The 72,089-nt window shown below is 32.9% G+C and overlaps 3 protein-coding genes across 9 annotated transcripts in view; all 3 read left to right on the plus strand.

The window, feature by feature from the left end:
* The window catches only part of LOC107425634 (ABC transporter I family member 10), a 4,042-nt gene extending 2,894 nt beyond the window's left edge, over positions 1–1,148 (plus strand). Inside the window, exons 4-6 of the mRNA XM_048479398.2 lie at positions 1–36; positions 127–249; positions 744–1,148. The exon at positions 1–36 is cut by the window's left edge and continues 90 nt beyond it. Of these exons, the coding sequence (XP_048335355.1) occupies positions 1–36; positions 127–249; positions 744–953 (369 nt within the window). The 3' untranslated portion in view covers positions 954–1,148. The remainder of the gene's footprint in view (positions 37–126; positions 250–743) is intronic.
* Positions 1,149–10,234: 9,086 nt separating this feature from the next.
* On the plus strand, positions 10,235–19,434 carry LOC107425629 (GDP-mannose transporter GONST1). 7 transcript variants are annotated; one of them, XM_048479755.2, is made up of 11 exons: positions 10,240–10,590; positions 11,767–11,832; positions 12,260–12,449; positions 13,485–13,716; positions 13,866–14,005; positions 15,152–15,281; positions 15,507–15,605; positions 17,101–17,255; positions 18,386–18,502; positions 18,695–18,792; positions 18,906–19,434. In XM_048479755.2, exons 4-11 carry the CDS (start codon positions 13,498–13,500, stop codon positions 18,956–18,958), a joined length of 1,011 nt encoding a protein of 336 aa, XP_048335712.2. In that variant the 5' UTR covers positions 10,240–10,590; positions 11,767–11,832; positions 12,260–12,449; positions 13,485–13,497; the 3' UTR covers positions 18,959–19,434. The 7 variants fall into 7 exon arrangements, with proteins under 7 accessions (XP_048335710.2, XP_060675111.1, XP_048335712.2 ...); XM_060819128.1 differs by lacking the exon at positions 12,260–12,449 and having other exon boundaries at positions 10,239–10,590; XM_048479754.2 differs by lacking the exon at positions 11,767–11,832.
* Positions 19,435–29,600: 10,166 nt separating this feature from the next.
* Positions 29,601–32,438, plus strand: LOC107425628 (probable disease resistance protein At4g27220). The gene has a single exon (XM_016035639.2). It carries the CDS (start codon positions 29,601–29,603, stop codon positions 32,436–32,438), a length of 2,838 nt encoding a protein of 945 aa, XP_015891125.2.
* Positions 32,439–72,089: the final 39,651 nt, after the last annotated feature.

A 72,089-nucleotide genomic window follows, 5' to 3' on the forward strand; every position in this document is an offset into this window, starting at 1 on the left:
GCTTTGGATGCTGTAGGCATGCTTAACTACCAGCAGGTAGATTATGCCCATGCACGGCTATTATGTAGTAATAACTAAGTATAATTTTAGCAAGAACACATAATAAATGTTTTTCGCATTTTTCAGAGGTCAACTCAAACGCTCAGTGGAGGTCAAAAGCAGAGGGTTGCCATTGCTGGTGCTTTGGCTGAAGCATGTAAAGTTCTATTATTAGATGAATTAACAACCTTTTTGGATGAAAAGGATCAGGTATATTAGATATTGCAGCATTTGGTTCATGTGATTTTCTATTTTCTATTTTGCTTTTATCTTTTTGGTGTAATTGAGGATTTCTCATCCTCTATTTTCTAAAACAATGTATTTTTATCAGTAAACTAAAGTTTTTGTACTACAAAAAATTGTGACAATTACTCATTTAATCATGAATCATTTAGAATTGATGACACCAACTTCCTCTGCCCCTCACCTATTACCCCCATCCCTTCCAAAATTAATGATAAAGAAGGAAAACAATGAGATCAACATACACAAACTGACCAACTTAATGTAGCTTGGGAAAACCGTACCTTTGATTGACAACTTCCTAGATCATTGTGTTGGGAGGCTATAATAAGATAAAAGCCTGTTGTTAAGTACCTTCTTGTATTTCCAAGTGACCTGTTGACTAAATAACAATGTTTTGGTAAAAGGATGAAGGCTGAATTGTGTTCTCTATTTGTTCATTGTTTGTTTTGTTTAACCAGGTTGGGGTGATCAAAGCAGTTAGAAGTTCTCTGGATAGTTCTGAAGAAGTTACAGCATTGTGGGTGACTCATCGTCTAGAAGAACTCAAATATGCAGATGGTGCTGTCTACATGGAAGATGGCCGAGTTGTCATGCATGGTGATGCAACAAGAGTTATGGATTTCATTAAAACCAGGCAATCATCTTATATCACGCAAATCAATTCTTGAAAAATTATTTCCCTCTTTTCACTTATAAGCTCGTTTTCTTGTGTAACATAAAATTGTATGTTTGTGATATACATTATCTTTGTTATGTATCTTCATTGTGCATATATGTGTGTCTGCTTTCCCTTCATATTTCCACAATGTCTGGAGTTTGGAATTCACCAAGGAAATTAAAAGAGAAAGAAATTAAAGTCTTTACATATTTTTATGGAAATAGAATACATGTGTTTTCTTCTAAGGTTTATGTTATATTTTTACTTCCTTCAAAAGGTTTAACAAATAAAAAAAATTTGGATTAAAAACGCTTAGCGCTCTTACTTTAAGGTATATTTATGTATCGATAGCATGTCTTCCAATGAAGAGCATACTACGTCATTTGTTCCTACATAATTTATTTATTTTTATTTATTTATTTATTTTTTGTATCAAAATTATCTTAGAAGACATGTGACCTGCATATATGGTTCATCTCATTCAAATTTTATATTACTTGTACCCAAAAATAAGAGTAAAATAATAATTTATGGTGCAATCTGCGTTAAATCGGGGTACAAAGTGGAAAATGTATAGTTTAATATGCAAATTTTCTGTAACCCTAAAATTAAAATTCTTTTGCATATAAATTTTTTTTTTTTTTTTGACTATTGAATTTCAAAATCCAAATGATTTTTCTCTTCATTTTCCATGAAGCTAATTATGGACTTTACACTTAGAAAGTTTGTTTAGCTTCGGCTATTCAAATCCGCACCAGCCTGAATTAGTTCTCAAAAAAACTGAGGAAAGTTTTTTTATTTTTTATTTATTAGTAATTCATAAATCTAATCATATGTCTCTAGATGTGTTTAAATGATTTTTTTTTTTTTTTTTTGGTTCCTTTCAAGTATCCAATAGGTATGTACAAATTGATAATGAGGTGTCAATTCCTTTTATTTCTTATTGATTTCGTATACTGAAAAGGAACTTGTGAAAATGTATAGTATTGATTCAACTTTAGATGATTTTGATAATTAGAAAGAACAAAGAATTCTATTTTGATTTATAAATAAATATGTCTTTTAATATTGATATACGTATGCTGTATGCTGGAATTAAAAATTTTCAATGGAGTTAATATAATGTGTATATATTTGTTTTTATTAATAATTTAGTTATATATATATATCATTTTATATATATATATAGGGAGTATTTATGGTACGGATGATCCACATGTAAACTATAGATATTGATAATGGTTTTTTAAAAAATCATAAATACTCATACACAAAAACAAGTATTGACGAAGGTTTTTTAAAAAATTATTATTAATATTTATAGTTCGCATATGAACTGTCTACATCGTAACATATTGCCATATAGATATAGATATATATATATATATTATTTATATATATTATTTTGTGTATTAGAAGTTATGTAAATCTCGGTCCCATCATTACAATCCTAGTTCAGTCCCTCATATTAGAGATGCCAGAATATGAACTTGGACTGTTTTCAAAAAACAAAATATTGTAGCTTTACACTTATTATATCTATCTATCTGTATAGGAACTTTAATTGCCTTTGTTGTTTTCGCCAACAAGGACAATAAAATTGGAACCGTAGCTCAAGATTTAAAAAATTAGTATTAATGAAAATATAAATGATCTAAAATATAAAAATATTTAAAATTATAGAATATTAATAAAAATTTATTTTAAAAAATGGATATTTTATTGAAATTTTAAGATTAACTTAGTTAATTAATTAATTATCAGATTCAGTATAAAAATTATAAAAATATTGAATAGATGTTATTTTTTTTAGTTAATCAATTTATAAAAAGTATTAATGATCATAAATATATTATTATCGATAAAAAATATATAAAAAATACATATTTAATAAAAATATTTATTTATTAAGATATATAAAAAATTATTATAATTACTTTATATTTCATAAAATATCATCTCAACACTATATAAAATTTTTAATTAATTGAAAATTATTGCCTCTTTCTCATTTTGAAATTGGAATGTGAAATATGAAAGTAATTATTAAAAATTATATTTTCTTAATAATTTTATTTGTAATTATTAATATGTTAATTATATGAATCTTGTATTGAATATAATTATTTATATTAATAATCATTATATGATATTGGCTAGCTGAGCTAAATTATTATCGATTGATGATTAAATTGGAGATAGTATTCATGAATTACTACTTATTTGCAAAGAATATATTCCCTTTACATCCTTATAATATTTATCTACTTTATAATATTTATCATTTATTTTACATGCATATTTGTATTTTTATCTATATTATAATTTTTATATACTTTATAATATTTATAGAAATATTAAATTTATTATATTAAAAAATAATAAGCAGATAAACAGTTAAACATCAATAATGTTTATTAATTTTTTATTAAAAAATAAATTTAATAGAAATTTCTACAAAAATGTCATGAAAATTTTGAAAATTTAAATTATAAATTTTTGATAAAATTGTGAAAAAAAATTAATGTAAAAATCCGATAGAAATTTTAACAGAAATTTTATGAAAATATTCAATATTTGGGTGAAAATTTTAAAATTTTTATCTATTTTTATTTGGAATAAAAATTTCTCATTTATCCCTTAAAAATATGGAAATTTCAATGATTTTCGATTGTTTAAATCTTGCCCTAGCCATCTGTTTTTCCCTTAACACTCACTTTGGTTTCCTTGGAGAGAGAGAGAGAGAGAGAGAGAGAGAGAGAGAGAGAGAGAGAGAGAGAAGTCCATTGGCCTTACCACTCTAGTTTAATTTAGAGAAATTTAAATAAATATAGCACAAGAATCCAATTGATTGAATTAAAATAGTAGAGAACAAAACTTTGATTTGCGCTGAAAGAACTTCAAATAACTTTAAAGTTCTACTAAACATTTAAATTTAAAAACAAAGATATGTAAAATAACCTCTCTTGTGTTTTTTTTATTTTTTATTTTATTTTTGGGGGTAATCTTTTTCAAGAACCAGTAGAACGGGGCTTTTCTAAGACAAATTCATTTTGAGCAAAGAACTTCGGCAGAATCTATTTTTTCGCTTGAAAAACTTCGGCAGAATCTAAGTTGTTGGATAGGTCCTATGTGATATAAATTTCATTAACTTCCTAATATCATATCTGAGTTTAACATAGGTGGATTTTTTTTTTTTTTTCCTTTTAACATTTCGATATTTGTACATAAACAAATACTGATACTTTTTCTTTTCTTTTTTTTTTTTTTTGGTCGGAAAAAATACTCTTCTTTGGTTGGATAAATAACAAAAAATTGCAGTCATTTTAATTAGTCCAAAAGTGTAACTTATATTAAACTATTCATTTTAATTCTTATATAATTGTATCTTATATTATACTAAATTATAAATACTTTTTCGTATATATTTCTTAAAAACAAAAAGTTGTTATTTTTCCACACCAACAATCTTTATGTAATTTTATTCAATGAGCCACATGCAACCCACCTCTTAAGCGTATGGTAATGGCTCATACAAGTGGAAAATTTGTCCTTCAATCCCCACTAATTCTATGACTAATGGGTTAGGCCACAAAGTGGATTGGGTGGATAACCACATTTTAAAACCTTTTGCCAATTTAGTTCAGCTTTTTCATGCCACTACTGTTTAGTGGATCTTTTGGTGAGCTATAAACGTCATATGTTGCCAACTTTTTAGGACCAAAAGCACTTCAGTAACACTTAATGGTACAACAAGTACCAAAGGTGCATAAGAAGAAGAATCAAATGTGCTTCTACAACCAAAAAGTATGGCAATACTTTAATTTCAAAAAAACGAAAATGTATGAAAATGTTTGTAACTTGGGTCTTTCACAGTTTAAAAGTTGGTGTGCTTAGTGCCTGGTAGTAGGAAGCAGGCAGTGGGGTTTTTAGGCCTTTGGGTTCAATAATATTTTTTTGATCTCCTATTTTTTCACCAACTTCTCTCTCCGTCTTAACATAGGGTGTTTTGTGAAACATGATTAATAAATTGAGAAGGATTGAACCAAAAAAAAAAAAAAAAAAAAAAAAACAAACAAACAAAAATATGGATGTGTCTACGTGCATTTTAAAAGATAGCTGAGGGTGAAAGTCAATTCCCTAAATCTTATTATTGTTCTAATTTCTTCCTTTGACATTATTTTTTTAAAAATAAATTGGACATATAATCATTTAAAATGTAATCGACCTAACGGACATGTTCAATTTATATTATGAAAATTTTAATTGGCGTATGTACATAATAACATTTTTAACAAACATGATATCTGAGAGGATGTCTCTAATAATTTTGAAAAAAATTGCAAAAAAAATGTCATTGTAATTTTTCCAAACATGATACAAGCTTAAGTTAAAAGGCAGAATATGCTGAAGGCCACTTCATGGAAAACTTTGTCATCATAATAAAAGAGAGTACCATTTTATACCAAATTTAAAATTTCATATAAATGGAAATATCAAAAGTTTTAAATATCTATAGAAATATAAAAAAAATACCAAATATCAATAAATATTAAAAAAATGATGAAAGTTGATATAAATTTATTTAAAAAAATAAAAATTTGTATTGAAATTTAAGGAGTTGTTTATTTAATCAATTTATTATGAAATTAATGATAAAAATTATTAAATTATTGAATAAATATAATATTTTTCTTAATAAATTGAATTATAATAAGCATTACCGATCATTAATAAACTATTATTAAACAAATTTGATAAAATTATTTATTAATTAAGATATATAAAATAATTATTATAATTATATTATATTTTATAAATATCATCTCAATATCACATAAAATTTTAAGTAATTGAAAATTATTAGTTTTTTCCTCATTTTCATTTTGATATGTGAAATGTGATAAATAATTATTACTAGATGTATTGTCTTGATAATTTTATATATAATTATTAATATGTTAATTATTTGAATCTTGTATTAAATGTGATTCTTCTTAATAATAATTGTTGTATGATATTGATAAAATAATATCAATTTCCACAATTTTGATATTTTCACAAAATTTTCATTGAAATTTATATTAAATATCCAAATCAATTTTTTCACATTTTTGTCAAAAAATCTATTATTTTCATGGAAAATCCATAAATTTTCATGAAATTGCATTGAAAATTTCTATTAAATTTAATTTTTAAATTTTTATCAAAAAATAATAAATATTATGATGTTTAACTATTTATTTATTCATTATTTGTTTTTACCATAATAAATTTAATATTTCTATAAATATTATAAAATAGATATAAATTATAATAAAGACAGAAATACAATTACGCATGTAAAATTAATAATAAATATTGCAAGAAATATATTCTCTCCAAATGTAGTTAAATAAATTGATGAAGTATTAATGGAATGTCATCAAATAGTTACTCATAGGTACAGTCTCATACTCAACTATTTAAAAATAATAATTTTGCATATATCCAATCAATATTATATAAGGATTATCAATATAGATAGCTATATTTAATATAAAGTATATATAGTTTTTATATTAATAATTACATACAAAATTATTAAGAAAATATAACTTTTAATAATTATTTCTTATCAAGATTAAAAAATTAAAAATTTCTACCAAATTTCTATGAATTTTTCTTTTTTTATTGTAAGGAAATTTAGATCTCATATGGAAACATGTATAATCTCTTTAATATCCATTGAAATTTTTGATATTTTTCCTTAATTTTTATGAAAATTTTCACAAAAATATATACATAAAATTCTTATCAAATCAATTAAAAAAATCATAATTTTCATAGAAATTTTTGAACTTTTCATGAAATTTCTGTATGAAATTTAATTTTCATACTTTTTTTAATTTTTTTACTAAAAAAATTTATAAATATTATTAATGCTAAGTAAATTTTTTTTCTAAATTAACTTTATTAATAATTTTTTAAACCTTTTAATTGCTTTCCAAATAATTAATGCTATAAGCAAAACAAAATGAATCGAATTGAATAACCTTGATAGATTTTTTTGGTTGAATTATATATATATTTTGTTGTTTATTTTGTATGAATAGATTCATTAGAATTTCAAAACTACAGACTACTAGTTGTTTATGCAATAATAGAGAATAATAACATAAAAATACAATATTATAAAGAATTGATGATGATATTATTTTTAAATATCATATAATTATTATCATAAAAAATAATTACATTTAATACAAAATCCATATGGTTGATATATTAATAATTATATGTAAAATTATCAATATAATATATTTTTTAATAATTATTTATCACATTTTACATATCAAAATGAGAATGAAGAAAAAACTAATAATTTTCAATTACCAACGAATTCTATATGGTATTAAAATAATATTTATAAAATATAATATAATTATAATAATTATTTTATATATTTTAATTAACAAATAATTTTATCAAATTTATATTTTTTTATATATATTTATTTACAATAGTTCATTTATAATTATTAATGTTTATTATAAATCAATTTATTAATAAAAATATAATATTTATTTAATATTTTTACAACTTTTTTAGTCAAATTTAAATTAAATAAATAATAAATTTTAAAATTTTAATAAAATTTTTATTTTTTAAAATTATTTCCATATTTTTTAATAAAATTTTATTAATATTCAATATTTTTCATGGATACTTTTATATATATATATATATTCTACACATTTTTTTTTTCTAAGATTGGATATTTTTATATATTGAACCATTGATATATACATTGAAAATTTTGAACCGTATACAAGCGAACATGAAATGATGTTATGACTATGAATACATTGAAAATTTTAACCAGTATATAAGCTAACATGAAATGACGTTATGATTATGAATTTGTATTCCAGCAGAACATACTTGTTTTTTCGTTTTTTTGTTTTTAAATTCCAATTATAATGTTTCCTTTACATTTTGTTTAATTACGCTAGTTTTAGATACTTTTCAGGCTGCCCTAAAAAATGATTGGGATTTACAATGTTTGAATTGGCAAGTGGCAACCTTGTCCTTTTGGAATGACCAAGTCCTTATCAGTGTCAACGTCCTTCTGAAAAAATTAGTCTTTAAAGACGGCCTTCCAGTTCCACGAATTCGTCTCATTTTTGGGAAGATTATATTAATATCTTATTATATTTTTTGGTCAAAATATTAATATCTTATTTATCGCGTGGGGTTTTTGTAGATATGTATTAATATTTTCAGAAATAAAAAGTTTTCCTTTTAAATTTATTGTTTTTTATTAATGTTGTCCCTATCAATCCAATTTATTGGAATTTTAAATTGTAAATTTTTACAATTAAATTGAAAAATTCATATTTGAACATTTGATAAAAAAATACATGTTGATTTTTCAAAAAGTTGTGTACGAAAAAGTACACATTTCAACAGAAATGATACCTGTTATAGTGTAGTTTCTTAAAATAAAAAGGCTAGTGCCAGTGAAATCGATTTCTCTTTACTTTCATAAAATAATATGCAGATTGTTTTAGCTTTGCTAAGGTTATAAACAGTTTCTTGAAATAACCATGTTCCTTTAGACTCTAATTGATCGGAGTTCCAATTTCCCTGATCAATTTGCATGGATATTTATGTTGTTTGATGATCTTTCTTGTTATTTTTTTTTATTTTTTTTTATTTTCTCTAACGGGTCAAATTGGATTGCTTTTATTGCTATGGATGTTTTATGTTTTTCGACATATATTTTGAGACAAGGGTAAAAAAATTTTATTTTTTAACATAATTTGAAAAAGCTTATGAGCGGTATTATTTGGGAGGATATGTGTTTACCATGAATCCCTGCTATATTTATAAATAATATTTTGAGAATATCCACATCAGTTCATTTTTGTTGATTTTATTTTTGTTTTGAAAGAACTGAATAAAGCAGTAGTTTTTGTAGCAAGATTAGATAAAAATAAGTCTTTATTTTCTAACTTGGATATTAATCTACCTTCTGTCTTTTTTAAGATTCTAAATAATGATTACAGCTGATGTATTATTTCCTATTTATATATGCATTTTGGTTTTTGCACAAAAGTAAAAAATAAAAAAAAATGAAGTGCTGGTATACTTCTTTCTTTCTCTTTTTGCTTCTTGCATAACCTTACCTTATCAAGAAAAATAAAGTAAGTGTTAGTGTAACTTCTTATTTTTACTATATTTATATATATTGCTTAATATATAACAAGTGACAACACTTTGAAATAAAATTCCATATTAATTATCATTTGTTTAAATTGATTAAGTTAATAAAAATTAAAAAAATTGATATTGGATCGGTTTACCTTCTTTTTTTTTTTTTTTTATGTCATTGGTTTAATTTGGTTTTGAAGTTAAAATATAAAAGCATAATTTGATTAATTCGAGTTAGAAATCCCAACCGATCAACCAATACAATTCAAAGCAACCTGTAATGATTTGGTTTGATTTGGTATATATATATATATATATATATTTTAAATTGGATTAAAATTAGAAAAAAAAAAAACTGACTAGAATTGGATCGGTTTGTTTGCTCTCTAAAAAAAAAATTGATTTTTGAACCAATGAACTAGTAGATCGGATTGAGCAACAAAACTATGATTTTCTTAGTTCCGAATTTGAATCTCCTAGTTCTAATATAAAAAAAGAAAAGAATCATCAATTTACCTAACAGTTGGCAGCATATGCAATGTGGTTTCTTCCAAGTGATAGATTTTGCTTTCCGTAAATGATAATTCTAAAACAAGTAAAAAGCATTAGTTAAAAAAACATTACCATGAATAGCTAAACAATGTTGTCCTATGGAAAAACAAAAAATAAAAAAACAAGTTAAAACAGTTTTTGGTCTTTATGAGGGAAGACAAGATATCAATGATGTAGCTGTTTAAGCGGTGATAAAATTCTTACTGTCAGATAATCTTTTGGTTTTGGATAACCACCGCATAAGCGAATCATGTTTTTGATGCTTATAAAAACCCACGCATACAAGAATAGTAATTCCCATTTTTTTTTTCTTTTTTTCATAATTTGCAAAGCCCAGGTGTCCTTGTAAATTTCTAAAAATATCTTTGAGAAACTTCATTATAACGAGAGAAAGTGAAAAGAAAAGAAAAAGGGTAAAAGAGAAAAAAAACGAAAAGAAAAAGAAAGTGTTTTCGCTTTTACTATATTGCACCTGACTGAACGGCAGCGCATGTTAGCATCCCCTACATGAAAATTGTGAAAGAAAACGAACTTATTTATTTTTGAAGTTTAATAGCCAACAGAACAATAGAGAGAGAGAGAGAGAGAGAGAGAGAGAGAGAGAGGAAATTTAAAAATCCAAAAACCTTTTTTTTCTTTTCTCTCTCTGGGTTTTCTTTTTCTGTTAAGCCCAGAAAATTTTTACCTCTTGATTTTCCTTTTCTCCAATCTTAAAAGTGGGTTTGAATTTTTTTTCTTTTTTCTCTCTCGGTTTTCTCTTTGCTTTGCTGTTTTTAGGCCGTCACAGAATCACAGCTCTCTGACCCCTGATGGGTTCTTTGTGATTCGAATCATATATAAAAATACCACTGCTGGGTCTTCGTTAGACATTTGGAGTTGATGAAGAACATAGGTTTAAGGTGATTATCCTTTTGTTTCTATCTTTTTAAGGTGACATTTTTTTACTATTATTCTCTTGTGGAAATTAATGACTGTTGGGCTTTTGAATTCTGTTTGATATTTTCTTAGTAATCATTATCTTGGTCATAAATGGAAACGTTATCATTTGTTTGTTTGTTTAGTGCTTCCTGTATTTATGTGATACTTTTGTCAAAGATATCGACTTGAATGAAAATTGTTTCACTTTCAAAGTTTAAAACTTTCAGAGCAAAAAAAAAAAAAAAAAAAAGCAATAACTTATTAAAAATGTTTCTTCTTCTTCTTCTCTTAACTTTCGTCTTTCTTTGAACTTTGTGAAAAGTTGCTGTCATGTGAACCATTAATTTTATTGGTTTTGATCACAAGCTTGCTAGAATACAAGTAACAATGCAGTGTTATATATTATAGGATATCTTGTATTGAGTTTGGGATTTTTTATTCAACTATTGGATCTATTTTGATGAAGCTATCTTTGATTGCTTATGGCTTGGATGAATGGAGAAGACAGCTTAGAATCTTTAATAGCTGACCCAATCCTCGTCTTGCAACTAGTTTTTGGTTTTTTAAATTTGCAACTTGTTTTGTTGTGATCAACCACAGCATTTTGGTGAATTTCTTGGCCTCATGTCGCGTATCACGTGATTAATGCTACACATGTCTGTTCTTGAAAGGTTTTTTTTATAATAATGTCAAGTCCATCATGACTAGGCCTTGACAACCTACATTGTGTTGTAAAGAAGAGATGAAATATACATGAATAGCGTGAATTTTGGCTCTATTAGAGCAAGGCGTATTTGATCATTTGTTTTTCGTATTTGCTAAAAGAGGCTGGCCAACTTGTTCTGCATCCATGTCATTCATTTGCAGTAAGAGATGTGGTTCATTTACTGGGAAGACTTGTTTGTGGTTAATTCTATCAGATTTTATGTGACTTGTGATTAAGAATCTTTTATTTATTTATTTATTTTTTCCAATCTGTCAAACATATGCTGCAGCTAAGAGTTCTTTTAGAAACGAATCAAATGTAAAAAGCTAGGGAATGAAGAAACTTTTTTAAAGTTTAATACAGTAATGGAACAAATTAAATGGTAACTTCTGATGGCTTTTCACTCATTTTTAAATTGATGAGGTTCTGAATATTTTATTCTTGTTTGCAGTTTTAGCTTAATAATGTACTTGTGGTTGCTTGAGTGGTTTCAATTAATACTTGGACAGTGAACAAGGTGAAACTCTATTGTCCTTTCATGAATGTTTTACTTAAAAACAACTTTATTGTCCTTTTGATAACCAGGGAGAATATCAGTGTTTGGTATGATATTAATTGCTTAGTAAGAACTGCAGCATGCTATACTTAAGAATTTGGTGGCTCTGCATGGATCATTTGACAGATGATGGAATTTATGTTGGCTTTATTTTAGTTTCAAAGACTCATCTATGTGTGCCCTGTAATGGACATTTTTTTATCAATTACTTTGCCAACATACTATGAAACAAGATTCATTGGAAAATTTTTAATGATGTACCATGCTATATCCTTTTTTTGTAGTGACAACTTTTATACCTCTGAGTCTGAAATGTAGTTTCAAATTGAAATTTGAAGTTAATCAGTTTCTTTATGTTGATGGTCTCTATCTTTTTGTGTTTCTATAGATTTTGGTGATCTCTTTTCAGAATATTTTAAGTGAAGAAATGAGGTTACCTGAAGTGTAGGATTTACTCAGATTCACAGGCTGTATATTACTTGCTAGATCAGAAGATTAGAAGGATCTTTTAGAAGGGGGAAAAATATAAAAACTTAAAAGAAAGGAAGGAGTACAAACGACGAGGAGTAGATCAACAGGTCTGCTTTCCACAATTTGTTGTCAGTGTGGTTTGTCAATATTGTACTTGGTTTTGTGTTTGATGTGTTTCATGAAGTTATTTTTCTTCCTTTTTTGATTTATGATGTGCATCTAGACTTCTAGATCATTTTAGTGTCATCCCCTCTTATTGTTTTTTAACTAAATGCATCATAATGTTCAGTTTAGTTTTTTTTTTGGGGGTGTGGAATTGACACATTATTGTGTTACTTTTAGTGTCACATGCATGAAAATTAATACGGTTTATGAAATTTGCTTAGACACAATAATTGATACCTTGGATTTTGGAATAATTTGGTTTTGGACAAGGTGTGGTGGGGAAATAGGATTAGCGTCTTATGATTTGAATTTTGAAAGAATATTAAGGCAAATGAATTGGTTCTAAGAGTAGGAGGTAGGATAGGGAACACTCTTGGGATTGACAAAGTTTTATGAACAGTAAACCATGAAGAATGAAAGATTAAGAGAAGAAGGTAGAAAGAACACGTAAGTTAAAGTGGCCTAACAACTTATTATAAATTGATGTAGAATTTGTCTCTCTTGGAGTAATATGATTTCTAACGTAAATAATTGTCTAATAGATACATCAAAGGATTGAGCTAGAATCCAAGAAAAAAAGGTTTAAATAAAAGGAGCATATAATCTTGTGTTTGGTATATTTGAAAATCAGTTTTTCCCTGTCCATTAACTCTAAAATGACGTAAAACATCTTGTATATGAACTTTATCCATGGTAATAATTTGCACTGCAAGAGATTGGACGTGATGAGGAAAATATCATATACTATGTATATATATATATTTTCCTTCAATATCCTTGTATTTTTTCTTTTGTTTCTCTTGAAATTGCTTTTACTTGTTGCTGACCTGTAATATCTATTTGGAGAAAGGCACTTTGTTGGCTTTTGTCTTAGGTTGCTTTCTCATTGTTCCTTCTCTCTGCCTCTTTTTCTCTTTCCTTGTATCTAAAATACATTTGAGCCAAATTGTGTTCATTAACATGTTCAACTTATATAGGTCACCATTTGCAATGAAGCCTTTTGAAAGTGTTGTAACTGACTTGGAAGATGGTAAGTTGGAGAAAGGCAAAGATAAAGTGGCACATACTAGTGGGGCATTTCAAGTATACAATCAGGCCTTATTGTCTGGCTTTGCATATTGCATCTCCTCGTGCAGCATGATATTAATTAACAAGTTTGTCCTTTCCAGCTATAATTTTAATGCTGGGATATTCCTGATGCTTTACCAGGTATTTTTCTACAATTGATATACTTAAAAGAAGAATATGTGTTTCTTTTGTTTTTTCTGATGCCAAACAGTGATTTCCATTCGATTAAAGTATTTGATGACACATTGTTTGTGAAGATAAACAAGTTCATAACACTTTTGTGGATGCAGAATCTCATTTCAGTGATTATAGTTTCTATATTGAGTATTCTGGGTGTAATTTCAACGGAACCATTGACATGGAGATTGGTTAAAGTCTGGTTACCTGTGAACTTAATATTTGTTGGGATGCTCATTACAAGCATGTTTAGGTATGATTTAGGTATGAATTTTTTTTTTTTTTTTCTTTTTCTGTTTCTATTGTACGTTTTTCTTGTGCTACTTTTGTCCTGTAAGCAAATTTTAATACCTTTTATAGGAAAGCTTTAAGAATTTTTAACTAGTTGTTCTACATTGATATCTTTACATAATTGATGTCCCTGCCTCCTCGACTGCAAAACTTGCCAATGACTGGATGGATTAAGTGGCAAACTATTTGTTAGATTCACTGGCCAGATGACTTCTGCTTTGAGTTTTCTGGATTTTCTGCTAGCATTTAAACTTTTAGCAAATTCTTTTGCATAAGCATTGCTATTGATTTTGATGTAAACTTTTCATGATATAACAAACTAAGTGACTACGTACCATTCATCTTCCATTTACCTATAATGGTTCTCTATGTGGAAATTTCTAAGATATTTCCTTTTAGGTCTATCTGAAAAAGAAATATTGGCTCTAAGGTAAACCGATCACTTATTTAAGAGTAATTCTTAATTCAACTATGGATTGAAGGTGCTGTGGATATTAATAAGGAACTTATTGTGATTGAGACTAATGGAGTCTGACCTTTTTCACTTGGTTGACCTGAGGTGGAGACTAAGGTATCTGGCTGGTGTCGAAGTTGTTGCCATGGGAACATACCTTGGATGGGGAGAAAAAGAAAAAAAAAAAAAAAAAATACCCTTGCTCAGGATTCTGCATGGCTATGTTAGTAGTTCAATTACCAGATCAGGTTAATCTGTCATGCAATTCCACACCAGGCTGGGGCTATAAACTTCTACTCAATTATAACATAAATGTTTTGTATTTTTAGAAGCCTGTTCTAGATACTTATGTGGATGGGATATCTATTTTATAATACAATATGGTTTAGGTTTTGAACATCTCTCTGCAAGTTGTTATGCGTTTTAAATTATGATACATAACATGGTTTCTTCTATTATACAGATTAGACATTGCGAAGAATGTGATTCTTTATATTTTATTTCCCGAACAGTTCCTATGGTGGAATCCTTGTTATTCAAAATTGCATAAAATTGAACACTGACTTTGAGCTGCTGTCCAGCTATTTTTACGTTGTAGCACAAACTCTTTCCTTTCAGAGATTTACTACTTAACAAACTTTATCTTGTTTTCAGCTTGAAGTACATTAATGTTGCCATGGTCACAGTCTTGAAGAATGTAACTAATGTGATAACTGCACTTGGCGAAATGTATCTATTTAGTAAGCATCATGACAACAAAGTCTGGGCTGCTCTGTTCCTAATGGTATGTTCAATAGCTGAATGTGAATTTAAGATTCAGTTATATGATAAATAGGAATTTGGGATGTGGAATAGCAAAATCAAGTTTTTCTCCTCTATTTTTATTTTTATTTTTTATTTTTTATTTTATTTTTAGCTATTACCTGTTTTGTATTTATTTAATAGCTTCTTTCCCTCCCAGCCTTTTTGTTTATAATTCTCATGTCATTCTGGCCCTTGACTTGTGCAGATCATTTCAGCAATCTCTGGAGGCATTACTGATCTTTCATTTCATGCTATTGGCTATGCATGGCAGATCATTAACTGTTTCTTGACTGCATCGTATTCTGTAAGTATTCTGTATGGAGGTTTAAATTTAATCTTTACACTTAGAATCTCGTTCTCTTCATACTCCTTAGTTTCTTTTGTGAAGGTTAGTTTGTATATTTGAAAACTCACCCATGGTCCCAACTATTTGTACTTCCCAACTCACATTTGTACTTCCCAACTCATTATAACAACACAAGAGAACAAATTTTTTTGGCATTCATGGGTTTGATGTTCTTTGTTCAATTGTCAAGAACAATATAAAATAAAAAGGTAAATTTTCTCTTTCCTTGAGAACCAAAAAAGAGAAGAGAAAAGACGAATATTAAAGAGATTCTTTCTTTTTCTTTGCCTTTGGCTTCTTGGCCAACCTAAGTGTTCAATAATAATAGGGGAAGCTTTTCAACTCCCCAAAGTATGCATACCTATCCGAACAGGAAAATATGCATACCTATCCGAACAGGAAAATATTTCGACAACCATCTCCAATAAATTTAAAGTGAAAAAATTGTCAGAATTCAAAAAGCATTACAAGTCTACTAGACAACCTTAAGAGTGGATATCTGTGGTGTGAGAACATGAAATCTTAGCCTTGTTATGGGTAGCTTAAAAACCGGTTTTAGCAACATCTCAATGAAACTCCGATGAGATTCCAATGATACTCGAGGATTGATAGGGTTGTTCTTGTGTTTAGAGCATGTAAATTGAAATATTACAGATGGTATTTTAGAGAGTCGAACTTATAAAAGGTAAAATATTTTATTAACTTAAACAAGAGGCTCAAAAAGTATTTAGAGATTCTTGATTGGTTCAATCTATGTGAGCCTGTACTTGAGCTTTTTAAGAATTCTTCCAAGAGGCACTGCTTGAACTTTAGATATTGAATTATGATCTGTCTTTGAAGGTGTTTGGCATAAACTCTTTGTGAAAAAGTCCCAAGTCTGCTTTCAGTTTGCTTTGTAGAAACAATTTCCATTGCACGTAGAAAGTAGAATTGTATTATAGTGAATTTATGGATTTAAAGATAGTGACATTTGTTTGGTTTAGTTTCTATTTATTTTTGTAATGCAAATTTTATATATAGATACTAAAACATTCTTGGATTATATGAAAAAATAATTCTTGAAAATGGAAAAAAAAATTTTGGTTCTTAAGCTGTACAAAATTTCCAGAAAATAGAATTCAGCTTTTATAAAATAAACCAAACATGCCCTAGTATTCTTAGACCAATTTCATTATTCATTTCCTTTTGAAACTTCTACCAAAAAAAAAAAAAAAAAGGTTTCCTTTTGAAACATTAGTTGATTGTGATTCTGGATGTTAATAACTGTATTATAAGATGCAATCAGAAATTTGAGTAGCTGTGACTGTAATAAGATGCTCAAAATTGTGTGGTTATTATCTTTTAGTTGAAGAAGCTTGTAATATATTCATTTATTATCTTATAATTGTAAAACTTATTTTGTACCTGTTCGGTTTAAAATTTAGATGATTTATTGTTTTGCCTATCTTGGCAGCTTACCCTACGTAGAATCATGGATACTGCCAAACAACACACCAAATCTGGGAACTTGAATGAGTTCTCAATGGTATTGCTGAATAACACCCTTTCTTTGCCTTTGGGGACTCTTCTTATATTTGTCTTCAATGAGGTGGATTATCTTCTCAAAACGTGAGTTTTTCATTTTTGTTTCTTTTTTTAATTTTCTTGTCCATTACTCAGTTGTCTCTTTTTTGTTAGTGAACACAAAAATTATTATTTTTTAATCTTATGCAGTAGATATTTTACTTTAATATCTGTCATAATCATAGAAATCCTTTTCTCCTTTGAAGTATTTACTGTCCTAGCATTGTAATTTAGAAGTATTCTAGTACTTCGAAATCATAGGTGTTAATTTGAAATCATAGGTATGCACTCATTCAGAGCTATCCTGAGGGCGACAGTATTAGTTAATATATATGATCAGTCCACCTAACTCTTATGCTTAACACCTTGGCTACTTTTGCATGGTATGGTCCATAAAAGATTTCTTATTATTTCTTCATTCTGCCCTTTGGCTCCTGACCTTGCAAACTATTTGCATAGTTTGGAACATTCCTGATTGGACAATTTGGCCTCTGCTATGTTCTCCACATGAGCAGCACCCAAAGTTTGTAATTTAACTATTATCGTACTGGGTTATTATTATTATTATTATTATTATTTTTTTTCCCCCTACCTTTTCCTTTTCTCTCTTCGTTCATTGTTTTCCTAGCTCTGATTTTTGATTTACTTCTCATATCTCTTAATCATTTCTTGTACTTGATATCAAACTTCATGGTTATTTCACATCGTTGGGCAATGACTGTGCTTCCGTACTCTAGTTAACTGGGGCTTCTGTAGCCCAGGATGCAGAGACCTGCCTTCATCCACTGCTATTTTCTTCACCAGCTCTTTGAGAAAAATATGCTACGAAAGCAATCTCCTTCCCGCATCAAACCTTTGGGGTTTTGTTTACTTCGTCTTATGATCTTTGAGGTTTTATGTTCTGAAGTACTTTTCTATTGACCAACTTATAAAATGTTTTCTACATGTAAGTGTGGTAACTTGAAAGTAACATCCAGACAACACATTCTTTAAACATATGTTGAATATGACTAGGCTATGAATGATATTGTAGGCTGCAAAAGGCCCAAGTATAGTTACCAAAGAAAAGTTTTGAGGGCCATGGTTGACATCACTTGTTTTTAGCTGGATATTATTCATTTTTTTTAATATAAAAAAATAATTTTATTGAATCTAATGATTGTTGAACTATGCAGGCCACTTTTGAGGTTGCCTGAGTTCTGGTTTGTAATGACACTGAGTGGACTTCTCGGTCTGGCAATCAGCTTCACCTCTATGTGGTTTCTTCATCAAACAGGTGCTACCACATACAGGTACAGATGCATGTTGAACCTATTGGTTGATTAGTAATTCATTAGCCTCTAGATCCTATTAAGTTATCTTTTTGAAATATATTACCAGTTAACATCTTATTACAGTGATAGGTTTTGTATAGTATTCTAATTTTTTGGACAGGATGCTAGTGATCTAAAAGGTTTCACTAATCACTTCTATAATTTCTGCAGTCTTGTTGGGTCACTGAATAAGATACCTCTTTCCATTGCTGGTATTGTGCTTTTCCATGTCCCTACCAGTCTCGAAAATTCTGCAAGCATATTCTTTGGTAAGTTCTGTCTGTTTAATTTAGTAAATTGATGTGAGTTTTTCCTCTGCAGACTACTCAACATAACTTGAGTGGCTTTTGAAGCATTATCAATTGAATTTGCAAATTTGTAGGTCTTGTAGCTGGAGTATTTTTTGCAAGAGCAAAAATGCGGGAAAGATCGTAACCCTGAGAAGTTGTAATCATTATGGGATCCTTCAATGGAAACTTTGGTGTAGCATGCTGAGTATACTTACATGTAACTTGTTTGATATAATCACATGTTACTGATGTTGGAAATGAGGCAAGCTGTTTTGTATCAAGTGGTCTGATGAAAAAGGGTGTTACAGAATTTCTCATTTGCATGCTAATATTTTGAAGTTTACTTGGTATGGAGAAAATGAAGATCATGTAAAAGTGTACTGGGCATCTGGATTTTGTTTGTTCTACGGAAGAAAAACTTACCACTAATTCCTTTTCATACGGTTCCTTTAATTCTTTAAACCGTAACTTGTGTAGTGAATATGAGAGAGGGTTGGTTTGTGGTTTGTGCTAGGGTTAATATGATATAGGCCTTTTGTGTTTTATTCCTATTTTAAATTGTATCTTGAGGTTTTAAACATTTCAAAATATCTTTTATGCAGTTAATTTCCATTCAGAAAATTTAGGCAGTTTAATCCATACTGCAAAATATGTTAGTTGAATAACAATTTTAATGATTTTGTAAAATTTCAATAATATGCATGAACAAAATATCTTAAATAGTTTTAAAATATATTAAAAAAAAAAGCAAAAATTATTACATCTAATTATTTTATTTATTTATTTTTTAATTTCATCATCTGCACTCTTTATATGTGTTCGGCAAGAGAAAGGACTTTTAAGTACTGGCTAAAGATCTATATATCTTATACAAATATATTTAATTTTGCAGTAAATATTCCTTGGAACGTGCATGTCCAATTAATTCGCAAAGAAACTGGAAAGAGGTTTTTTTTTTTTTTTTTTTTGTTTTTTTTGTTTTGTTTTTTTTAAAAGAAATTCCAGATTCAGAAGTTCCAGCTTTGATGTGCAATTTCGGGGAGGGAGTGACGTAGTTGAAAGCTCAAAATTTTCAATTTGGAACTCTAATTTCAAATACATATTCTAAACAATTTTCCAAATACATATTCTGAAAAATTAGGAATATATATATATATATATTTGTTTTATTTTATCAAGGGAATTATGGGTTATAGGGTAAAATAGGCAAAAAATTGTTTGTGTAGCTAGTAAAAATAAGTATTAAAATAGGTGTATGTAAAATGTAGTATCACTAACATATTTTGGAGTGCGAATATAATTGCTTATAAAATTTTCTTTCCACTGTAGCAAGGTAATTTTAATTATTGATATAGTTAATATCATATGCGCTCTTCATCCAAAAAAATAAATTTTCATCTTTGTTTTTTTAAACTATTTTATCAATTATCATTATAATAAAAATACGAGAAGTTTTAGTTACATTACCAAATAAACTCTATATAGTTTCATTATAAATTTATATTTTGTCTCCATTTAAAATTATTATTAAAAATATTTATTAATTAAATATATTTGTATTCAGAAGTATATGATTGAACATTTTAAATATGATAAAAAATATGTGATTTAACATTTTAAATGCATTTATAAGTATGCGATTGAACATTTTATATATGAATATCTCAGATGTATTTAGAAGTATTTACTGAACATTTCAAATGCATTTAGAAGTATATGACTAAATATTTTCAGATATAAACATTTCAAATATATTCAGAAATACGTGACTGAACATCTCAAATGTGTTCAGAAATATATGACCAAATATTTTTAAAAATATTCACAATTTTGAAACTGAATACTTGAAAAAATATATATTTTCATTGCCTAAAAGTATTTTAATCGGAAGGAAAATTTTGTGAAATTTTAATAAATATTAATTTCGTTAAAAAACATTTTAACTTTATAAAGTTGTGGGAAAAAAATGTATTTTTTTGGTTTATTTAAAACTCTATGAATTATAAATATTTTATGTATCAAAAATATTATATAAAATTATTTTATATTTTCTATATATTTAAATGATAGTGTATAAAGAACGATATTATATAAAATTCTTTTAGAATTGTGAAAAGAACTTGTCTAAAAATGCTCTACTTATTTAATTTTACTATTTAACCATTTTAATATTTTTGTTACATAATTTGCAATTTTACATCAACTTTTCTTTTGTCTTTTTTCTTTCATTATGTAGTTACATATTTAGGTCAATTAAATTTGAAATGTATATATATAGCCTAGTAATAAAATTATATTTTCAAATATTATAAATTACTAATTGTAATATTAAAATATTAATATATTTCACTTAAATTATATACAAAAAATCTATTACAAGCAGCTCCAATTTTATTCTTATTTTTTGAGACCATCATTTTTTTAAATTAATTTTTTATTAAATGGCATGGTTAAATGCCATATAAAAATTAGATAACAATAACAATTTCTTACTAATTGTCCATCAATTATTTTATTTTTCACTCTTATAAATATTTCATGTGATTTTTTTTAAATAGCTATTTTTTTTTCATTGGTCCGATAAAAAACATATTGATACTTGTAATGAATAAATAAGTATTAAATAATTAAATTAGAAATACAAGCATAATTAGCAACATATACATAATACCAAGAAAGGGAAATTTTTTTCACAATTCTAAAAATACTCTAGTATCGTTCTTTATACACTACTAATTAAATATATAAAAATATAAAAGAACTTTATACAATATTTCTAATATCTAAAATGCCCACAATTTATAGAGTCTTAATTAAGCTAAAAAGTATGTTTAATTTATTTATTTAATTATTTTTTATAAAATGCTTACAAATTAAATACAATTCTACAAAAACTTTTCACAACGTCTTGGATGAAACTAATAGTTATGAAAATTTCACAAAATTTTCTTTCTGGTTAGAACATTTTTGGGCAATGGAAAGATGTACTTGTTAAAGTATTTGATCTTAAAATTATGAGCGTTTCTAAAGATGTTCGGTGATATACTTCTAAACACATTTGAAATATTTGGTTGCATATTTATGAATATATTTGAAATCTTTGTATTTGAAAACGGTCAGTTGCATATTTCTAAATGCATTTGATAAGTTCATTCGCATACTTCTAAACATATCTGAGATATTCATATTTAAGAAAAAGTACGATAGCATACTTCTAAATAAATTGAAGATGTTTAGTTATATATTTCTAAACATATTTGAAATGTTCAATTTTATATTTCTAACTCCAAATATGTTTAACTAGTAAATATCCTTAATAATAATTTTAAATTAGGATAAAAATATAAATTTAGAATGAAACCGTATAGAGTTCGTTTGGTAGTATAGCTAGAACTTCTCTACCAACAAACAAGTTGAAAAAATTAGAGATACTCATAATAAATAAATATTGATAAAACAAAATTGGAATCATATTAAAATAAATTATTAAATAATTAATTTTTATTTTATTTTATGGTGTATCGAAAAAATTCAAAAGCAAAATTAAATACACAAATTACAAACCGAAGATAAAAGACTTTCGAATAGTTCTAATAATTTATTATCATATACTATATATAAGATAATATCAAATATTTGAACTGATTAAGGTAAACATTAATTAAAGATGTTAATTTCTAGCAATTTTTTCTTTTTCGTTTATTTTTTCTTCATTTTATACAATATAGTAATTAGTTAATTAATTTCCAGCAAAAAAAATAAAATCAAAAAGGATAATTAAATCTTTTGTTATATTTTTAATACATTTTATAAACTATAATAATTAGTTAATTTATTTCCATTTATAGGTATTAGAATATTTTATTTAGGGAGATCAACAACCACTTTTTTTTTATTTTTTTTATAACATATAATAATTAGTTTACTTCTTAGTGAAAGAAAAAAATAAAATAAATTATGATAATTAATTTTTATTGAATTATGGAATATTATTTTAGGAAGTGCATCACTAATTTTTGTTTTTTGTTTTTTTTTTTCATTTTATAAAATATAATAATTAGTTTTTAGTTAATATACATATTATTATATATTTAGCAGCTCATTTTCAAGACATATGAGAAAAAAATTTACCATTCAATATATATAAAACAAAAGGTTAACTTTTCCATACTTTTAAAATGATGCAATTTAACTTTTCCATATTTTTAAAATGGTTCAATTATCTTTTTGTCCTTTCATGGTTAAGTCTTATGGAATATTATTGACGACAAAGGATGTTTTTGAAATGTTTGAAACCACATGATATAATTTGAAATAAGGGGTAAACTATTGAGGGTTTATATGATATTAACAAATTTTTTTTTTCTTTTTTGCCCTTTTTCTTCTTCTTGGTGTGCATGCATGCATATGTGTGTGTATGAAGTTTAAATACGTAGAACTGCTGCTTTTAAATGAAACGGACCCTCTGCTTCTAAAACTAATCCAAGGGATTTTCTTCAGCCAACCAGAGATATTAGAGATAGTAGCAACATCCAAACTTGTATGCATATTTAAAGGAACATACAACGGAAGATAAAATCGCACTGTTGAATAAAGCATATGATTAATATATTTTTATTATTCATTATTAACTAGTAATAATGCAAAAAATATCTTCTTGAATCTATATGATTTTTTAAATTATTCTTTACGTGATAAATTTATGTATTGATATATGTAGATTACAAAAGAAATAAGCAGATTAATTTGAAAAACAAATCGAAGCATCACAATTTTTATTTTTTCTTCAAAGTGCCTTCAAATGGCCAAGAACTCTAGCTGTAAAATTTTCCAAGCTTCTTGAGCCTTTTTAGCTCTTATAATTGTAGGAAATATAGAATCAGATACAGCTCTATGTAACATTGACAAAGCATTCACATTTCTAATTCTATTTTTCTTTAGCTCTTCTTGTTGAGCGTCAGTTGGATAATTTTCTGACTTAGGTTCTACAAATCCATTTTCTACCGTATCCCATAAATCAATTGATTCAAATGAAGTTCTCATCTTCACACATCAAAATCATAGACTTTTGCTTTCCATCTAGATTAGAACATTCATTTAAAGGTAATGGTGTTAAATCTAATGGAGTCAAAGGATTAAAACCATAAACATTTTCAAATGGAGAATATTTAGTAGTTGAATGAATGGTTCGATTATAAGAAAATTCAACATGTGGCAAACATTCCTCCCATGTTCTTAAATTTCTAGTAATTAATGCTCTCAACAAAAAACTAAAACAAGATGTTGTTAGAAGCTCATACCTGAACCACTTGTGCTTGCCATGGCTAAACTCCAAAGACCCAATCTTTATTCTTCAAATTTCTTTAACGCAACTGCTTTGATACCATTTATGTTGGCTGAATCAATAGCTAGAACTTTTTTTTCAGACATCTTACGCTCGCATTCACATTACACACCTGTTCTTACACAAGCCAACATCAAGAGACTTCTTTTGGATTTTTCCAGTGTTTTTATCACAACCTAACATGTGGCAGTATCTTGGCCATAGGACAAAAAATTATTAACTTTAGTTTTACTTTTCCATAACCATGGTAATATTAAATAAGATATATTACCACATGTGCACATTAACCTTCAAGAACATGAAACAAAGTAGTTCATGATATGAACTTTGATGCAGAAGCTTTCTAATCTATCTAAATAATAAACGTAGTACTAATTTATAGAATGTATAATCACTAAAATATTTATCTCAGTTTTCCAAGCACCAATTGAAGCCATATTTCAATATAATCTCTATTGTCCAGAGTACTGTTTTATTTCAAATGATGAGTATCACTTCTGAAACTGCGACATAATATCTAAAAAGCCTTTATGTTAAGTTTCTTGTAATTACGATTGAATTGAACATATGACATGTAAATAACCTATCAGGATAATATTTGGTATTGATTATTGTGAAGCTGAGTAATTAGAAATCTATCACAAATCAAAGAAATATGCAGCAAAAGATCACAAAATCAGCAACACACACACCAAAAACGAACCAGTAAACAAGGAGCTAAAAGAAAATAGAAAGTAATATATAACACAACCGTTTATGTGGTTCGATTGTCCCAATCAAGGTAGAAGATTTCGTTAACTAGAAGAAATTACAGCTTACAACCAGCTTAAAAATGGCCAGAACGAAAAAAGTCGCACACAGCTATCTCTATCTCACACACACTATTTTTCCTTTAAAATAGCCATGTCCACATCAACAAATATCTTTTGCCAACAAGCTGCTTACTCATATGGTCATACGTAAAAATAAGAAAAGCAAGTAGCTGTACAAATGAATTCGTATTTACACTACTGACTTATACAAGACTCTTCACACACATATAATAGCGGAACCCACACCATACAAACCTTTGGGACAAACCTTCTCACTGCACTAGCTCAGACCCTCTATCTCATTTATAATCTGAAAACTCGCACACACACTCACATGTTACTATAGCCACCTAGGACTTCCTAAACCGGGCCCACATTAACCAACATCACTCACACACATATAAGCACTCTTACAAGTCTCGCTCTCTCACTCACACAGACCGAGAGCCTCATTGGAGCTCACTTGGGTAGCTCATCATGTATGGAAGCCAAAGCTTCCTTTTATACTCTCACATCTTCTAGACTTCTCCACTAAGTGCTCTTACTGTCAATTTTAGATATTTTCTTCATTAATTCCAATGTTTTACTTGCCAACCAAATATATCAAATATACTAAGTTAATTCTAGAAGCTTCTAAATCAATATTGGTCCTTCATCTGACTGGCAATAAATTCATTGGTTATTAGAGATGAGTAAGCTGTGAAGTCCAGCCGCACCACACTGCACCGACAGTGTGAAACCAGCAGCTCACCATTTTTGACAATGGCCATTGCTGCATTTAACACCGAACTCTAACTTGCTCAACAATGGTGGGCAATGTTAGAAGGCCGGTGCTGAACGTCAGAAGAGGTTGAAAATGGAGGACATGCACTGAATTTGTGAGCCTATAAATAGGCTCCATCTCGTTGCATGAAAGCTAAGCGGTGCAACATCAATATCATCCAAGTGAGGAGTGTTGAGAGTAGTGTTTAAGTTCCATAGAGAGCTTGAGAGAAGAGTGAGCAATTGCAGAGAGAATTTGACAGTGTAGAGAGAGGTTCCACGTGAGAATCCTCCACGAAAAAAGTTTTTATTTTTATAATCTATTTCCAAGTGAGTAATAGAATTAATTTTTATTTTTCTTTTCACATTTCTTCTTTAAGTGGTCAGAGAACCACAAAAAATGGTATCAGAGCTCCAAGTCGAGAGCTTGGGTTCAAAATTTGAAGAAACAGAGCCTTTGTTCTTCAAGTTGGTGTTTCGAAAAGTTGCTCAAATAAATAATTTGACAATACCAGGTGAAAGTAATCGACGAGAAGAGAACAACCAAGTTCGTCGAAGAGAAACGAAGATCCTAATGAGCCCTCATGCGCCGTTTGAAATTTTCTGCAGCAGATCACGCGCCTCACGCGCCGCACGTGCCGTCTGGAGGTTGAAGACGACCACGTTAGTAGACACTTCATCGCACGCAGCCACGTCATTTGCCACGCTATCCGACACGTCATCAGCCATGAAATCGACATGTCATTTGCCACGTGGATGTGAAGATAGCATTTCTTCATGGTGATTTATATGAAGAAATCTACATGGAGCAGCCAGAAGGATTTGAGGTTTCAGGGAAAGAAAACCTCGTATGCAAGCTGAAGAAGAGCTTGTATGGCCTCAAGCAAGCACCAAGACAATGGTACAAGAAGTTTGACTCGTTTAAGGTGAGTCAAGGCTATAAAAGGACTGCAGCAGACCAGTGTGTTTATATTCAAAAATTTTCAGGTGGAAACTTCATTGCACTTTTGTTATATGTGGATGACATGTTGATCGTTGGACATGATGCAATGAAGATTAGTCAGCTGAAGAAAGAATTTTCTAAGTCCTTTGATATGAAAGACTTAGGCCCAGCTCAACAAATTTTGGGAATGCAAATAATCCGAGACAGGAAGAATAGAAGGTTATGGCTATCTCAAGAGAAGTATGTTGAACGGATGATAAAGAGATTCAACATGGATAAAGCCAAACCGGTCAGTATTCCATTTGCAAATCATTTCAAGTTAAGCAAGAGATTGTGCCCCTCATCCAAAGAAGAGATAGAAGAGATGGCTTCAGTACCATATTCTTTAGCAGTAGGAAGTCTGATGTATGCAATGGTGTGTACTAGACCAAACATTGCTCACGCAGTAGGTGTTGTGAGCAGATTTTTTTCAAATCCTATAAAGAAACACTGGGAAGCAGTCAAATGGATTCTCAAGTATCTTAAAGGTACATCGAAGCTGTGTTTGTGCTACAGGGGAGGTGATCCAATCTTAGAAGGCTATACAGATGCAGATATGGCCGGAGACCCTGATAATAGAAAGTCTACATCAGGTTATCTCTACACTTTTGCGGGGGGAGCTGTGTCATGCCAATCAAGATTGCAGAAGTGTGTTGCTTTATCCACTACTGAAGCAGAGTACATTGCCGCAGCAGAAGCGGGTAAGGAAATGTTGTGGTTAAAGTGTTTTCTCATAGAATTGGGCATCAAGCAAGAAGACTACAAGATACATTGTGATAACCAAAGTGCCATGGATTTGAGCAAAAACTCAATGTATCATTCTCGTACAAAGCACATTGACATCCGCTATCATTGGATACGCGAAGTAATAGATAAACAGTTGCTGAAACTGATGAAGATCCACACAAAAGAGAATCCAGCAGACATGTTAACAAAAGTTGTTGCTCAAGAGAAGCTGAAGCTGTGCACAGACATAGCTGGAATGGATGGCAGATGACCATCAGTTTAAATGCGGCTGGAGGGGAAGAATTGTGAAGTCCAACCGCACCACACTGCACCGACAGTGTGAAACCAGCAGCTCACCATTTTTGACAATGGCCATTGCTGCATTTAACACCGAACTCCAACTTGCTCAGCAATTGTGGGCAATGTCAGAAGGCCGGTGCTGAACGTTAGAAGAGGTTGAAAATGGAGGACATGCACCGAATTTGTGAGCCTATAAATAGGCTCCATCCCGTTGCATGAAAGCCAAGCGGTGCAACCTCAATATCACCCAAGTGAGGAGTGTTAAGAGTAGTGTTTAAGTTCCAGAGAGAGCTTGAGAGAAGAGTGAGCAATTCCAGAGAGAATTTGATAGTGTAGAGAGAGGTTCCACATGAGAATCCTCCACGAGAGAAATTTTTATTTTTCTTCTCTAAAGTGGTAAGAGAACCACAAAATAAGCATCCTCCTATTCCTTGCTGACTTGGACATGCTACACAACCAGCTTGCACCTTTACTTTCTTTTTTTTTTTTTTGAGTGAAGCATCTGGAAAAACAAAAAGAAAAAGATTAAAATGAAATAAAGGTTTCTCTCTTTTGACGTAGGGAACACATTTATTGACTCCAGCAGTGATAGTCGGATTGAACTCCCAACTTTCATAGAGCTTTTTTCTTTATCAAAAAAAAAAAAAAAAAAAAAAATTTCAGAGCTTATTGCTAAAGAAAGAAAGCGAATTAATGAACGAAAGTTCCTCCAGCTAAAGAGAAATGACAAATTCCTGATTAGAAAACAGGGGTTGTTCTTTCGTTGAAGAACAGAGGGTGACCTGGTGCGGTTGTAATATTCTCTTCTCCATTAATGAAATTTGATGCTCCTATTGCTGGCCCGTGGATGTAGGTTATCAATCTGGTAACTGAACCAGGTTAAAATACTTGTGTTCTTGGTTGGTTCTCTCTCATCTATTTTTCTGGTATGTTTACTGTTTATGTTTTCTGGTATATCTGATAAAATGAGCTGCTGGGTTTTGGTCTGAACATTAGCAAGAAACATTTGTTCTTTGCACTGATTATTACGTTGGTTAGCTGGTTGTGTTAACTGATCTGGTTTTCATCTACGTTTATATATCTGTTGCTTGTATGATATGGTTTCTTGTATTACGGGCCATGTGTACTGGTTTGATCGAAATAGCACCTGGATATTCATATCTATTACAATCAGATAGCTACTTGAACCTGACAATTATTTTAAGAAGAGAATTTGAAAGTAAAAACTTTGTTCTGTCTTATTGTCTCATGTAGGCTGTCTGTCTAAGATCTAAACCTACTCCAAATTACTTCCCCTTCAGATCAAGAATTCAGGAAGGAGCTTTTTTGTAAATCCCACTGTGATAACATTGATAACCAAGGTAAATGCTTCTATAATTCAGGTTTATTACTTGGTTCATCGTATGAAATTGTTCAGGTAGGTTCTCTTAGCTTGCATAGGTATACTTGAAGTTGGTTGAATTATATTATCATTATGAGCCAAGAATGTTCTTTGTTTTATGAAATGTGAATATTGTACTGTAAGTTGAAAATAGATAAATTTCCAACCAGTGGCCTTTTTTCTTGGTAGCTTATTCATGTTATGAATAGATGTCTTACATATTCTGTGGAGGATGTTTGATTGGCCTTGGTTACGATGCTTTTGCTCTATCATCTTTTTATTATTATTATTATTATTTTTTTATAGTTTTGTATTTGCTTTTTTTAATCACATGAAATATTGGTCTGTTAGAATTGTTGAATATTTTAAGCCTGTTGCTTTATGTCTTGAACCTTAATTATGTGCATGTATTTTTGTTAGGTTATGGATTCCATACGGAATATAATAAACATTGTAGAGGACGTAAGAAATTTCGAGAGCATGGATGAAGAGATGAACAAATTGAGAAGGAAATCCGAATGTTTAAAGAGTAGAGAAGAAGATGTCGAGGAGGAGCTAAAATATGCAGAGTGCTTAGCATTGAAAAAACGAAGGAAAGTAGTCGAAAATTGGTTGACAAATGTTGGAGGGATAAAGAATGAAGTTGAGCAGATGGAGCAACAAGTTCAAAAAAGAACTTGGTTTTCACATCCGCAACTACACAATAAAATTAGCAGGCTAACAAAAAGAGTGACAGAACTCATTGATCAAGGTAGATTTCCTGAGGGGCTAACACTTGATGCACATGGCAACAAACGAGTCGAATTAGTAACCACAACGTTAGTCGGTCAAACATTTCAGATAAACAAGAACGCGATACGGGAATGCTTGATGAGTGATAAAGTTTCAAAAATTGGCATATATGGAATGGGGGGAGTTGGGAAAACAACCTTGGTCACACATATTCACGATGAACTTTATATCCGTTCTAACGACTCTGTTGCTTGGGTCACTGTATCACAGAATTTTGGAATTCGTAAATTGCAGAATGACATTGCAACAGCTATGGAACTCCAAATAGAAAATGATGATGATGAGAGGAGGAGGGCTGCAAGGCTAGCACAAGACCTGAGGAAAAGGAATAATTTTGTACTCATCTTAGATGATGTGTGGCAACATTTTCCACTAGATAGGGTAGGAATTCCTACTAGTGGAAATGGTTTTAAGTTAATTATAACAAGTCGATCATTGGAGGTATGTCGAAGAATAGGTTGCGAAGAGTATATCAAAGTTGAGCCTCTTCCCGAGAAAGAAGCTTGGGAATTATTCACTGAGAAACTTGGACATGACAATACACTTTCCCTTGAAATTGAACCAATTGCAAAGTCACTCATAAAAAAATGTTCTGGTTTACCTCTTGCGATTATTACCATGGCGGGGTGCATGAGGAAAGTGGAAGACATAATAGAGTGGAATGATGCACTGGAAAAAATGAATGTATCAGTGGTGGAGGATGATGATGACATGGGAATTGAGGTATTTCAAGTGTTGAAATATAGTTATGATATGTTGAAAGATCCAAAAGTGCAACAATGTTTTTTATATTGCTCATTGTTTCCTGAAGACTTTGGAATTCAAAGAGAAACACTAATTGAGTATTTTATTGATGAGAGATTGGTTGATCGAGGAACCAGGTATGCAAATTTGAACAGGGGTCATACCATATTGAATAAACTTGAAAATGTTTGCTTATTGGAAGGTTATATAGGCAGCAAATATGGTGGGAGAAAGTATGTGAAAATGCATGATTTGGTGAGATCCATGGCCATAAAAATTGCAAGGGTAGATTCTCGATTTTTAGTAGAAGCTGGAGAAGGGTTAAGAGAGATACATGGGGACGAAAAGTGGGCAGAGGATCTCACAAAGGTTTCTTTGATGGTCAACCCTATATCACGTATTCCGTCTAGTGTATCACCAAAATGTCCTAGACTTTCAACCCTGTTGTTAAATAATAATGGACCACTAAGAAGCATTTCAGATTGTTTTTTCAGGCATATGCTTGAGCTCAATGTTCTTGATTTGTCTTATACAGGGATTGTGAACCTGCCAGCATCAATTTCTAACTTGGTGAATCTGACAGCGCTTTTGCTTAAAGGTTGTTGCACACTGATTTATATACCATCATTGGAAAATCTCAAGGCATTAATGAGGTTAAACATTAGTCAGGCAGGAATAACAGAATTACCCCAAGGCTTGGAAATGTTGTTGAATTTGAGGTACCTCAATCTTGATGGAACAAATCTAAGAAGGATACCTGTTGGCATGTTTCCCAAACTGACATGTCTTCAGTATCTTGCAACTCCGGATATTGGAAGATTTACATTAGAAGAGGTATTGAAGTTGAAAAATCTTGAATTCTTTAAAGGGCAATTGTATGATATTCGTGACTTAAACACATTTTCAAATTGCCGGGAGAATATTGAAGGCCCAAACATTTACATACTTCTTGTGGGAGACCATTTCAAATGTGAGTTCTTTGATTATTTTCTCGAAGAATATGACCGAACTATATTTTTTAAAGAATGCAAGATAAGTAGTAAAAGCAGAGTGGGAGAAGACTCAATGCTTGTGCTTCCTAAAGATGTTCAATCTGTACAAATTGAACAATGCAACGATATAAGCAGTCTTTGTGACATTTCATCATTGAAGAATGCAACCCAGTTGGTTTCGTGTCGTATTCATTTTTGTCAAGGAATGGAACATGTAGTTTGTTTTTGTTCCTGTAGCTTTCCTCTCATTCGAAGTCTTAAATCACTACGCCTTGAATATCTGTGGGAGTTGAGAGCTCTAATTGGGAGAGGGACATGTTGTGCTTCTGCATCATCACAACTACCTGCATCACAACTACTCCAAACTGCCATTTTTTCCTCTCTTAATGAATTTGTGATAATTGCATGTGGAAAAATGAAGAGACTGTTCATGCCTGTTTTGCTATTGCATCTCAAGCACCTGCAAGTACTAAAAGTTCAAGAATGTCAGGAGATGGTGGAAATAGTTGGAGAAACATCAGATGAAGATGAAAATGAAGATGAAGATGAAGAAAACCAGGAACCAGCAAGTATGAGCAACATTTTAGCTCTCCCCAATTTAAGGGATCTTCAGTTGATTGGCCTGCCAGAATTGAAGAGAATCTCTAGCAGGGAAATGGTTTTTGATTCTCTGAAAGAAATTTTTACAAACGGATGTTCGGATTTCTTATTCAATGGACAACATGTTACAGCTGACTTTGGGACAACATATCATGTTTTCGAGTCTCGCATAGTACAGCCTGAATTTTAATCTTTCGTCAGCTGTAATCTATTTCTCTTCTCCTGCATTCAAATCAAAGATGGAGCTCCACTCTGGTCTCCTCCGTCTTGAGCTCTTCTTTGGCTGTTACACTTCATAGTTCATACAGGTGCTCGTATTTGGAAAAGTGTGTGAACCTCCAATATGTATGTCATGTTTTTAATATTTTGGGAAAACTTAATGTGAATCTTGTTAGCACTCAGTTTAAGCAAAGCAGTTGAGTTTTTCGCTGAGGCTTGTAATATTGGGTATCAGATATATATATTCTGGTTTTTTGAGCAATGTCTATTACATTAATCAAATTCTAGATTTTCTACCAGATATATAATTTCACTTTGTGTTAAATTTATATCTTTCGATGAATTTAGTTTTACTACTCTTTACTTTATAATCTTATGAGCGTGTCATATTTAGTGCCATTATGGATTTTCACTTTGGTTGTTGAACACATAATTTTATGGTATGTTGGAAAGATATTGAATTTACAGGGTGACTAGTAATAAAGATGAGACATTTGGTTGGTTCTGTTACAAAACAAGATTTGGTTGCTCTATGTTAATTTAAAGTAAATAGGGGGAAGAATTGCAAGTGCCGTTCTGTATATTAATTAAAAGTTGTTTTTGTTTTTTTTCATGCTGGTATTTTAGTTTTTATGTCTATATTAAACAAATTTGTTCATAGTTAATGATATGAACTTTAATGCACAATATTTTCTTATCTATCTAAAAAGTACTGTAGACTTTATAAAATGTAAGTCTCTCTCAATGTTTTTCTTAGTTTTTTCAATTCTTTTTCCCATTTTTGTATAACTTGATTTTGGAAACAACTTGATATTTTGGAATTTGTGTTATCATCAATGAGATATGTTAGTCAATTATTGTCTTTATCGGGATAATCTTGTTTCTAGTTTAACATGGTCCCACTAATTCTTCATACATTTAATGACACATTATGTTCATAATTAAAACGAATCCTAGCTACTATTACATTATGTTCACACATGTGGAATTAGTCATGAATTGTTTGGCCTTCCAGAACTGAAGAGAATTTGTTGTAGGGAAAAAAAAAATTTGATTCTCTGAAACATAGTTTCATAGACAGATTTCCCAAGCTGAGTTTCATGAAAAAGTAAACAAAGTTGACAGTTGAAGAGGATTAAAACAGCCACAGCTTTATTGGGAAACAAGCAACTTTCAGCAACTCTGGAACCTCTCTGTCTTCTTCTTATCTAGTACTGCCATACTTCTGTTAGTGGTGATCTTTGGCAAATGTGAGTAACCATTGCCATGTTCGGAAATATAGTCTTAAATTCCAGGGTAGCTAGTACTATTAATTAAAGATGAGAATTTTTGCTGCTTTTGTTCCCCTGTGAGTTCTGGTTGCTTTTTTCCCATACTAGCGGATTTATGTTACTCAAAAAAACAATATGTTTTTGTTTCATGTTTGGTAGTATTTGTCTTCACTTTTGATCTTCTGCAGCTGTTGCTCTTCTCCAGCGTTCATATTGTCACGGTTGGGGCATTTCATCAAACACTTGGTGAGCATTCTCTCCATTTTGGGCCTATTTTGGGCCTACAATGGGCCAAGCACCTAGAGTAGTGTAGAATTCTCTAGAATATTATGGAGAACTCTAGGACAAGCCATGTACATATCCATTTCTAGATCCTTCTTTAGATATTTTTGTAAAGGAGGTGGGAAGGATCTAGACACCCATTCTCCACCGTAGGATTAAAGCAATTATAGCCGTAGGATTAGACTTTGTATGCCTATAAATAGGTGGAGGCCTCATTTGGCCAAACCATCCAAGCATCCAAGGATCCAAGGATTCAAGAATCCAAGCTACACTTGTAAAGCTCTCTTTCAAGCAATACACTTTCACTCTCCCAAACTCTCTTTGTGCTCTAGCTTTCTTTGCTTAGCTTTCTCTTTTAGTGAGTAAAAGGCTTACTTAGTTGCAACAAAGGGTCGGAATAGCAACTAAGGCCGCACGGCTTGAAGGGTAAACAAACAAGTCCGTGACAAGTGGTATCAGAGCCAAGGTTAAAGCTAGCATTTAGAGCACAATGTCTTCATCAGAGGTTGTGATTGAAGAAGCAAGGGGAAGGGAGGTCATCCCCGAAGCTGCAAGGAAGGGACGTGGGCATTCAAAGTCAAAGGACGTTCTCACCGCCATGGAGACCAAGGTGGTCAAGATGGAGTTGGCTGTTGCCGACATGTTGGAGCGGCTTGATCATGTGGAGCAAGGCATGGAGGAGCTCGATGGTCGTGTGGGTGACCAAGTGGGGGAGCTTAGAGGTACCATGCAAAGCACCAACGAGGCCAACACCGAGGCATGGCGTCATGAAAGCCAAGCTTTCCAAACAAAGGTAATTGAAACCTTGTCCCTTATGCAAGCTCAATTAGATGAGTTTAAGAAGAGTTTAGAGGAGACACGTGAGGATTGGGCGTTATGCAAGAGAGCTGCAACTAGTGGCACCGTCACTACCCAACAAATAGTCTCTACTCCAAGGGTAGATGCTCCCAAGCCCAAGGAGTTTAGTGGGAGAAGGGATGTAAAGGAGTTGGACAACTACATGTGGCACATGGAACGGTACTTCGAGGCATTGGATTTCCAAGACGAGAAGCAAAAGGTAAACACCGCTACCCTCTATCTTACTAATCTTGCTGCGGTATGGTGGCGTAGAAAGCATGAAGAAATGAAGAAAGGCATATGCGCTATCAATTCTTGGGAAGATTTAAAGAGTGAATTGAAGAAGCAATTCTATCCCGAGAATGTAGCGAATGATGCTAGGAAACGCATGAAGGAGTTGAAGCACCAACGATCCATCCGTGAATATGTGGAGCAATTCTCTGGGTTAATGCTCCAAATTCCCAACATGAGTGAGGAGGATCTCCTTTTCAACTTCATGGATGGGTTGCAACCGTGGGCATGCCAAGAGCTTCAACGAAGGGGAGTACAAGATATTTCCACTGCCCTCACTACGACCGAAACACTTGTCGAATATGGGCGAGGTGAGTCTTCCAACCCTAAGCCTAAGAATAATTATATTAAAGGTGGGGGAGCCAAGTTCCATAAAACTCCCCAAAGTAAGGAGTTTCCAAGAAAGCCACCACTACCTAACAAAGATTGGAAGAAAGGAGGCAAGCCTGAATTCAAGCCGAAGGAAAATTGCTTCTTATGTGATGGTCCCCATTGGGCTAGAGATTGTCCGAAGAGGAAGTCCTTAAGTGCCATGCTCGAAGAGAGGGAAACTCAAGAGCACACACAAATGGGTTGTCTACAACTCCTCAACTCGCTGAAGGCTAGTCCAATCCCAACCAACAATACGAAGAACAACTCCCTAATGTACGTGGCGGCACGTATCAACGAGAAAGATGCCCAAGTCATGGTAGACACCGGCGCATCTCACAACTTCATAAGGAAGGAGGAGGCCATGAGGCTTGGCCTCAAAATCGACAAAGGTCAAGGGTGGTTGAAAACTGTGAATGCGGAGGCTAAACCGCTAGATGGCATGGCCCGTAACGTGGAGTTGCACCTTGGCACTTGGCAAGGTAACGTAAACTTCTCCATTGCTCCTATGGATGATTTTGATATTGTACTTGGCATGGAATTCCTTAGGCAATTCAATGTGGTCCCACTCCCTCGCTACAACACGGTGTGCATAATGGAGGGAGGCCCTTGCATGATTCCAACGATGCACAAGCCAAGTACTTCCAACCGCCTCTCCGCCATGCAACTCAAGAAAGGAGTAAAGAGAGGGGAGCCTACATTCCTTGCTACTCTACGCGAGGAAGAAGAAGTTACTTCCAAGGAGCCACCGAAGGAGGTTAGCCAAGTCCTTGAGGAGTTCAAAGATGTCATGCCACCACAACTACCTAAGAAACTTCCCCCAAGGAGGGAGGTTGATCATTGCATCGAGTTGGAGCCCGGTGCAAAACCACCTGCAAAAGCACCATATCGTATGTCTCCCCCGGAGCTAGAGGAGCTATATCTACGGCACTTTGTGAGTGCCAATCAACATGATTGGGCAAAGTTACTAGATGTTGCCCAATTCTCATATAACTTGCAAAGGAGCGAGTCCACCAATCGAAGTCCGTTCGAGTTAGCCACGGGGCAACAACCACTCACTCCACAAACACTCGTTACCAAGTATGGAGGAAAGAGTCCTGCCGCATTCAAGGTTGCCAAAAGTTGGCATGAACAAGTGGACTTAGCAAGGTCGTACCTTCATAAGGCCACCAAGAAAATGAAGAAGTGGGCGGATGCCAAAAGAAGGCACGTGGAGTATCAAGTGGGAGACTTGGTGTTCATCAAAGTCCTTTCATCCCAACACAAGTCTACTCGAGGGCTGCACAAAGGCCTTGTTCGCCAATACGAGGGACCATTCCCAATTGTCAAGAAGGTGGGCAAGGTATCTTATAAGGTGGAGTTACCTCCTACACTCAAACTTCACCCGGTCTTCCATGTAAGTTGTCTAAAGCCATACTACAAGGATGAGGAAGACCATACAAGAGGGGAGTCCAAGCGAGCACCAATAGGTGTCTACAACACTTATGACAAAGATGTGGATAGCATATTAGCCGATCGAATAGTTCGTGGAAGGGACAACCATCCGAGTCATGAGTACTTGGTGAAATGGAAAGGACTTCCCGATAGCGAAGCAAGTTGGGAACCTGCTACCGCGCTTTGGCAATTTGAAGATCACATCAAGAGGTTCCATGAAGCAAGCTCGACGAGGACGTCGACGGCATAGGTGGGGGAGAATGTCACGGTTGGGGCATTTCATCAAACACTTGGTGAGCATTCTCTCCATTTTGGGCCTACAATGGGCCAAGCACCTAGAGTAGTGTAGAATTCTCTAGAATATTATGGAGAACTCTAGGACAAACCATGTACATATCCATTTCTAGATGCTTCTTTAGATATTTTTGTAAAGGAGGTGGGAAGGATCTAGACATCCATTCTCCACCGTAGGATTAAAGCAATTATAGCCGTAGGATTAGACTTTGTATGCCTATAAATAGGTGGAGGCCTCATTTGGCCAAACCATCCAAGCATCCAAGGATCCAAGGATTCAAGAATCCAAGCTACACTTGTAAAGCTCTCTTTCAAGCAATACACTTTCACTCTCCCAAACTCTCTTTGTGCTCTAGCTTTCTCTTTTAGTGAGCAAAAGGCTTACTTAGTTGCAACAAAGGGTCGGAATAACAACTAAGGCCGCACGGCTTGAAGGGTAAACAAACAAGTCCGTGACATTATGCAAACTGCCAGGCTAATTCTACAGGTTGTGGTCTTTGGCGAAGGTGAATGAACGGCAACATGTGATGCATTTCATTCTTTTTTTTCTTTTTTTTTTTCCCCAAGATATTTTTCACTTAGATTTTGAAGATATAATATATTTGGATTTTAATAAATAAGTACTGTACTATACTTCTACAGGGTGCATTCCTCTGCCTCAAGATGGTCTACGCTAAATTGAGTAAAGCAGCAGACCGCACAGGCAATCTCAAGCTCAATTCCTCCTTCTCAGATTATTGCAGAGAAGTCAAAAGGGCTGACACAAGTATGTCAAATCTGGTTCAGTTGCTTGATTCAAGTCCACAAAACACCGCCACAAAGTAAGCAGGTGTTTTTTTCTTTTTCCTTTTCCTTTTTTTATTTATTTATTTATTTTTTTTTGGGTCTTGGATCATTTTCTTCGAGTGAGAAAAGCAAGATGCAGATGATTTCATATAGAACGAATGGATATCTGAAGCAGCTAGTGGAGATGGATATCCCAAGGGCCAAGAAGCATTTGAGAGGTTAAAAAGAGGGAAGTTGAGAAGTTTGTTTATCAGAATATGGGGGGAAGGAAAAAGCAAGTGCCCTTTTGTATAATGAAAGTTTTTTTCTTTTTGGGTATTTTTATCATTTCATCGTCTATATGAAACAAACTAGTTCATGATATGCACTTTGATGCACAAGCTTGGTAAATTGGTAATCTATCTAAAGGAATACTGCTCTACTTATTTGTAAAACGTATAATATCTTTAAATTTTTCTCTTAAGTTTTTCCTTTTTCTATCATATTATAACTTGATCTGTAGAGCCACTTAACTTCTACAGTTTGATCGATAACTGCTAACAGAGAGGGATATGTTTCTCACAGTTATTTCTTTTTCCTCCTGCTTTGGTTGAAATTTCAAGATGAGATCATTTAACTTTGTGTTTGAGTTCTCCATGATGAAATTGCATTCACTATGTCAAATTTGTTCTATGACAGAATAATGTAATCTTTATATTGTTAGTTTACTTATCCATTCCTTATTCTTAGGATTAGCTGGTTATGTATAACTTATCCATTGTAATGGTCTTTAACAATAGTGTCGTACTTTCTTTATACATACTGATGTTACTCAAAAATAGAAAATAAGCTTTCTGGCACTACACTAGTCTATATACTCTGTTCGTCTCTGTTTTCTTTATATGGTATCAGAGCTCACTGCTCACACGAGTTTTTTTTTTTTTTTTTAAATCTCCCTTTATTCCATCATGTCTTCTTCTTCTTCTCCTCAATTTAACTCTGGTGCTCTAACTATCAGTACAAAACCCATCTTTGCCAATTGCACCTTAGTTGTCATTAATGTGGCAACTCAAGCACCTTTGAAACTCACTGAAACCACCTACTTTCCATGGAAGAAACAGTTAGATGCCCTTTTAATTGGGTATGACCTATATGATTTCATAGATAGTACACTCCTTTGTCCCTCTCCAATGTTACCCGATAATACACCAAATCCAGATTTCTCATTCAGGTGAGACAAGATTCTCTCTTACTCAGTGCAATTCTCTCCTCCTTGTCCCAAGACGTCCATTGGTTTGTTTCCAAAGTAGAAACTTCAAAAGAAGCATGGCAAAAACTTGCTCTCACTTTTGCCAAACCTTCTCGCTCTCGTCTTCTTCGCCTTCGTGAAAGAGTCATTGGTGTCCAAGGATCATGACCTATGATGGAGTACCTTTGGATGTTAAAAGTGTTGCAGATGAACTTGCATTGATGGGACATGTCGTGAGTGATGATGATCTTACTCTCTACATTTTGAATGGCCTGTCCGATGAGTATGAAAACATATCGGCTGCCTTTAGATCCAGGGAAACACCAATTTCTTTTTAGGAGATCTGTGAAAAATTGCTTGAACATGCTAGTTACAAAAAGAAGCTCAATCCGCAATTTGAAGACACAATTATCATTACCCATGCAGCCAACAGATCTAATATTAATAATTCTGCCAAAAATTCTCATCCTCGTTCATATGATCCTGATATGACTCAGTTCAAGTGGGTAGTTCCTTCCTCTTCAATGCCACAGAATCGATCTACCCATCAAAGCACCAACTACAAAGGCAGGTGTCAACTTTGCTCCATTCAAGGTCACTCGGCCAGATTTTGTCATCTTCTATGTCAACAGTGGACCTATACACCTCAACAGTAGCAGGCTTTTCCTCGTCCTCCTCCATATGCATTTCACACAAATTCCATTCTCGGAAACCCGACTCAACCATCACCTCCCAATTCTTCCTAGCTCATAGACTCGGGTGTATCTCACCATGTTGCTACCGACCTAGCTAATCTCTCCATCCACTCTAAATATGACGGTACAGATGAGATTGCTGTTGGAAATGGTAACAAGCTTTCTATTACCCACACTGGTTCCACACATCTTCCTTCCAATTCTAATCTTTTGTGTTAAAGGATGTTCTCTGTGTTCCTCCGACAAAATGGAATCTCTTGTCTGTTTCAAAATTCTGTCAAACTAATGACACTTCTATTGAATTCTTACCTCATGGTTTTTTGATGAAGGATCTGTAGATAGGAACAATACTTCTTCAGGGGCCACTTAATAGAGCTACCTATGAATGGCCAATGTGTTCGGTGTCCACATCTTCTCCATCTGATTTTACCTGTATCAAAACTGGTCTTCAAGCTTGGCACCAACGGTCAGGTCATCCCTCGAGTCAAGTCCTTCATCAAATTTTATCTCGTTTTTAACTTCCAGTTTCCTCCACATCAAGCTTCACTTGTGATCCATGCCGATGCAATAAGTCTCATAGGATTCCATTTGGTGCATCTTTCCTGACCAATTCTCAACCACTCCAGGACCATCATCAATAACATCATGTGATGGGTTTCGGTTCTATGTCATCTTCATTGACCATTTCTCCAAATATGTGTGGTTTTTCTGATTAGACATAAATCTGATGTATCTTCAATCTTTATTAAATTCAAGCGTTTAGTTGAAAATTTCTTCCAACTGCCTCTTATCTTATTCTATTCAGATAATGGAGGAGAGTTTATCAAACTTAGATTTTTTTTTTTTCAAAATCATGGCATAACACACTTCTTAACAACACCTCATACTCCTCAGCAAAATGGATTTGCTGAACGGAGACACAGACATATTAGACAAACTGGGTTGTCTCTTTTACATCAAGCAAATCTGCCACATCAATTTTTGTCGTATGCTTTTTACGCGGCCACCTATCTCATTAATAGACTCCTCACAAAAACATTTAATAATGCTTCCCCATTTGAAATTTTTTTTTCAAAAAACACCAAATTACAAGTCTTTAAGAGTGTTTAGCTGTCTATGTTATCCGTGGTTGAAACCATACACTAGTCACAAGCTGGAATCTCAGTCAAAGCCGTGTGTCTACCTAGGGCCATTACGTTCTCAAAGTGGTTATCATTGCTATGACCCTATTACTCACAAACCTTATCAATCCTGACATGTTGAATTTCTAGAAACCATATTTCCCTTTCAAAAATTATCCTCTCAGTTATCAGCCTCTGAACCTCCATCTTCCCAAGACTCGTCTTTTAACTTGGACTCTCCTTACACTCTTATTCCTATCTCATCCTTGTCTCCTCCTAAACTTTCAACCAAACCAGTCTCCTCACCATCTCCATCTCTATCTCATGACAAGTCAAGGTCATCTGACTCTACAGTTTCATTTGTTCCAACTTCCAAATCCTCATTTCCTTCCATCTCTGGCCATTCGAAGGATGTACCAATAATATCCTTGCCAGATTGTATCTCTTCTCATCAGCAGCACTCTTTTTCTTCACAAAATAACTCAACTCCTCCACCTACCCGTACACATGCCATGTGAACAAGGGCCCTTAATCAAATTTTCAAGCCCAAAGTACTATCGACTTCTACTCAGTTTCCAAGCAACCTATTGATCTTTTAGTAGAACCAAGAACACCTTTGTAGGCACTCAAAATTCCAAAATGGAGACAGGCCATGCAATGTGAGTATGAAGCATTAGTTAAAAATGGTACTTGGGAACTTGTACCACCCAGCCCTTCTCAAAATCGTATTGGGTGCAAATGGATTTTCCACATCAAACGCAATCCAGATGGTTCAGTTAGTCGATATAAAGCTCGCCTGGTTGTGAAGGGGTACAACCAACGACCAGGGATTGACTATTCAGATATGTTCAGTCTTGTTGTCAAACCGGTCATAGTTCGGACCATCCTCTGTATTGCCTCGTCACAAAACTGGAAATTGAGACAGATGTATGTTAATAATGAATTTTTAAATAGTGCTATACAAGAAGAGGTCTTCATGGCACAACCGCTAGGATTTGTGGACAGCTCCAACCCTTCTCTTGTCTACCGCTTATAAAAGGCCATATACAGTTTGAAACAAGCTCCACGGGCCTGGTTCCTTGCTCTCAAGAAATTCTTGCTCAGCTTTGGGTTCCAAAATGCTTATAATGACACGTCCTTATTTATATACTCTGAGAATCAGTGTCTCCTTTATCTTCTGGTGTATGTGGATGATATCATTCTCACAGGAAATGATCCCTCTCTCATCAACTCATTTGTTGCATCCTTGTCTTCTCAATTTTCTCTTAAAGATCTAGGTGACTTGAGTTACTTTCTTAGAGTAGAAGTCTTACTTACCACCTCAGGTATATGTTCATCTCAACAAAAATATATTTTGGACTTACTTGAGGAAACTGGTATGATTGATGCCAAGGGTGCCACTACACCGATGGTCTCTTCTCCTTCCCTCACATTGTCTGATGGTACACCTCTCTTTTCTACCAAAGCCTATAGTCGATTAGTTGGCAGCTTGAAATATCTAACATTGACCAGACTAGATATTGCTTTTTCAGTCAACAAACTTTCTCAATTTCTCTATCGGCCAAGTGATATTCATTGGGTAGCTGTTAAAAGGCTGCTTCGCTACCTAAATGGTACCATGCGTTTTGGTCTTCATCTCCAACGTCATTCACCTTTAACTATTCATGCATTCTCTGATGCAGACTGGGCTTGGAAAAAAGATGATAGCAACTCAACCATTGGTTATCTTGTTTTTCTTGTCCACAACCCGGTTTCATGGTCTTCAAGAAAACATAGGTCAGTTTCTCAGTCTTACTCTTCCATACAGGTTGCTCATGTCTCGCGTAATGATCAGCTTGCTGACAGTCTTACAATGCCTCTACCTCGACTTCCTTTCTGCTCTCTACATTCCAAAATTGGTGTTTTGGACAAGACCCCAATCTTGAAGGGGCATGATAGAATATGTAATCTTTATATTGTTAGTTTACTTATCCATTCTTTATTCTTAGGATTAGCGGGTTATGTATAACTTATCCATTGTGACAGTCTTAGCAATAGTGTCATACTTTCTGTATATATACTGATGTTACTCAATAATAGATAAAAAGCTTTCTGGCACTACAGTAGTGTATATACTCTGTTCGTTTCTATTTTCCTTATACTCTGAAGGCCACCTCTCAGGTATTAATAGCTTTGAAATACTATTTTGGACAACCTTTTGTCATACGTATACGTGTGTATTTTTGTCCGTAACAAAAACGAAATTGTTTCAATTTGTTAAAGGATAATAATTCTAAACTCAACCACCTCTTGAAGTCATATTTCAGTATAATCTCTAGAGTGTTTCAATTCTAATTAGTTTCACTGTTAAACTGCAATATAACGTCTACATGCAAGACTTCAGTTAAGTTTCTTGTACGAATTAAGATTGAATTGGACATATTACGTGTAAACAACTATTTTTGCATTCTTATTGTATTAAGTAGGTTGTCTACATTAAAAAAATTACCAATAAAAAATTAATGGAGAACGAATCCAACCCAACTCCTACTTTTCCCATTTTTCTCTTCTTACTTCTTGTTTTTGCTGAGTACTTTGCATTGTTGACCTTGACTTCGGAGTTCCTAACTAGGAGTTTTAGTTCTTGGATCTAACCTGCTCCTAATTACTTCCCCTTAAATCAGGAATTCCAAAAGGCAATTTTACATTCATCTCTCTATAATCACATCAATAACACATGCTTATTGATTCTGTTCTCTTATAACAAGCATAAGTATATTCGAAGTGGGGCTCCTCCTTCCCCCCCCCATAGGACAGCATTTGATTAGATTATATTATTATTTTGAAATAAGATTGCTTCTGTTTAATGAAATTTGAGTACTATAGTGTAAGTTGAAAATAGATGAACTACCATCCGTTGGCCTTTTTATTATTATTTATGGCTTAGTAACATTAAAAATAGTTGTCTTATTATGTGGTGGATGTTTGATTACCATTGGCTTGTGGCTTTCGGTTGGTCAGTTCATTTTTCTAATTAGGGATTTATTAGAGTTAATCATTTTCCTATGTTAATCACATAAAGTATATGTATGTTAATCGTAGAATATTGTGGTCCTTTGCTTTATGTATTCAACTATTCAAGTGTATCTATAACATGTTGTTTACCTTAAAAAAAAAAAAAACAGTATATAAATATTTATAACAAGTGCAAATTATTTGTTAGGTATGGAGTACATGGGGAATATAATAAACATTGTAGAAGATGTAAGAAATTTTGAGAGCATTGATGCACAGATGGACAAATTGAAAAGGAAATTAGAATGTTTAAGGAGTAGTAAAGAAGGTATCTAGGAAGAGCTAAAATATGCAGGGCTCTTGTCATTGAAAAAAAGTAGGAAAGTAATTGAAAATTGGTTGAGGAACATTGGTAGGATAAAGAATTTATATAATGAAACCAAAATATGATAAAATTTTTGTGGAAGTTGTCTGTTATAGTTTTGTTTTATTATGTAGAAGTTGTCCTAAATCAAAGAATCTTATGCTCCAATATATTTACTTCGTTAATTTTTATTGGTATATCTTTGCTTTTTTTTTTTTTTTTTTTTTTAACTGCTAAAACAAGGATTCCATAGAAACCAAAAAACAGGAACAACAAAAATTAAAGCCTAGATTCAAAGAGTTTCCTCCGGTATACTATCCTAAGTCACACACCAATCGAAGAAAGGCAGTAAGCAAAGAGGGTCAATTGGACCACTAGCCCCTTGCTTCACCGCCCATTGGCCCACACTATGGGCTAACCTAATGGGCCCAAACAAAAGAAATATTATCAAAATTAGTACAAGAAGAGATAATGTCATCAAAAATTGAGAATGAAGACCTCTCCTATCTCTTTTAATTATAGCTTGATTGATTATTTGAGTGTCCATTTTCATACAAATAGTTCTCCAACCAGACGATATGAATCTGAGGGTTAGCAAGTATATTACTTTGTGAGTATTAGCCGTTCCACTCCTTCGCCGCAAGGGGCTATTATGGATCAGTGCATAGGTTATATTCATGAGATAGGCAGGATATAATTCAAAGTTAGCACTAACTATCTCCCCCATGGCCACAGGATGGCCATTATTATGGATTTGTGGCATATGGCAAAGGCTATTCTGTGGGAGCTATGGGTTCAAAGTATGGCAGGTTTTGTGCACAGTGATCATTAGCCATCCTCTTGGCTGACTATTTAGCCATGAAAAATTATAAGCATTGGTGCCATTGGGATGCCAAAGCGATCGGATACAGGTTCTCTCTTTAACCTCCTTGTCAGGTTGTACTCAAGCTGTCAGGACCCGTCCAAATTAGGCGTGCCGCTAGTCTGTGAACTCGTATCTCCATTTTCAACGTGCTACTAGTCTATGAACTCGTGCCAACGTGTACTTCGTAACGGTACCTCAGTCATCCTAGAATTCCAACCGAAACAAAAAGTCAACTTTTGACCCCTTCGGTCAACAGTCAAAGTCAACGGTCAACCTCCGTCAACATGCAAAAATTCCAACATGGTTCGGGACGGGGTGTTACACGAGCGCTGGGTATTGTTGAGCACCATTGGTATAGAGTATGGTGTATCAAGTATCTTTCTAGCTATATCTATCTATCTATATATATATGTATGTTATATTATATTATGTTTGTATGTACCACATTGTACGGGGGCAACGATTCGACGTGATCCATGAAAAGCTAGCTTTGTAATCATGTTGCCTAAGAGTCTAGGGATCGGACGACCAATCTGGGCAACCACTCCCGGATTATATTGTTAGCAAGGTGCCGGTGATAGCTGAAATCATGGATCGTGCAGCATGTTAGAGGGTATCGCTCATACCTCTGATATGAGTGTATAATTCATAATATATTTTGAATTTTAAAATATTGTTTTACCTTATATTATCATATTTATTCATAATCTGCTTTTCTAATATTATATTTTATTGCTTTTATTGTTATTACTATTATTACTATTATTCTTATTATTATTTATCATGATTTCGTTTACAATTATTTTCATTATTATTACTATGATTATTATTATTATTTTTATTGTCACTATTTTTATTATTATTATTATTATTATTATTTATTATTGATATGGTCAATCATTATTATAGTCGCCATTATTAATTGTTGTAATTACATTATTGTTATTAATGTTGTCGTTGTGAGTTTGATGTTTTAATTATCTATTTATTCATTATTGCTATTATTATTATTATTATTGTTGTTTGTTTTTATTGTTATAGTCATTATTGTTATCATCACCATTATTATAATTTATTGTTACTTTCATTTATTATTATTATTGTTATAATTATTATCATTATCATTATTATCATATGGTATTATCGGACAAGTATAATAGTCATTGGCAGGTGAGATAACCTTGGACAGGTGTAATTATATGATAGTTCTTGGGCAGATGACAGCCTTCAGATGAGTATAATAGCCCTCGGATACATATGGTTATATGGTAGTCCTCGGGCTAATTATATTAATACTATTATTATCATTATCATCACTAAAATGGTTGCTATTATTATTATTGTTAATGTAGTGGTTGTTTTACCTTCCTTTCTATATTACACATCGTTATGTTTGCAAAAGGATATTTGAAATGTGTGGTACTAAGTGGGTGGTATGGGAGGACGTCAATGTTTAAAGGTATATTTCAGTTGTTTATTTATTTAATTATTTTCTATATATATATATATATTTATATAAAATTTATTATCGAAGTGCTGCCATTTGTGGTTTTATTTATAGTAAGGGGGGAGGAACAAGAATGTATGATATAAGAGTGCATTTTTGTGCAGGTAATTTTTGAGGCATGCTCTACCCTTAGAGGAGATGCTGTCGGATTTTTCGGAGGATGGTCTGGTAGGATTTCCCTTGGAATTAGGGCTTATCTAAAGTTCCGGAAAAGGATCTTGAACAGATCCAGACAATATATATATATATATATAAATATATAATTTATGGTCCTGGGGCTATCTTTCAGCTTATTATAGGAGATATAATTATGGATAGTAAAAATGTGACTTACATTGACTAATCAATTTGGATTGACATGTTAATTCTTTTAAAAAATTAATTTTTAATCTAAAAATCTAGTATTGAAAAGTGAACCATTTAGAGTAAGTAGTTAATTAAATTTATAAAACATCATATGGGTCCATTTTTGGTTTTCACATTAGTGTATCTTTTGTGACAAAATGAGAGATAGCTTCTATGAGAACATTTCTGCAAACATATATAAATCATTATGTTTTTTAGGTCAAGGAATATCGATAATAAACCAATGAAAAGCACTCTATTACCAATAACAGAATAAATCTTGGATAAATATTTATTTTTAAATCAGAAAAGAACTAAATATATATATATATATAGTTATATAATTATATGGTCATATGATCTTTTGAGAAATTGTTTCTAATATCATATGAAAGTAGAAATCGTATACTAGCCTAATAAGCACTAAAAGTGCCTAAAAAGTGTCATAACTATCCTTTTAATTGATCATTTAAAATTAAAATTGCAAAATGGCAGCCTTTGATGTCTTAATAAAATGAATAGTATTAGTAGGTTTGCACTTACATTTATTTATTTAGAAAATCGTAAGTAAAAAATACTATAGTGGGGAAAATTGTTATCATTGATAAATCTATATATATATATATAGAGAGAGATTTTATGATCAGGTCCAACTTGATCAAAATGATACGGTCAAAAAAATGGGAAAAATGCCAGCCATTGGATTTCAACCTATCCAATAAACAGCTCAGATACTTCTCTGTCACATGTGAGAAAATTGCAACTTTAAAAAAATTTCCTTTATCCTTCCTGCATTAGAATATCCTTTCCTTTCCCGCTTGCACCACTCTTTCACCGATGTTTCACACAGACTCACCATTTCAAAATTCCCAAAATATATATAGTATTAGTTGGAATTTTATATATGTACTCTTTGGCACGACAAATTAAGGTCCATGATTCCACTACTTGCTAGATAAAACCAATACTAAAATATACCCTTGCTAAATTAATTTCTACCTGTAAAGTTACCAACTACATTAGCGAAAGATTCTGGCCATACGGCGTTGCATCAATTATTAAAGCAGGAATGAATGTTCCCACTTGCATTAACTTTTAATTAATCCCTTAAAAATTTCCATTAAGGGTTAATCAACATTCTCAGCATTTTGAAGGAAAAAGTGTAACAAAAGTAAAAGTTGTTCAATATTTGTTAGATAATTATATGTGGGGACAATAACTTTCTAGTCCACGTGATCTAATCACCATGCCATCAATATTTGTGTCATGTTTTTTCCGTTTTCTTCAAAATGGGCTGCTTTTCCAATTGGACCTTTTATTGCAAGAAGAATGAAAAGCCTGCATTTCCATTATTTTAGTTCTGGTTATATATGAAGATTGTGACTATTTCAATCATTTAGTAAAATTAGTGTGTTAGGATGAGGTGTAAATATTCTTCTTTTAAATAATTGATCATTTTTAAGAGAGATTAGTAAGTAATTAATTAATCATATATTAATTGATATAGAGGTATTTCAAGAATATTTAATTCTAGATAGAGTTTATTTTGTTTCCTTATGTTGTATGATTTTGTACCTTCATATATTTCCTAGACGAAGAAGAGTAGCATATGAAAGAGCTATTATTTGAAATTGTTTGTTTTAACATGATATTAGAGCATGCAATCTTAAGAACATTCTTACATGAATCAAAGTTTGAATTCCAAAGTTTTTATCTTGAATTGAAGTTCAAAGTTCCAACTCTGAAGTTTTTCTTCTTTATTTTTATTTATTTTTATTTTTTATTTTTTTATTCTTTTAAACCCATATCTCGAATATTATATCCATTGCATATGCTGTCAGGACCCGTCCAGAATTCCTTCCCCGGAACCCTAGACAAGCCCTGATCCCAGGGAAATACCACCGAACCTTCCAACGGAAAATCCGGCAGCACCTTCTCTAAGGGTAGGACTTACCAAAAATTACCTGCACTGAAAACACACTTCTAAATTCACCCCCTTATTCCTCCCGCAAAACTACAAATTGTTTCCACAAATTTACAGCACTTCACCACAATAACAGCAGCCCAGTGCATAAATAAAACATAAGTGTCCAAATAGTATACAGAGCTTCATGAAGTGCTAATCAACAGAAAATACAACGAAGATAAAAGAAATAACACAACTGAAATGAACGAGTACAAAAGTACTTCTCGAAACACGATAGCGGCAGAGAATTGGCTCGCCCCGGAAGAACGTCTACCATCCCTTGCACCTAAGGAACGGAACTTAAAAACGTGGGATGCTAATCATCTCAATGAGTGACCCTAGCTACTGAACACTTTTATAATAATAGTAATAATATAACAAATAAGGGAATTGAATTAATACCAACAATTAATTAATAAATGATAATAACAGTTGCAAATAATAATTTTCCCTCAAAACTCTCACTAATTACTCCGTTGGAAATGTTCCCTTTTTAAAACAATTTCACAAAACCCGATATTCGTACTTCCCGAAAACCAAGGGATCAAACCATTTGATAAACAATAAATAAATAAATACCCCAATATATAATTAAAATGTAAAAATTATAATAAATAATTTTTTTGAACACCTTTGGGGTTTGAAACTTTATTCGAAAATTACACTTGACGCAGCACACCATATACCGGTGATGCCCTCCGATACCGAGCGTCCTGAGCACCGACTGGCGGGGAGATTAAAGAGAGAAACTTGCAAACGGCACTTCGGCGTCCCGACAGTACCGCTGTTGAAACCGTTATCCCGGCCAAGGAGGGGGGCGGCTGTGGCCAATAACAAACTTGCCTGCCCAAGGTCCAATGGCAACTCACGGGAGACATAATACTTGCGCGCTAAACCACATGTACATATACCAGAACACCAATACTGTATGAATGCGTCTAAAATAATTATTAAACCAACCGTACCGTTTTCCAAAATTACTGTGGGAAATATATTAAATTTTCACACTTACCATCCCACATATTTTCATTTAACAAACCGGTACGAAACATCGATAACAAATAAAACCATAATTTTTCTCGTAATACGAGGTTCAACAAATAAAATACCGTGGGCATAATTATAAAATTAAACCACCAATTTAAACAAATATTTTCATAAAATATTTAAACCAATTATGCCCAAAAATAATACTTAAAACCACGTACCATTATTACCGAAATATACTTTGCTCATGCATAAATAATAAATTAAATCACAATAAAATCATAATTAAATTGTACCACATGAGCATAATTAAAATACCAATTAAACACTAATTAAACATAATTAATTGGCCAAAATATTTTTAAAGGTGAGTCACTCACCTTAAGCGCGTATATCAGCTAAGATCCTCTGCAGGATCAACTCCACTACTCGTATGCGCACCTAAAACATCCACAGTATATCAACCAAAAATATTAATATTTTAATCGAGTAACTCCCAAATGGGTACCCGGGAAGCGAACACAAATGACAACTAAAAGTTACGAGTTATATAACGAATCGAAGCTTGAGTGATGAGGATCACGGATTCGGTCTTACTTTCCGGAGATCGGACCCGAGGTGGTCGGAATCTCACCGGAAAGCTTCTGGGATTCGACTCCTCAATTCTCCCAAACCGTCGCGAATTGGCGGAAAAGGATGCCGAATTTGGATTCAGGAGGTCAGAATCAGTGGATAGGGACCGGCGGTGTGACTGGGTACTCGCCGGAACAGTAACTTCCGGCGAGACGCCGCGGTCACCTGCAACCGTCACAGACGGTGGCGCGTGCGGTGGCCGTTGGCTGAGATTTTTGGTGGTTTTGTAGATCGAGGGGAGAGAATTCCAACGGGACCGGCGGTGAGGCAAACGGAGGCCGGATGGCGGAGAAATCGGGGTTTGAAGATTTTCAGCCCCTCGCCAGAAAATGCTCCGATCCCGGTGCGTCGGAGGTTCGGTGGCAGTGAAATTTGGTGGGTAGGCCGGACTTGAGGAGGTGGTGAGGGGTGGCTAGCGCGTGTGGCCTGAAAATGGCCGAAAACAGGGCAAACGGCGGTGGCTGGCGGTGGAGGGAAAAATCACTGCCGAGCTTCGCCGGCTCAATCCGGGGGCGTCCGTCGACCAACGGCTGTGAGATTTTGGGGTTTGGCCGGAAATGGGCAGCCGCTTCCGTCTGGCCGGCGCGTGTAGCAAGAGTCGGCCGGAAAATTGGACGATTCCAGCGGCCGGTCGGTTTTTCTCTCTCTCTCTCTCTCTCTTCCCCGGTATTTTTGCCAAATAAAAGCCACCGTGGGTGACACTGTTCATCCACATGGACCAATCAGGTGGTGACATATGGTGTTACTGTGCACTTAAGCCAGATATAATAAAATATTACGATATCCGACAAATTTCAAACGTCCATAACTTTTTAACAAAATGTCCGATTTATGCGTGCCGCTAGTCTATGAACTCATATTGACAAGTACTTTACAACCGTACAAGAGTCAAAATAAAATTACACAACAAGAAAAAGTCAACTCCCGGTACCTTTTGGACTGTTTGTACCTCGACTTGTTTTGCCCATAACTTTCAAACCGTAGCTCCGTTTTCGACGTGCTACTAGTCTACGAACTCAGGACATCATGCACTTCGCCAGGGTACCCTGGTCAACTAGAAATTCCAACTGGGACAAAAAGTCAACTTTTGACCCCCTGTCAACGGTCAACCTCGGTCAACGTGCACGGATTTCGGTGTGATTTGGGTTGGGGTGTTACATATGCACTTAGAGCATTCAATCTTATAGAACATTCTTATATGAATCAAATTCAAATCAATCCTTGAATCAAATTTTGAATCCCAAATCAAATTTCATACAATTTTACAAAAGATTGGTTATGATGACTAATTGGAGTTGAGAAGAACCACCATATGGATTCTCCACAAATAAAAGCCATCAATAAACTCGAAAATTCAGTGGAACGGTATCTGATAGAGCACCATCCTAGAACAACATATAGCAAAACACCATCTAGTGGAAAAAAATTCAACAATCTGATATGTTCTTATTGTAATGAAACAGATTATTCAAAATAAAGATGTTATGAGATTATTGGTTATGCAGATTAGTTGGACTTCACCAAAAGACCCCAAAAGCATATAGAAGGATAAATTGTTGTAGCTACAACTTAATTTATGAAAAATATTAGGCATCCACTCAATGTTGGAAATGTATATGCTTTTTCTGCACATTCTAAGAGTAATACATGATTTATTGTTAGAGTTGGTGACCCAAATTCTTGTTGACCCGATCTGAAAAGCTCGCGGTGCGACCCATTTGGTAAATTTATTTTGAGAGAAAAAAGGGGCTCGGTGGTGGTAAGTTTATTCTGTCTGTACAATATATATATATTTTTCGGGGGTTTCTTTTTTGGAATGTAGGGAGTTTTGCAGCTCTATTTGCTCACATTTTTTGTACCAATCTTCATTAATAAAAAGTTTACCTCTCTTTATCCGTGGTTTTTTCCCATTAAGGGTTTTCCACGTAAATCTGTGTGCGTTTTGTTTTATTTTATTGCTATTGTTTTTTGTTCTAATTTCGTAACATTTATTAATACATGTGCATCCCATCATATGACCAATAACTTAGGCTAGTTACTACCTATTTTGATCTCTTCTTAGTCTGTCATATCCATAGCCAATGTTAGAACCTCTCTTATTACTGGAGAGGGTCCTATCCTTTCATGCGATAAACTTACTTTAACCACCATTTTTGTTATTCCATATCTTGAGTATAATTTATTGTCTATTGGCCAAATTACCTCAACTTTAGCATGCAATGTGACTTTTTGGCCTACATATATATATATATATATATTGGAGATTCAAACTGGAGAGATTCTTGGTTTGGTGTTAGACAGGGAAAACACTATTATTTTGGACCTGATAGAGAATGGAATACTGAAACCATATTAGATAAATTAGATAGATGAAGTAAACAAAGCTCGAGAAACTATTTGGTCATAACATTGGATATTAGGATATCTGTTTTTTGGCTGTCTTTAAAAATAACAGCCTCATGTATTTTTGGAAATAAGTAATCATGGTTTTCAATGTGAAATTTGTGAAACAGCTAAGAGCTATTGAATTTCTTATATACCAAGACTTGGTAAATGCTCAGAACATTTCATGGTAATTCACTCTAAACTTTAGGGTCCTACAAAAATCCCTTCGTTTTTCTGAAGCTTAATATTTTGTTACTTTCATTGATGAATGTCCTCGGATGACATGCATTTCTCTTCTTAAAAGTAAGAGTGATATATGTACAATATATCAAGAATTCCATGGCACGGTTGCTAATCAATACCAAAAGCAGATTAAAGTCTTCTAATTTGACAATGACGGAGAATTTATAGAGGTATTCCTAGCAAGTTCTTGAGCATAAAATTCGTAACCAATCCTCTTATACCTATATTCCAACACAAAATGGGTTTACAGAAAGGAAGAATCAACAAATATTAGAGGTTATTCGTGCTTCTCTATTTGTAACACATGCCTTTTTTCTTTAAAAAAGTAATTTTTTATTTATAAGTATTTATTTATTGTTTAATTTTTTTATTTGTCTAGGAAAATAAGTATTAGTTTTTGACTACTTTAAGATAATAATAATAATAATATTATTATTATTACTTTTTAAAGTTAGACTAACATTAAGAACTAAGTCTATCTGTAGATACTGTTTAGATTGGGAATAGAAGTTTTTTAGTCGTAAGATTTAAGATATGTAAGTTTTCTCTTCTCCTCTTAGCAGCCCTTAAGGATTTGTAAGGTTTTAATTTTGATATTTATCATTAATGGTTTAAATTAATTAAGTTTTTCTTTGATATTGGAGGTTCCCATCGATATTTGGGTGTCTTCGAGCATAGATAAGAAGATTTAGAACTTTTAAATGTTTTCGAAGGTTAGTATTTTGATGTTTATATGCTTATTAGATGTTTTTTTTTATGATTTATTTGGGTTATGGGATGAGTTTCTAGAGTTAGATTGAAGTTTAGTTTATGGAATCCTAATCTGAAATTTTTATGGGAATCTGTACACTATGAGAGTTTGAATTTATTATAAATAATTAAAAAGTTTATTTGACTCCAAAATTTTTATGGATAATTGTAGACATGTTTACAAATCTACAGAAATTTATTTGGGTTGATTTGGATTTGTTTTCAATTTATTTTGGAATTTTTAAGTTTACAAAAATTTATATGAGTATGTATGCCTCGTATTATTCTGTAAAATTTCAAATGGAAAAAAAAAAAATTATGAATGAGTTACAGGTAGGACATTAAATATATGTTTATATATATATATATAACCTTGATATTTTCAGTATTTTGTATCAACTTTTCAATGAGTTTTGGGTTTTTATTATGATTTTAATTGAATTTTTTTTCATTACAATCACTTATGCATGTGTACAATACCTCTGTAATTTTTCAGATTTAGACAATATCATTTAATTAAATTAATTCTTGTTTAGAGGCCGGTTTATGATAATAAGAATTATTATTGAGTTTTGGGGATATGATTATATGTTATAGGCTTATGATTTTATAGTTACTGATTTAAAATTTGTATACAGATCTTAGAAGGAGTTTTAATAGATCTTTAATTGCTTTGGCCAGTGAATTTATGTTTTGATTATTCATAGTTTTGTCTTAGCTTGGAAAAGAGAGTTTAAAGGTTATGTGGGTAGCCTTCTATGGTGAACATAGTTTTGATGTATATGTCATGCTTATAACAAGTTCTCAAACTTGTATTATAGGTTGATAATCTTTATTCAAGTTTAGTCAATATATTGCTTTGTTCTCGGATCACATTCCAGGTAAGATTACTAGACCTTTTCTGGAACCATGACAAAATCCTATGTAATTGTTTGTTAAATGTTTATTTTGTAAATTACTTAGATTTTTTTTTGTTAACAATGATCATGTTTTGAAATGTGATTTTTGGACCTGTTACGTTTATGAGTTTGGAATATTGTTATGAACTGGTTTTCAAATCCTTGATATGTTATTGATTTGTGAAATTTTTGATATGAATTTTGTATGGTTTTGATAGTCTTTTCTATTTGGTGCTTAGTAGTCAAATTGGTGAATAATTTTATGGTTGTCCCTAGTAATTCAGAGGGTCTTTCCTAATGATATATGGATTCTTCACTTTCAATGTAGATTTATTGTTACATGTGGGAGGATTCACTAATGATCAAAGTAAGGGTTCGACTCTTACCTTCAAGCATGACTGTTCATCTATTTTGAAAACCATGATTTCCCCACTTGTATTTGCCTTATATATGTTAATTTTTTTTTCTACTGATGGGTGACTATTCATAAGGAAAGTCCTACTAAATATCGGATAATCAAATAAATATGAAAATATAAAATCTCAAGCTTTTGAAAAATAAATATGTTTGGTTGTTTTGACTAGTTTTGTAGATATTTGACCTATGAATTGTTTCATGTGTAAAGCTTATTTGTCATGTGTATTGAACTAGTTGCATCTATATTAAGATATGTTTTTGGAATGCATTTGATTGTTTGGTTTGTATGACAATAAGTGTACGTTTTACCAAGTTATGAATCACTTAGTTTTGTTATGGTTCCAGGTACCCATTAGTTAAGGTGGCAAGTAGACAAGGATTTGGCATAGTTTAAGACTTTGTTTAGATGTTCCTATATTATTTATGGTTTAAGATTAAATTTTTAAAATAGGACTTTTTAGTTTGTTTTTTAATTTTCATTGGTACACATTTGCATATTCTTAAGGTGCTTCGATACATTATTATGTTTTGGATAAAGTTTTTGCTTCTGCAAATTTTGAATTCTATTATGAAATTACTTTTAGCATGTTTATTCATATCCCAAGTTCACAACATTTGGAGTGTGACACTATTTGTCATGAGCATACCTTGGTGTTATTGAGAGGCGATGAAATATATGTAACTTTGGATGTCTTGTTTTATGAATTGGAACCTTACCACTCAAGGGGCTCTTTTGGATCTTCTATTCAAGGAGGGAACTATAATCAAGAGAAAGTGTAAAATGGTAGCGAATTTGGCAATGAACTCTGAGTTTTTGCAAGGTTAGTGCAAAGTATTCAAAATGAGTTTGGAGGTCTTAAATTTGACAGTACTGTGTTCGGTGTATCTAGAAATTAATTTGAAGATGCTGAATCTGGTAATAAGTCATTGAATGAATTCAATCTTGACAATTGATTTGAAATTTTGACAAGACTGCCCCTAAGGTCCTTCCTAGACAGCCAAAGTGATTCCATCTAGGAAAGCCCCATCTAATTCTCTACCAAAAATCCAATAGAATCTCCATGCTAAATGGATATAACCTAATTGTATGTGCAAAAATATATCATAAGCACTTATAATAGATTTCCCACAATGATACGAACCTAGATCGATACGCGCCTAAAACCGTATTAGATTAGTTCGAATCTCAATTAAGTTCAGATTTTAATAGAATTCCCTCAACCCCTAACCAACCTGTGATTAGAAACCTTATTATAATGAAGATGCCACAATATGTCATGGATATCCTATTAATAAGTCAAAACTAAAACACCCACTCTCTAATGGTGTTTTAGGTGTTTAAAGAGAACAAAGAGAAATTCAATCTCATAAAATAAATTCTGAATATTATTAAAGGTGTGTTCTTTCTAAAAAAAAAAGCCTTAAATAGGCTAGGAGAGAACAAAATAAAACCCTAATTATCTAGGTAAATTCGCCCACCAAAGAATAGGAAACCTAGCTCGGCCAAAATTCACCTTCTTTCCTAATCTAATTTAGATTAATTAATTCCTTTATTTTGAATTAGGAATTAATTAATTTACAATGAAAATAATAAAATAATAACTTTCCTAAGTTGTTTTTTTTATCCCAAAAAAAATAAAAATAAAAACCAAATAAAATACTAATTACTCCCTGGATAAAAGCAACCAGGTTGTCCTTAAATCTCTTAGCTTGAGCTTAAGTGATCAGCTCGATTTTCATTCGTATTGGGTCAGCACCCCAGTGGGTAGTCGGTTGTATGGGCATGGATAGATTTTCATCATCCTCCTCTTCTTGAAAAGGATTTGCCCTCAAATCAAGATCATTACTTGCAGCAAAAGGAGATAAATCAGCAACATTAAATGTGACAATAACATTGTACTCACCTATTAATTCAAGTTTGTAGGCATTTTCATTAATTTGCTCCAAAACTTGAAAATGTCCATCCACATGCATCATAAGCTTTGATCTTTGTTTTGGAAGCCTCTCATTTCATAAGTGCAACCAAACCAAATCTCCTAGGTCAAACACTATCACGGCAAAATCTAGAAATACATGCTTATTATGGCAAAAATTACACTTTTTAAAGTTAACAAATAATCTCTTCCATATTTTCAAATTTCCACAAAGTAAAGCTCTCAACAAAGCAGATAAAGTTCTATACAACAAAAGCATCTTTAAATAAGTATCTTTATATTTCATGACCAGCAATGGTTTCTTACTCAAGATGGCTTTATTAACATCCCCAAAACTAAGATAAATTTTTTTATTTTTCCTCTCTTTTCTTTCTTTTCCTTTCTCACTCACTGGTTGCCTTTTCTTTACCTCACTTTCGGCTTTTTCAGTATGTTCTTCACTCTTGGCTTTTTCAACTTTCCTCACTCCACTTTCAGTTTTCTTATGCTTTTTCCATTCATTTTGAGTTTTAGAATGCTTACCTTGGACAACAAGTTTGGACTTACCTTCTTGGATGGATGGTGAAGCCGTAGGTGCCATACTCGCTTTCTCCTTGAACTTTTCGGTCTCCCTTCTTTGTTGTATTTGTAGTTGATCTCTATATACTTCCTTGGGAGTCAATGGATCCATCTTAACCTTCTTTCCCTTAAACTTAAAAACAATAGAATTTTCTCGACCATAATGAATAGCATTTTTATCAAATTGCCATTATAACACCCCGTCCCGAACCATGTCGGAATTTTTGCACGTTGACTGTTGACTTTGACCGTTGACCGAAAGGGTAAAAAGTTGACTTTTTGTTCCGGTTGGAATTCTAGGTTGAATAAGGTACCGTTACGAAGTACACGTTGGCACGAGTTCGTAGACTAGTAGCACGTTGAAAACGGAGCTACAGTTTGAAAGATATGAGCAAAATAAGCTGAGGTCCAAATTGTCCAAGGGATGCTGGAGTTGACTTTTTATTCATGCAAAGTTGAGCTTTGACTCATGCATGGTTATGAAGTACTCGTCGATACGAGTTCACAGGCTAGCGGCACGCCTAATTTGGACGTACGGTTAAAAAGTTATGGACGCGTGAAGTTTGTCGGATACCATAATATTTTAATGTTTTTGAATCGATGAACAGTGAAATGCCACATGTCGTCACCTGATTGGTCCACATTGATGAATAGTGTCACCCATGGTGGCTTTTATTTGGCAAAAACGTCAGGGAAGAGAGAGAAAGAGAGAGAGGAGAGAGAGAGGGAGAGAGAGAAACGACCGGCCACCATCGGTTGGCCACCGTCCGACCACCAGAGGGCTACATGCACCGGCCAGACAGGACCCGCTCCCCATTTCCGACCAAACCTCAGAATCTCACGACCACTGGTCGCCAGACGCGCCCAGATCGAGCCGGCGAAGCTCGGCGGCGATTTTTCCCCTCCACCGCCGGCCACCGCCGTTTGACCCCTTTTAGGTCATTTTCAGGCCACACGCACCAGCCACCCCTCACCACTTCCTCATTTCCGGCCAGCCCACCAAATTTCACGGCCACCGGACCTCCGACGGGCCGGGATCGGAGCGTTTTCCGGCGAGGCGCCGAAAATCTTCAAACCCCGATCTCTCCGCCGTCCAACCTCCGTTTGCCTCACCGCTGGTCCCGTTGGAATCCTCTCCCCTCGATCTACAAAACCGCCAAAAATCTCAGCCAACGGCCACCGCACACGCCGCCGCCGGCGACGGTTGCGGGTGACCGCGGCGGCTCGCCGGAAGTCACTGTTCCGGCGAGTACCCAGTTGCACCGCCGGTCGTTGTCCACTAATTCCGACCTCCTGAATCCAAATCCGGGGTCCTTTTCTACCAATTCGCGATGGATTGAGAGAATCGAAGAGTTGAATCCCGAAAGCTTTCCGGCGAGATTCCGACCACCACCGGTCCGATCTCCAAGAAGTAAGACCGGATTTGTAATCCTCGTCGCTCAAGCTTTGATTCGGTATATTACTAGTCAATTTTGGTTAACGTTTGTATTTAACCCCCCGGGTATTGGGTATTATTTACCCGAATAAAATATTAATTTATTTGACTGTTTGTGAATTGTGTTCTAGGAGCACGGGTGAGTCGTGGAATTAATCCCATGGTGGATCTTAGGTTAATTGCGTGCTCCAGGTGAGTGACCCACCTTGAAAACTATTTTGGGCAATTAATTATATTTATGTTGTGTTAATTTGATATCTGGAATTTATGCTCATGTGGTGTATTTTAAATATAATCGGGAAAAAAAATATTATTTTACATATATATTTACCCATTGGTACTAAACAGAAATTTGGGGTCATTAAGAAATTCCCGATTATTATTTTATTGTGATTAAATGGAATTTATTACACATGAGCAAGTATTTTCAGTAATTAATTGTGTCTGGATTTTATATTATTTATGGGCATAATTGGTTTGAATATTTTATGAAAATATTTGTTTAAATTGGTGGTTTAATTCTATAATTATGCCCATGGTATTTTATTTATGGAACCTCGTATTACGAGAAAAATTATGGTTTTATTGGTTATCGATGTTTTCGTACTGGGTTGTTAAATGAAAATATGTGGGATGGTAAATGTGAAAATTGGTAGATTTCCCATGGTAATTTTGGAAAGAACTGTACGGTTGATTTAATAATTATTTTAGACGCACTCATACAGTATTGGTGTTCTGGTATATGTATATGTGGTTCAGCGCGCAAGTATTATGTCTCCCGTGAGTTGCCATTGGACTGTGGGCAGGTAAGTCTTATATAGTGCACACTGCCGCCCCCCTCCTTGGCCGGGATGACGGTTTCAGCAGCGGTACTGTCGGGACGCCGAAGTGCCGTTTGCAAGTTTCTCTCTTTAATCTCCCCGCCAGTCGGTGCTTGGGACGCTGGGTATCGAAGGGCATCACTGGTATATGGTGTGGTGCGTCAAGTACAAATTTTTCGGATAGAAATTTCAAACCCCAAAGAGTACAAAAATTATTTATTATAATCTATTACATTTTATTTATATTTGGGGTATTTAATTATTTATTTGTTGTTTATTAAATTATTTGATCCCTTGGTTTTCGGGAAGTACGAATATCGGGTTTTGTGAAAATGTTTTAAAAGGGGAACATTTCCAACGGAGTGAATAGTGAGGGTTTTGAGAGAAATTATTACCTCAATTGTTTATTATTATTTATTTATTTAATTGTTGGTATTAATTAAATCCCTTTAATTGTTATATTATTAATATTAAAGGTGTTCAGTAGATAGGGTCACTCACGGAGATGATTAGCATCTCACGTTTTTAAATTCCGTTCCCCTAGGTCTAGGTTGAAGACGTTGATTGTCCGGGGCAAGCCCAACGTCTCAGTTCGTTGCCGAAAGTTCAAGTATTTCTTCCCCTTTTCCTCTCTATCTTGTATTGCTTCTTTATCTGTCATTGTATAAATTCCACACTTATTGTATAATGCTCTGTATACTATATTGGACGTGTAGTTATTATTTATGTACTGAGTTGCTGTTATTCTTTAAAGTGCTGTAAATTGTGGAATCAATTTGTAGTAATGTGGGAGGAATAAGGGGATGAATTTTAGAAGTGTGTTTTCAGTGCAGGAAATTTTTGGTTAGTCCTACCCTTGGGGGAGATGCTGCCGGATTTTCCGTTGGAAGGTTTGGTGGTATTTCCTTGGGATCAGGGCTTGTCTAGGGTTCCGGGGAGGAATTCTGGATGGGTCCTGACAGCCATGGTCTACCTAATAGAATATGTCTGGCATGCATAGGTACAACATTACACATAACAACATCTACATATTTATCTATGCTAAATTTTACTTTGGCTTGTTTATTTACTTTCATCTCACCACTATCATTAATATGCAAACAGTTGTATCTACTTGTGGGTCATCTGCGCAGTTTGCAAACCTTGTTAGATTTGCACGAATCGTTTCTATCAATTACATGGATTTAAAGTCCCGAATTGTGGGATATGTGCATGATTTTGTTATTTAGTAATATTATAATTACATTGAGCATGTTTATTAAAGATTCAATTAGCCAATGAATGGTTTCAATATGTTTTTCTATTTCATGTTGAATTTGTATGGTCACTATAATTATTCTGTCAATAAATGATGGGAGTATTTTTCTGGAGATGGCTCCAAATGATGCTAATTCTGTGGAATGTCCGGGAGGATTTAAGAAAATTTCTGTTAGTCATATTAGCATAATTTATCTTGTCATGCTTGGTTGATAAAGGAATCCAGAAGTAGTTTCATGGAATCTCTAGGATTTCCATTTTACCTCATGCTATAGGTTGTAGTAGTTCATTAATTTATTTAATTTCTAAATGGAAATTCACAGGTTTCAATTGTAGCTGGATTCATGTGTGGTTCATGCTAATTTTAATCTAATTCCTTTGAGGTAATTATGTAGGTCTTCCCGACTTTATGCACACTTGTGGCTATATACTTTGTTAATGAGGTTCCACTCATTGTTTATCAGATTGTTGCTTGATTGTTAGAGGATTTACAAGAAAATGGTCTGAAAAGTTAAAGTTTCAAACCAGATATGGCAGTTACATGCAGCAGTGCCAATGGGAGAATGATTTAGATTTAAAGCATTTGAACTCAAGAGTCCTAAGGGTGATCAGAATCATGATTGTAATGATGGTCCTGGAGTTGTATTACTGAATTTGTTGACCAGTTTAAGGCATTTACCACCTGCAGCGATGCATTCTGTTCTCATTGTAATGGCTTTAAGTTAGTTACATGGCATTATGATTATCCATTAGTAGCCTTTCCTAGTTCCTACAATTATTCAGTCCTTTTGAATGAACCTCCAGCCAGTTGCTTGGTTATAAGTAGTAGCTTTATTTGGTGTTTTCTGATTGCTGTTTTGTGTTGTTAATTTCTTATGTTATCTGAGTTAATACTTTTACTGCTGTGGTCCTGGTTTTATGTTCTTTCTTTTCGATAAGAATTGGATTGGCAGAGAATTATATCATGAGGATCAAAAAGGGGCGTCGTCTTTGATAAAACCTTATGATCAAGGTGTGAGACAAAGGTGCATTTGGTTTGCTATTGAAATTACCGAACTCAAAATTGAGCATCAGTGCTTTAATTTTTCTAAGAACATATACATAATTAAATTATTAGAGGAAATTTTAGTTGTCGCAATCCAATGGACTTTTTCTTTCAATTACTGGGAAGTCCTGAGATTGTGTTAATTGACCTTTGAGATTAAAGTTGCAGTTTTTTTGCATAGGTTAACCAATGTTCCAGCGGATGGGTGTAAGAGTAGTATGGGATTTGAGCACTTTATTGTGTTTTCCTGCAGGGATTTGAGCACTTTATTCTGTTTTCCTGCATGGGAGGCACTGTGATCATAAGTTTGATATCTTTCACAGAATATTCGGAAGGAACTGGTCATGTAATTAGAGGGAATGCTGCTATCAAGGATATTTCCCCTGATTGTTTTAACTCTTCTTGGCTTCCCTCTTGCCGCAAGTGTTATTGCTTGTTATCAAAAGTATTTCATCTGGCCCATGAAGCTAATGTTTGTGTGTATGAATTCATTTTTTCATTTTTTGGCAGACTGCCTACAGCATTCCCGTTTCTGTTACTGCACAGGTGACTGCAGGTTCTGGTGGTGGCCAAGGTTTCAAAACGGTTTCTATTCTTAATATAGTATCCTCTGGTTTTTTTTTTTTTTTTTTTTGGCAACAGAATTTAGCTGATTCTTGTAGTGATCATTAAGATTGATTGGAAATGCTTCTGTGAAGAATGGAATGGTGTTGAGGACAAAGGCATATCTGCTGAGATTGAGTTTAGTAATACTGGAGGAAGTAATTTTGTTGGATCCTTTGAAGACATACCAATTTCTGAGGAGGATATGGGTGCTCTTGATGAAGTTAATAATGAAGCTGAGTCTAGAAAATTTCAAATTAGGACTTGTCCAGAGGTACTGGAACTTTATTTATTTATCTATTTAATGTTTAAAGCTTGTGCACATCAACCTATATTCATGCCAGGAACATGTGGTGGATACTTTACATTTATACTATGAGGAGTACAGAATTTCCTAAATAAATGTACGTTTGTTTGTTATTTATGTGTATCATTTATAGTGAGTTTGTCTGCTATCTATGTGTATTACTCACGCATGAGGATCAATGTTGGTTGATTTTTGTAAGCTTCGTATGTTAAAGATGGTATGACCTTTTTTTTTTTTTTTCCCCCTTACTGTTGTGCTTCTATATATAAAGCCGTGAAAATTGAAAAAAAACATTTTATTTAAATTTCTTCATCAAACGTGGTGTTTTAATTATGCTAGATGTGTGAAGTTTGCATTGGAGAACGAAAAGGAAGACATTTACCATCAAAATAACTATTTTTTCAGTAAAAAGCCTATTGCCGACAAAACAATTTGGTCGGTAAAAAATCCTTTGCGACAACTTTAACTTCTGACTGCAAATAATTTATTACCGACAAAAAATTTTCATTGCTAATTAAATTTTCACAACATAAAAAATAGTTTTCTAGGTGCTCTATTTAGTCACCAAAATCTTTTACCGACAGTTGTCTTTTACCGACAGTTGTTTATTTGATGGAAATAGGTTTTGGCAGTAAATGTTTGATGAATTTTTTATTTTTGCCGATGTTTTGTCGGTAAAAGTTAAATTTCTTGTAGTGAACCAGAAAAAAGAAAAGTGTAAAATGTCTCATAATATTTACTTCGGAGCCAAAATGATAATTACCCATAAATATATTATTTTAACAAACAAATCTGATGAATTTAAAAAATTTACCTAAATACGTTCTGCTTAATTGAGAAATAGGTGACATAAATAATTAAATTGACGTGGAGCTTTGTGATATAGGTTCAATGGTGAAGATTTCTTAAGGAGATTTAGAAATAAGATCGTGTTTTTTGGAAGATTTAGTTGGTATGAACTAGTGGGATTCCCTCTCATGTCAGATTAGAAATCTCAGAACTGCTGAATTTTTCCTTGATTCATAAAGCTATGTTTTTCTATGTTCTCATTTTAAATAAGATATTTTGATTATAAAAATATAATTCTATGATAAGGGAAACATAAGAATACTGTTATGATATAGTTTGGAAGCAGTAACGAATAGTAATAATAGTTTATGTGGTAAACTATATCATTTAAAAAATACAGTATCACTTAAAATTTTTTTATTTTCATTTTTAATAAAACTTAAATGAAAAAGTGGCAACTCGTTTGATTCGCATAGGACCTATTAAAAATTATCATAAAAATGTTAATTGGAATTTTTAAAATTTAATATGGCAATTAACATGAATGGTATGGCTTATCATATAGAATGTCCTTATCATAGCCTATGTAATTTTTATTATATCAAAATTCTATAAGATTATATCGTGTAAAAATATTAGGAATTGAATTTTGAAACATGTAGGCATGCATATGGATGCAGAAGCACAATGTCTCTGTGAAATGCACTCTTGGTTGAAATTGAAGAAAATAGACATATATATCTCGTGCAGAATATTTTGTTCCTTTTGCAAATATGTTGAAATAGGCAAAATAATATATTTGCCATCCAGCTTATTTTGTTTCTTTTGCAAATATATATATATGGCAAGTAGAATAAATTGGATAGTATTGCCTAGTAGAATAAAAGTATATATATACATATATTATATAGAAATATTATGTGATGATTATTAGAGATAATTTCGTTCACACACCTCAGATAACAAAAAAATACCAAAGACCTCCCACGTATTGAAAATTGTTTGGACCTCCAAGATCTGAACATCATCACGTAAAGCCCTAATTAACAAAAAAGTAGCATTAAAATCTATTATTTCTGTATTGGTTTTGTATATTTATTACCAAATACCTATATTTAGATATTTTTCAAACAAATATAAGAAAGAACAAATCTTGTCCATGAAATAAAGTAATAGATACATGTCACTAATGTTCAAAATTTTGGTGGATTTTAAATGATAAAAGGATTATGATCCATTAGAAAGGTGCAATTGCAACTAAAAGAAGGAATCTTTTTGCCTATGTAATTTTTATTACATCAAAATTCTATAAGAATATATCGCGTAAAGATATTAGGAATTGAATTTTGAAACATGCAGGCATGCATATGGACGCAGGAGCACAATGTCTATGTGAAATGCACTCTTGGTTGAAATTGAAGAAAATAGACATATCTCGTGCAGAATATTTTGTTCCTTTCGCAAATATATATGGCAAGTAGAATAAGTTGGATATATGGTATTGCCTAGTAGAATAAAAGTATATATATATACATATGTATATATATATATATATATATATATGGAAATTCTATGGTGAGGACGGTCCGCATGAGCACCGCAGTATTAGTGACGGTTTTTTATAGTATTAATGACGGTTTCTTAGAAAATCGTCACCAATACTATGAAAAACTGTCACCAATACTGTGGTCCGCATGAGGACCGTCCGCACTATAGACGGACTGTATATATATATGTATATATATATATTTATTTATATTATTTAGAAATATAATAATTAATGTGATGATTTTTTTGAAATAAAGAAGTCATCAAATTTCATTAACCAGAAGAGTTACAACCATCATTAATGTGATGATTATAAGAGATAATTTCGCTCACACACCTCTGATAACAAAAAAAATACCAAAGACCTCCCACGTATTGAACATAATTATTTGGACCTCCAAGATTTGAACATCATCACTTAAAGCCCTAATTAACAAAAAAGTAGCATTAAAATCTATTATTTCTGTATTGGCTAGGTATATTTATTATCAAATAACCTATATTTAGATATTTTTCAAACAAATATAAGAAAGAATAAATCTTGACCATGAAATAAAGTGATAGAGACATGTCACTAATCTTTAAAAAATCGGTGGATTTTAAATATATGATAAGAGGATTACGATCTGTTAATTAAGAAGGAACCTTTTCTTTTTTTTAATCTTGCATTGACAACTTTCCATTGACTCCCCTATCCAAAAAAAGAAAAATAAAACAAAACAGAAAAGAGACAAAAATATATTAAAAAAAAAAAAAACAAAACAAAAAATTTAACGAAATAACAAAATAACAAAATCACAAAATAGCAAAAACAAAAAGTAAACTTATACGTGATCTCAAACTTTCTTCTCCCGTGTATAAAAACCACAACCCACTCAACCACAACCCACTCCTTTACCAAGCTTAAAAATTTATTACACTTCTCCATTTGGCCTTTTGCATGGAGAATCTAGGAGCCATGAAGATCATGTCAATGGCACTGTTAGTTGTCATCTCGACGTTGTTTCTAGTCTCAGAGGCGGAAGCTGCAGACCATTAATAGGTACGAGTGCTAGGATTGTGACTGATCATTTCAGTGGTGATTTAGGTGTCGCACATTTGAAGAAGAAGGGCTCATTCTTTAAGCCATATTTTGGTAGCAAGAGAGTAACTCCAGGAGGACCAAATCCAGATCATAATTCTTATTCTCTGCCACATTTTGACAGCAAGAGGGTAACTCCTGGAGGACCGAATCCAGATCATAATTCCCTGCCACATTTTGGTAGCAAGAGGGTAACTCCTGGAGGACCGAATCCAGATCATAATTCCTTACCACATTTCGGTAGCAAGAGGGTAACGCCAGGAGGACCAAATCCAGATCATAATACTCTGCCACATTTTGATGCCAAGAGGGTAACTCCTGGAGGACCCAATCAAGATCATAATTCCCCATCATACTTTGGTAGCAAGAGAGTAACTCCAGGAGGACCAAATCCAGACCATAATTCTTATTCTCGACCACATTTTGGTAGCAAGAGGGTAACTCCTGGAGGACCAAATCCAGATCATAATTCTTATTCTCTGCCACATTTTGACAGCAAGAGGGTAACTCCTGGAGGACCGAATCCAGATCATAATTCCCTTCCACATTTTGGTAGCAAGAGGGTAACTCCTGGAGGACCGAATCCAGATCATAATTCCTTACCACATTTCGGTAGCAAGAGGGTAACGCCAGGAGGACCAAATCCAGATCATAATACTCTGCCACATTTTGATGCCAAGAGGGTAACTCCTGGAGGACCCAATCCAGATCATAATTCCCCATCATACTATGGTAGCAAGAGAGTAACTCCAGGAGGACCAAATCCAGACCATAATTCTTATTCTCGACCACATTTTGGTAGCAAGAGGGTAACTCCTGGAGGACCAAATCCAGATCATAATTCCCTACCACATTTTGGTAGCAAGAGGGTAACTTCAAGAGGACAAAAACCAGATCAGAATTCTTATTTTCTACCACCTTTTGGAAACAAAAGAGTAACTCCTGGAGGACCAAATCCAGATCATAATTCTTTTCCATATTTTGGTAAGAAGAGGGTAACTCCATGAAGGACAGCTCTATGAGGACCAAATGCATATTATAATTCTTATTCTCTGCAACAAAAAAGATCGATCTAAGAGTATAGATGATGGATTTGTTTAGGATTTTTTACATAAATTCCAGGTAGGGCTAGATCCTATTAACAACCCACCCAATCCCGCCCTCATATTTTTATTTGTACCATGGTCCACAACTTTAATGTATGTTAAAGTGCATATATTTGCATTAGTAGCTATATTCAATCAATCAGGAAATTATTAATAATAAATGGATTGAATATTAAAAAGCACTTCTAATTTTTCATGGAAAAAATAATATATTGATTATCTACTTATCCCGATTGTATCTTCTTCTACATTTTTTAAAATATGTTTTCTATAAAAATGGTGTATTTTTATTTATTTATTAGTTTGTTTGTACATATGAGGTGAGGGATTTGACTCAACCTTAAGTCTTAGAAATAGTAAACTTTGACATTGATATGTTCTTTTAGAAGACTTTGACAATACTAGATTGTCCCCGAACGAACGTATATTAAATTTCTTATGGACATTGAATATCTTCTAACAATTGAATAGAGGGTCATACTGCAGTGGTTGCGCCATACTGTTCTTTTCAAAAAAATTGCCATCGGTAATAACCAATTGGCTATGGGCCTAGTAAGCTACTTATTATCCAGTATAATATTATAGTGTAGGTTTATTTATCATATACTTTTGGAAAAATTCGTGGAAATTTGTCATATGTAGTCCTTGAGGGACTAAAAGAATAATATGAAATTACTGTCTAGTTATTTTCTTGATTTAAAATTAACATAAATAAAATGTAATATTTTATATATATATATATATATATTTACTAACAGTAGTCCAAACTTATTATGTATTTTTTTCCAAATTTGTTTTAAATAAAAATAATAATAAATTTATTGTTAACGATGACCCTTTTAAGGCAACACAAAAATTCAAAAAGTCATTGGAAGGTAAAAAAGGACAATATACAAAGTAATACTTTTAAATTATTTTGAATGTGGGATAAGATTGGATTGCATTTTATCTAATTAAATTTGGTTGTATGTAAGGTTTGTGGTCGATGCTATTTTCATGGTAATTTTATTTATGTGTTATTTAAAGTTAAAAAAAAGTAGTTTTATTAAAATTATTTTAATTTTTATTTATTTATTTTTTCTTTTGTTTTTCTTTTATTAGTTTAGAACTTATATTATTTATTTTATTCTGGATTTTGTTTTTGTTTGTGTTTTATTTCTTGTGTGCATATTCTGTTTATGCATCGTTGCAATATATTTTGGTTCTTGATTTATTTATTACTTGCTTTAGCATGTTCAAATGGTTTGGCTCCTGGTATGTGTCCCTCTCAAGATCCAATAGCTATCTATTGTGCTCTTATTAGACACTAGGCCTGAGAGTAGAGATCCCACTGTCAAGTATGATATAAGTAGCTGATTGAGCTTTATAGGGTCCTTACCTTTTCCTACGTCACAACCTTAATCCTATTAAGAAAACTGGCTACATTATAGCTTGCTAGGCTCATGTCATGTATACACTTACTTATGAAGCGGACATAGATGCATGTCATTACATTTGTCGCACTATGTTCCACTTCACTCATACCCAGTTCGCCAAGTCTCAGATTCTAATCTTTCCCATTCTTACCTAGTATATATTAAGAACTTTTCACCACTTTCACAAGTCTCTCACTATTTATTTCTTTTGTGTCATGACATCAAAATGGCCATTTGAGTAGTTTCTACATTTCACATGCAATTCGGAAGTCTTTGAGTGGAGGTAAAAAATACAAAATAAAAAATAAAAAACTTCAGGAATCCACATAATAAACCAAAAAAGTCATGAATAAAATGAGAAACTGATAAAATTCATAAACTGATAACATCCAATTTGTGTACAAGAATGCTTCGATCCATGTAACAAAGGAAAGATGTAAGAGAAAATCAAAATTTTTTAATGACGTATGACAGCATTAAAACAAAAAGAGACAAGAAAGAAAAAAAAAATAATAACATGCAACTAAATCTGTTAGCTATCCCATTCTGATTGGACAGTCGCACCTGTTGACATGGAACAACCGTTGTACTGATGCTTTTCTCTCTATTTGGTGACAAACTCATTACACGAACAAAATAAAATAACAAAGCAATCAATTTCCTAAAACGTGCATATTGAGGCTTCACCTAATACAACAACACATGCGGCTCTAATTGCCATGACATCTAGCTATAACGACCATATTGAATTCAAATTTAACACATCATCTCCGAATGTCAGCATCAACATAAATCATGATTTATCCTGCATCGAATTACTAAAATATGAGTATTAGGGCTTCACCTAATACAACAATACATGTGATACGAATCCAGGTCGATTTGCTCCTAAACTTATATTATATTAGCCCGGATCGAAAATTAAGTTCAGATTTTAATGGAAATCTCAACCCCTAATCAACTTGTGATTAGAAACCTTGGTATATGATGAAGACATACAATAGGTGATAGATATTCTATTGATAAATAAAACCAAAATACTTGATTTGTATAAAGTGTTTTAGGTGTTCAAAGAGAACAAAGAGAATTCTTGCTTACAAATAAAATTTCTGAATAATATATAAGCTGATTTCTCCTTGAAATAGGCCTTTAAATAGGTTTAAGTCACAAAACAATAAACCCTAAAAGCAAAGATTGTATTCGGCCATCAATAACGAAACAACAAGTGTGGCCGAACACAAGCTTTCCTAAACCTGTATGGATTAATTAATTTCTTATTTTGAATTAGGAAATAATTAATTTACAATTGAAATTATGAAAATAATAACTTTTCTAAGTTAATTTGTTCAGCAAAATAATTAAATAAAATCAAAATAAAAGCTAGTTTCCTAAAATAAAAAATCAAATTCAAATTGGGAAACTAGTTGACTAGTTTGACAACTAAGCTAACTTTGACCAATTTCCAGCTTGTAAAGGCTCTAAATCAGATCCAATGTGCCATGTAGGATGCCAAATAGGATTATTTATGATTTCCATACGTTGCCCTTGATTGGAACAAAGAAAAAAATGCTTAGTCAACAAAATACAATAAAGCCAAACATGCAATTTCCGCCAAAGAAGACTTCCATGCTCAAATGACCATTTTGGTTGCTAGTGGTTTGCCTTGTCCTGATTACATGACCTCTTAGTGATAGTAATTGAATTCAAGAAGTGTTGAACCCATTCCTTACTGCTCAGAATCCATAAATGCACTAAAACATCTATTCGAGTCCATATCGGCCTTCACCACTTGGATGCTTAAAACAGGCTTTGAATCTTCAGGTATTGACAAGCCTTTTTAAGAATTGATAACTTTGTATAAAGCCAGCCAGGTTGTCTTTAAATCTCTTGACTTGTGTCCTAGTGATTAGCCTGGTTTTCAACTGTATCAAATCGGGTTGTACGGGTACGAACGGGTTCTCATCATTTTTCCCCTCCTCTTGGAAAGGATTTACCTTCAAATGAAAATTATCACCTGCAGTAAAAGGAGATAAATTAGAAACATTGAATGTAGAACTAACATTATACTCATCTGGTAAGTCAAGCTTGTAAGCATTTTCATTAATCCGCTCTAAAATTTGAAAAGGTCCATCCTTTTACGGTATAAGCTTCGACTTTCTTTATTTGGGAAACCTCTCATTTCTTAATTGGAACCATACATAATCTCCAGGTTCAAAGACAACTTTAATCCAACCTTGGCTAGCATTCCTTGCATATTGCTCTGTCCTCCGCTCAATATTTGCCTTTATTTTTTCATGAATCTGCTACAGAAAATCAGCTTTTTGCTTTCCATCTAGATTAGCATGTTCAGTTACAGGTAAAGGCGTTAAATCTAATGGGACTAAAATCATAAACAATCTCAAATGGTGTATATTTAGTAGCTGAATACAAAGATCTATTATAAGTAAATTCAACATGTGGCAAACATTCTTTCCATATTCTTAAATTTCGACTAATTAAAGCCCTTAACAATGCAGACAAAGTCCTATTCACTATTTCAGTTTGTGCATCACTTTATGGATGATAAGTAGTTGAAAATAGAAGGTTAGTTCCTAACTTAGTCCACAAAGTTTTCCAAAAATAACTTAAGAACTTAGCATCTCTATCCGAAACAATAGTTCTAGGCATACCATGCAACCTCATAATTTTCTGAAAGAATAAATTAGCAACATTAGATGCATCATCAATTTTATTACATGCAATAAAATATGCCATTTTAGA

The sequence above is a fragment of the Ziziphus jujuba genome, chromosome 7 (genome assembly GCF_031755915.1).
Source record: "Ziziphus jujuba cultivar Dongzao chromosome 7, ASM3175591v1".
Classification (NCBI taxonomy): Eukaryota; Viridiplantae; Streptophyta; class Magnoliopsida; order Rosales; family Rhamnaceae; genus Ziziphus; species Ziziphus jujuba.

Coding starts and splice junctions, on each gene's coding strand:
- LOC107425629 (XM_048479753.2), top strand. CDS start 10,571: ATGAAGAACATAGGTTTAAG. Junction 13,717..13,865: donor TATTCCTGATGCTTTACCAG/GTATTTTTCTAC, acceptor TTGTGGATGCAG/AATCTCATTTCAGTGATTAT. Junction 18,793..18,905: donor TTCTGCAAGCATATTCTTTG/GTAAGTTCTGTC, acceptor GCAAATTTGTAG/GTCTTGTAGCTGGAGTATTT.
- LOC107425628 (XM_016035639.2), top strand. CDS start 29,601: ATGGATGAAGAGATGAACAAATTGAGAAGGAAATCCGAATGTTTAAAG.